The sequence below is a fragment of the Neofelis nebulosa genome, chromosome 1 (assembly GCF_028018385.1).
Source record: "Neofelis nebulosa isolate mNeoNeb1 chromosome 1, mNeoNeb1.pri, whole genome shotgun sequence".
In the NCBI taxonomy this organism is placed as follows: domain Eukaryota; kingdom Metazoa; phylum Chordata; class Mammalia; order Carnivora; family Felidae; genus Neofelis; species Neofelis nebulosa.
The window spans coordinates 45274318-45346406 of record NC_080782.1 but is presented as its reverse complement, the minus strand read 5'-3'; the positions used below and the strand labels follow the sequence as shown (position 1 = coordinate 45346406).

Genomic DNA, 72089 nt, shown 5'->3' with positions numbered 1-72089 from the left:
TATATATGTATGTATTATATATAATAGCTTTTTCTTCTCAAAGATATTTATATTTATAACTTTATATATGTAATATAAAGTTATATATATAATTTTAGCTATATATTTGTATATCTGTATATTTGCATATCTGTATACTATATTCACACACACATATATGTATAGATAGGTATTATAGATAAGAAGGGTCACAGCCCTTACACAAGAAAGGTAACAACCAACCTCAACATTTTTCATGTCTAGATTTGAAGTACGTTGGTTCTAAATGTACTGCTCAAAGTATGCTTATTATCAATGTTGTCCTTCACAAATAAAAACTTTCCTCAACTTTGAGAGCTAAACAATTGTTTTCCATTATATAGGTCATGAAACTGAGCCTTAGAGAAGTGAAATATCTTGCCAAATGTCTCACAGATAGTAAAGTGACACAGTCATGTGCCCATCTCAGTTGTGAATGAGTTGGACTCCTCACTAGGGGTAGGAGTAGAGTCAACCATGTTAGGACGCCCCCCGACCTGCCAGGTGACATCTACCATACCACAATAGGAAGCATTTAACTCCTTCTGAGTTACCTTGGCAAAAACTCAGAAAATAAAAAACACCTGGTGCTTTGAAAAATAACCATCTCAGAAGGAATGGCTAGATGGCCTCACTGCCTTAGACAGAGTTTAGCTTAAAGGAATCACTGGTGTAACAGAAATTCTCTTTGAGCAGAATTTTAAAGGACACATCTCCCTATAGGTCTAATATGAGAGATATTTTCTAAGGAGGTTGGGGATGGGAAGGAAGTACTATAAAGAAGAAGCATCCTCCAGAAGATTCCCTGAATAGGTCAGGATGCTCCATTTCAGCAAGTAGGTATTAGGCAAGGATTGCACTGACCTCATTCACAGTGGGAACGTCAACCTTGTCTATAGCTATCTAGTAAACCACCTGCTCCTAGCTCAAATCCTTGTACTTATTTATTAACTTATGGGTTTAATATATTCCTTTATATTGACATACAAGAAAACCCCAAAAGGCTATCAGATTTTTCAGCAGAAACTTTGTGGATAGAAGGGAGTGGCATGATACACTATAAGTGCTGAAAGGGAAAAATCTGCAGCCAGGAATATTCTATCTAGCAAGGCTGTCATTCCAAATAGAAGAACAAGAGATTCCCACACAAACAAAAACTAAAGGAGTTCATGATCACTAAACCAGCCCTACAAGAAATATTAAAGGGGACTCTTTGAGTAGAACAGAAAGACCATAATTAAGAGTATAAAAAGTAAAAAAAAAAAAACACACACAAAAGCATAAAAATAATTATTTCTGCAACATCAGTCAAGGGATTCATAAAAGGATATAAAATATGACACCATATACCTAAAATGTGGGTGGGGAAGGAGTGAAGAATGGGTTCAAACTTAAGCAACTCTCAACTTAATATAGACTGATACATGCAGAAGATGTTATATATAAACCATACGGTAACCACAAATCAAAAACAAGTAATGGATATGCAAATAATAAAGAGAAAGGAATCCAAGTATATCACTAAAGAAAGCCACCAAACTATGAAAGCAAGAGAAGAAAGGATCAGAGAAAATGTATAGAAACAATCACAAAACAGGCAATAAGTACTTATCTGTCAATAATTACTTTGGAGCATTTAGTCCATTTACATTCAGTCAGAAGACAGAGTGACATAATAGGCAAAAACAAAACAAAACAAGACCCATCTATATTCTGACTACAAGGGAATCATTCAAGACTGAAAGTAAGGGCATGGGGAAACATTTATCATATAAATGCATGTCAAAAGAAAGCCAGGGTAGCAATATTTATATCAGACAAAATGGACTTTCAAACAAAGACTGTAATAAGAGAAAAAGGACACTAGATAATAATAAAGAGGACAATCCAAACAAGAGAACATAACAATTGTATTTATACACCCAACATGGAAGCAGCCAAATACTTAATAATGTTAATAGCAAACATAAAGGAAATAATCGGTAGTAATACAGTAATAGTGGGGAACTAAAAAGCCTACCTGAATCAATGGACAGATTATCCCAACAGAAAATCAAAATGGACATAGTGGCTTTGAATGACACACTGGACCAGATGGTTTTAACAGATATATTCAGAACATTCCATCCTAAAACAGAATACATATTCTTTTCAAGCACACATGGAACATTCTCCACAATAGAGCACATGTTAGGTCACAAAACAAGTCTCAACAAATTCAAAGAGATTGAAGTCATACCATGTATCTTTTCTAATGACAATGTTATGAAACTAAAAATCAACCACAAGAAAAAATCTGGAAAGAGCACAAATACATGGAGGTTAAATAATATGCTGCTAAACAATGAATGGATCAACCAAAACATCAAAGAAGAAATAAAAAATACATTAAAACAAATGAAACTACAATGGACAAAAATCTTTGGGATGCAGCAAAAGTGATTCTAAGAGAAGTTTATAGCATTACCTACTTTAACACAAGAAGCAAGAAAAGTTCTAACTCAAGAAGCAAGAAAATTCTCAAATAAAATATATCTGACACCTAAAGGAGCTATAAAGAGAACAAACAAAATGCAAACCCAAGAAAAAGAAGGAAATAATAAAAATTAGAGGAGAAATAAGTGGTATAGAAGCTAAAGAGAATAGGTCAATGAAACCAGGAGCTGGTTCTTTGAAAAGATCAACAAAATTGATAAACATTTAGCTGGACTCCACAAAAAAGACGACCTAAATAAACTAAAGATCTAAAGAGAGAAATAACAACCAACACCACAGAAATACAAACAGTTGTAACAGAGTATTATGAAAACCTGTAAGCCAACAAATTGGACAACCTAGAAGGAATGAATTCCTAAAAACATGTAGCCTATCAAAACTGAAGCAGGAAGAAACCAAAAATTTGAAGAGACCAATTGCCAGCAATGAAATTAGACCAGTAATCCAAAGACTCCCACCAAACAAAAGTCCAGGACCAGACGGCCTCACTGGCGAATTCTACCAAATAAGAAAGGAGGAGTTAATACCCATTCTTCTCAAATTCCCGCCCCCCCCCAAAAAAAACTAGAAGAGGAAGGAAAACTTCCAAATTCATTCCATGAGGCCAGAATAATCCTGATAACAAAACCAGATAAAGACACCACAAAAAAAGAGAACTACAGGCCAGGATCTCTCATGAATATAGATGCAAAAATCCTAAGCAGAATATTAGCAAACTGAATCCAATAATACATTAACAAAACCTACACCAAGACCAGGTGGGATATGTTCTTGGTATACAAGGGTGGTTCCATATTTGAAAAAAAAATTAGCATGATATGTCACATCAAAAAAGAAAGGATAAAAACCTATGATAATTTTAATAGAATCAGAAAAAATATTCAACAAATGACACACATTCAATTATAAACACCCTCTGCAAAGTAAATCTAGAGGGAATATACCTCAACATAATAAAGGCCTCATATGAAAAGCCCACAGCTAACACCATACTCAATAAAGAAAAGTGAGAGTTTTTACCCCAAGGTCAGGAACAAGACAAGGACGTCTACTCTCACCCCTTTTATTCATCATAGTACTGGAGGTCCTAGCCACAGCAATTAGAAAACATAAAGAAATAAAAGGTATCCAAAATTGGTAAGGAAGAAGTCAAACTTTCACTGTTTGCAGATGACATAATACCGTGTATAGAAAACCCAAAAGATTCCACCAAAAAACTACTAGAACTGATAAACTCAATGAAGTCACAGGATACAAAATCAATGTACAGTTTATTGCATTCCTGTACAGTAATAATGAGGCAGTAGAAAGAGAAATTAAGAAAACAATCCATTTGCAATTGCTCCAAAAATAATAAAATATCTAGGAATACACTTAAGCAAAGAGGTCAAAGAATGTACTCTGAAAACTATAAAACACTGATGAAAGAAATTCAAGGTGATGTAAAGAAATGGAAAGATATTCCATATTCATGGGTTGGAATACTGTGAAAATGTCTCTATTCCCCAAAGTAATCTACAGATTTAATGTAATCCCTATCAAAATACCAAAATCATTTTTCACCTAACTAGAACAAACAATCCTAAAATTTATATGGAACCATAAAAAGACTTCAAATAGCCAAAACAATGTTGAAAAAGAAAAACAAAACTGGAGGTATCACAATTCCAGATTTCAAATTATATTACAAACCTGTAGTAATCAAGACAGTATGTTAGTGGCACAAAAATAGACACAGAGTTCAATAGAACAGGATAAGAATCCTAAACCCACAATTATATGGTCAATTAATGTTTGGCAACAGAGGCAAAAATATGCAATGGGAAAATAGAGTCTCTTCAACAATTTGTATTGGGGAAACTGGACAGATAACATATAAAAGAATGAAACTATACTACTTTCTTTCACCATAAACAAATATAAATTCAAATTGATTAAGGACCTAAATGTGAGGCCTTAAATGATAAAAATAATTGAAGGGATCACAGGAGTAATTTCTCTAACATTGGTGATAGCAACATTTTTTAAGATATGTCTCCTGAGGCAAGGGCAACAAACACAAAAATAAACTATTAGGTGAGACTACATCAAAATAAAAAGTTTCTGCACAGCAAAGGAAACAATTAACAAAACCAAAAGACAACCTACTGAATGAGAAGATATTTGCAAATGACATATCTGATAAAGGGTTAGTATCCAAAATATATTTTTAAAAATTGATAAAACTCAACACCCAAAAAACAAAAAATCCAATTAAAATAGGGAGAAGACATGAACAAATGTTTCTCCAAAGAAGACATCCAGATAGCCAATAGACACATGAAAAGATGCGCAATATCACTCATCATCCTGGAAATGCAAGTCAAAACTACAATGTGATACCACCTCACACCTATCGGAATAGCTAAAATCAAAACACATGAAACAACATGTGTTAGCAAGGATGTGAACAAAAAGGAAGCTTTGTGCACTGTTGGTGGGAATACAAACTGGAGCAGCCATAGCTGTGAACCAGTATGGAGGTTCCTCAAAAAATTGAAAATAGAACTAGCCTATGATCCAGGAATTATACTACGAGGTATTTACTCCCCATGAAAAAAACAAAACAAAACAAACAAAAACAACAACAAAAACACTAATTCAAAGGGATACATGGAGCCTATGTGTATTGCAGTATTATTTATGATAGTCAAACTATGGAAACAACTCAAAAGTTCATCAATAGATGAATGGATAAAGATATATAGATATAGATATATACACACACACACATACAATGGAATATTACTGAGCTATAAAAATAATGAAATCTTGCTATTTGAAACAACATGGATAGAGCTATATAATGCTAAATGAGGTAAGTCAGAAAAAGACCAATACCATATGATCTCGCTCATATGTGCATTTAAGAAACAAACAAGCAATTTGACAATAAATTTCATATATTGAAAAAAAAAGAAACAAAGGAGAAAAAGAGAGAAACCAAGAAACAGATTCCTAACTATAGAGAACAAACTAATGATTACTAGAGAGGAGGTGGGGGGGGGGAATGGGTGAAATAAGGGATGTGGATTAAAGAGTACACTTAACATAATGAAAAAAATTATACACACACACACACACACACACACACACATATGTATTCCTTTATTACAAGAGGAGATCTCATACCCACATACCATTATCTGGATGCTTTCTTATTCTCATTATACCATGTTATTTCTTTCCTTATTATTTTTATTTCCACTTAGTAATGCTTTCATTCTTTTTGCATATATGTTGATTTACTTAATAACCATATGAGGATTTTATACCATTAGGTTTTCTCCATCTCATGCTTTTTTCAAACATATTTTAATAATACAGGAGTATCAATTTCACCTTCCTTCTTTATTCTGGCTACCACACTATTTCTGAATTTCTTTTCCAAAATTCATAGCCTCCTCAAATATGATCTCCAGCCCTCTTTAATTTCAGAACCAATGGAATGCACATATGAAAAGATATGCTTTCTTCTTCTTTGTTTACTCCGCCCTATCATCCATATTACAGAACACAGTTCTTGTCCTATGCTATGTTTAACATAAGAAACACACATTAAATGTTTGTGGGAGTGAATTAGAACACACAAAAAAAGAAAACATTATGTAATTTTTGAGCTTTTTAAAAATTTTTATTCATTAAACTTATTTAAATAAAAAAAAATCACCCATCCCCCACCCCCACCCCTGCAACCATCAATTTGTTTTCTGTGTATCAGCTGGGTTTTGTTTTGTTTTGAAATTCCATTTATGAGAAATCATACAGTATTTGTCTTTTTTGGACTTATTCCACTTAGCATAATGCCTTCCAGGTACATCCATGTTGTTGCAAATGGCAAGATTTGCTTATCCATTTGTCCACAAGTAGACACTTAGATTGTTTCCATATCTTGGCTATTGTTAAATAATGCTGCAGCGAACATGGGAATATATGTATCTTTTCAATTTAGTGATTTAATGTTCTCTGGATAAAATACCCAGAAGTAGAATTGCTGGATCATATAATATTCTGTTTTTAATTTTTTGAGGAACCTCTATCCTGTTTTCCATAATGGTTACGCCAATTTACATCCCCACCAACAATGAACAAAAGTACCCTTTTCTCCAAATCCTTGCTAACACTTGGTATTTCTTGTATTTTTGATGACAGCAATTTTAACGGTATGAGGTCATATCCTCCTTGAGGCTTTGATTTGCATTTCCCTGATGATTAATGATGTTGAACAACTTTTCATGTTTCTGTTGGCCATCTGTAGGTCTTCTTTGGAAAAATGTGTATTCAGGGGCGTCTGGGTGGCTTAGTTAAGCGTCCAACTTCGTCTTAGGTCATGATCTCGCAGTTCATGAATTTGAGCCCTGTGTTGGGCTCTGTGCTGACAGCTCAGAGCCTGGAGCCTGCTTCAAATTGTGTGTCTCCCTCTCTCTCAGTCCCTCCCTTGCTTGCTCTCTGTCTCTCTTACTCTCAAAAATATATAAGTATAAAAAAAAGTGTGTAGTCAGATCCTCTTCCCATTGTTTATTAGGTTGTTGGTTTTCTGTTTGTTATTTGTTCTGCTATGTTTTTTTTATTTTATTAATTTTCTTATGTTTATTATTTTAGACAGAGAATAAGTTGGGGAGGGCAAAGAGAGGGGAGATACAGAATCCGAAGCAGGTTCCAGGCTCCGAGCTGTCAGCACAGAGCTCGACACGGGGCTCAAACCCATGAACTGTAAGATCATGACCCGAGCTGAAGTTAGGTTCTTAACTGACTGAGCCACCCAGGTGCCCAAGTTTTTGCTATATTTTAGATATTAGTCTCCTTACCATATATATGATTTACAATTATTTTCTCCCTTTAGTTGGTTGCCTTTTCATTTTGTTGATGGTTTCCTTTGTTGTGCAGAAGCTTTTTAGCTTGATGTAGCCCCACGTGTTTATTTTTGCTTTTGGTGTCAGATTTAAAATAATAATAATAAATCATCACTAAGACCTATGTCAAGGAGATAACTGCCTGTGTTTTCTTCCAAGAGTTTTATGGTTTCGGGTCTTAAATTCAAATCTTTTTTCCATTTTGAGTTAATTTTTGCATATGGTATAAGGCAGGGGTCCAGTTTCATTCTTTTCCATTGGCTGTTTTCCCAACACCATTTACTGAAGAGAGTGTCCAAATTATTCTTATTATTTTGCTGAAAAATTGACTCCACTTTGATGAATACTCCTCCCACAACTTCTCAGCTGTTCCCCTCAGAGTGCTGGCTTACATGTTCTCTAACTTTTCTTGTAACCTTACAGCTCAATCACATTCGTTCTTTCCTTTGAAATTTTGGAAGATCTTTATTTACAGAGTGCTTTCTTACCCCAAAACAGGGGAAGCATTTTGCTTTTCAGAACAAGTCTGAACAAGCTAAAGTGGTAAGTAAAAAGAAACTACGATTCAACTTAGAAAAGAAAATCTCACCAATGAGAAAGTTAACTGCATAGGTTTAGTTTCCCAGACTTTGAAATCCCAGGGTTCAGATAGAAATATCACTCAACAGGGGTGCCTGGGTGGCTCAGGCAGTTAAGTGTCCAACTTTGGCTCAGGTCATGATCTCATGGTTTGTGGGTTCGAGCCTCACGTTGGATTCTGTGCTGATAGCTCATGCTATGTCTCTCATAAATAAATAAACGTTAGAAATAGCACTGGGTGTTGCATGGAAACCAGTTTGACAAATTTCATATTAAAAAAAATTTTTAAATATGTATATATATTACACTATATATATATGTACATATATATATAGTATATATATATATATATATATATATGTTGTTTTTTTTTTCTTGTTCAGGCTTCTCTGCTGTGGTTGCCCAACAGTGTGGGGAGGAGGCTAGACCCCTCCTGGGAAGGGACCCTGTGAGGGACTTGGCTGGGGCGGATGCCAGGGCCCTGCCCCTCCCCAGGGCAATGGTCTCCCAGGCCACCTGACCTGGCTAGTGCCCAGCAGGACTTGCTGCCTGCCGCCCCTCCTCCACGCAGCACCTGAAGGGTCGGTGGGGCACACTGTAGCTCAGCGAGGGGAAAGGGCCGAGCTGGGGCCCCAGGGCGGGCTACTAGGACCCTGGCCAACCCCAGACCAGCTGGAGCGTCCCCCGCCCCATGTGGGGTGGCAGTGGCAGTGAGGGGCCAGAGATGGAAGACTGGGCAGCAGCAGCGGAACCAGTGGGGGGGGGGGGCGCTGTAGGGGAGGGGAAGGGAAGCTATTAAGGACAGAGATATTTGTTCCTTTTCTCGTTCCAAATATAGAGTGGATTAAAATATGCAAAACAGGGGGGGGCTCCTAGGCCCCCAACCGAGAACCCCAAGTCTCCCCCCTCCCCCCGAGTCACCAAGGTATGTCCTGACCTCGCATGCTGGACTAGGTCCCCCCTCTGGGAGAGTAGCCACCAGGAGCTGTGCGGGAGATGGTCAGGCCGGAGCACCCCACCCCCAACCCTCTCCCGCTCCAGCCTCCCCTGGCCCTCGCCCTTCCTGACCGTGTGCTGGGTGGGACTCGCCGGCCGGGGAGGGCACTAAGCAATGTACAGGGCAAGTCTCCGAGCAACAGCAATATATATATGTACATATATATATGTGTGTGTATATATATATATACATTATTACACTAAAAAAAAAAAGAAATATCACCCAGCAAATGTAACCTGCCTCTTTCCTATAAACAATGGGGGTCATGTTTATATTATTGGGTCACAGAGAAACCATTTAGTCATAAGGGGACTAGGTATGGTAGGTATGGGCTTTGGTTGACAGGATACGGCTTATATCTCTAATTGCCTCAGAGCCTGGCATGAAGGAATGCAATGGAAGGAAAGAAAGATGGCAGGTTTTGCAGTCTGACAGACCTGCCCTTGCATTGTCCCCCTGCCACATTCCACCTGAGCTTTACAATTAATGCCCAGAGAAGACTTACTTGCATCAGTGCCCTACATGCATTATCTCATTTCATCCTCGGAACCCTCAGCTACTATTGCTACCGATTTTATGGATGAGGAAACAGATATAAAAGCAGTTGAAAGGACTTATCCAAGGTCACATAGCCTGAAGGTAGTGGTCTTATAATTTGATCCCAAGTTTACCTATCTGTAAAGTTTATCCTCTACATTTATTATTTTTAGTTTTTAAATGAGAAACGCTTACAGAACTTGGACTTAACTTTTAGATTATTGTCAGGTAACATGTATGCTTTGTATTGTTCATTAAAAAAAGTTGACAACAGATCTCCTTCATTGTGATGACTGAAACTCCCAGCATATGTGATTATTCATCTAGAATCACTCGCTAATAGGCAAATGCATTAACAGCCAAGCTAGAATGTCAAAGAATGAAAGATCCTGCCTGGGAAGAAGAAACTCCTGGGACTCCAGACAAGCTCTCCCCAGACTTGGAATCACTGAAGTGTTCCTGCATGACCGGGAGAAGGATAGGGCCCTGGTCACTTAGAAATGGTGAATTAGAAAGGAGGAGAGAGATGGACTAGCACAATGCAAAGAGCTTTGGAGGGCCAACATGGTGGATAAGTAGGGGGATCCAAAGTTCCCTCATCTCTCCAACAAAGCAATGTTGAAGCTAAAGGACTCTGAACTATGAGAGTCTGGGGGGCAAAGAGACAGTCACTTCCAGGGACCCACTGGGACAACCTGACAGACCATAGGTGCATGATTGCGAACTGGGAGAGATAAAATGAATGGAGGGGAGGGACCCCCTTCTGCGGAGAGACCAAGGGAAGAGAAAGAGCGGCTGGGGAAGCATAGGACTATATCGTGACAAGAAAAAAACAAAAACAAAAAAACAACATGGACCAGGGAGGAGAAAGAGCCAATGTCTAAATGAAGGGCTTTCTCCAGACCAGAGCAGGCTGCCTGGATCACGCATCTGGGGAGGAGCCACCCCTGGCCTGGTGGCAAGGTCAGGGGCACAGTCCACCATAGGAGAAAGTGATCCCATCCCTGGAGTGCTGTGGGACAGGACAAAGCCTGCCTGCACCCGCCAGCCAAGAACCACATACCTGGTGGCACAGAGCGGTACTCCCCTAGTGCCAGGGTGTACAAAGCAGGAGTTTGAATACCAGTGGAGTGCCAGGGCCAGGATTTGGTGGAGTGAAACAAACCACCTTGTTTTCATCCACGGCACAGTGAGGACGACTCAAACAGAGTGGCTTGGGACACCAGATTCATGGAGGAGCAACTGAGGGTCACCATTTTTCTCACCACCACCACCAAGGCAGGGACTCAGGGATCAGGCCATGGGGCCCACAGTGGAGGTAGGACCAACCTACACCAAACCACGCCCCTCCACGCCTGCTAACTGCGTATCTACCCGAGCGGGATAGACACTGAGGAACCAGAAGGACCCCTCCTCCTGACCAGAGCTGCTGCATTGCCTGGATTAATTCTCAGACAATTCTTGTTATATAGATATATTCTTCCTTCCTTTTCTCCTTCTTATCTATTCCCTCCTCTAGTCTGGTTACTCTCGCTGTTGGTTTGTTTAAACAGACATATTTAATCCATTTTCTGGATACATGTTCCACACCTCCTTCTTTTCTCTCTCTCTCTCTCTCTCTCTCTCTCTCTCTCTCTCTCTCTCTCTCGGAATTAAGCCATATAGTTTCTCTGTCTGGATAAGTTTTCTTTTCTTTTTTTCCCCCTCTTCCATCTTTATTTTCCTCTCTCTCTCTCTCTGGATTAAGCCATATAGTTTCTCTATCTGGTCAATTTTTATTTTTTCTTTTTCCCCACCCCCACCTTTTCTCTCTTTGTATGGAATAAGGCCTCTTCCATCAGCACCACCTCCACCCTGTTTACTTGTAGCTGGTGTTACTGGTTTTCTTTTGGGGGGGGGGGTTGTTTGTTTAATGTGTTTTTGTTTTCTGTTTGTTTTTTGTTTACTTTCTTTTCCAGGGCTCCTTCAACAAACAAATCAAAGCACACCTGGTGGAAGGTTCAAAACATCACTATAGTAGGGAGATAAAGTAACCAAAGTCACAACAACAGAGAGCAAGTAACACTCTCCAAAACACACCTCCTAAAGGGCCAGGCCCTGGACAGTGTATGACCCCTTTTTAACATACTAGTGCTCGCAGGTGCAGGGCACATAACAGGCTTTAAAAACACATAAGGGACAGAAACTACCCAAAATGATGAAAGGGAAGAATTCTCAAAAGGAATTCCAGGAAAAATAGCAGCTAAAGCACTGCTCAAAACATATATAAACAATATAACTGAACAGGAATTTAGAGTAATAGTCATGAGATTAATCGCTAGAATTTAAAAAAGCATGGAAGACAGCAGAGAATCTATTGCTGCAGAGATCAAGGAACTAAAAAATAGTCATGATGAATTTAAAAAATGCTGTAAATGAGGTGCAAAATAGACTAAAGGTGGTGACAGTAAGAATTGAAGAGGCAGAGGGGAAAATAGGTGAAATAGAAGATAAAATTATGGGAAAGGATGAAGCTGAGAAAAAGAGAGATACAAGAATTCTGGATCATGAGGGGAGAATTAGAGAACTAAGTGATTCAATGAAATTGAACAATATCCATATCATAGGAGTTCCAGAGGAAGGAGAGAGAGAGAAAGGAGCCAAAGGTGTGCTTGAACAAATCATAGCTGAGAACTTCCCCAATCTGGGGAAGGAAACAGACATTACCCAGGAGGCACAGAGAACTCCCTTCAGACGTAACTTGAATTGATCTTCTGCACAACATATCATAGTGAAACTGGCAAAATACAAAGATAAATAGAGAATTCTGAAGGCAGCTAGGGATAAATGGGCCTTAACCTACAAAGGTAGACACATAAGGGTAGTAGCAGACATATCTACTAAAACTTGTCAGGCCAGAAAGGAATGGCAGGAAATTTTCAACGTGATGAATAGGAAAAATATGCAGCCAAGAATCCTTTATCCAGCAAGCCTGTCATTCAGAATAGGAGAGATAAAAGTTTTCCCAAACAAACAACATTGAAGGAATTCATCACCCCTAAACAGCCCTACAAGAGATCCTAAGGGGGACTCTGAGAGTGTTGCAAAGACTGCAATGACCAGAGGCATCACTACAAGCATGAAACCTACAGATAACACAATGACCCTAAACCCATATCTTTCAATAATAACACTGAATGTAGTCCTTTTAGTCCATTGGCTAAATGCTCCAATCAAAAGACATAGGGTATCATAAAGAATAAAAAAACACAAGACCCATCTATTTGCTCTCTACAAAATACCCATTTTAGACCTGAGGACACCTTCAGATTGAAAGTGAGGGGATGGAGAACCATCTATCATGCTAATGGAAGTCAAAGAAAGCTGGAGTAGCCATACTTACACCAGACAAACTAGATTTTAAACTAAAGACTGTAACAAGAGATGAAGAAAGGCATTATATAATAATTATGGGGTCTATCCATCAGGAAGAGCGAATAATTATAAATGTCTATGCACCAAATTCAGAAGCACCCAAATATATAAAACAATTAGTCACAAACATAAGCAATCTTATTGGTAAGAATGTGATAATTGCAGGGGACTTTAATACTCTGCTTACAACAATGGACAGATAATCTTGACAGAAAATCAGTAAAGAAACAATGGCCCTGAAATGTACACTGGACCACATGGACTTGACAGACATATTTAGAACTCTACATCCCAAAGCAGCAGAATATACATTCTTCTCGAGTGTACATGGAACATTCTCCAAGATAGATCACATACTGATTCACAAAACAGCCCTCAATAAATAAAAAAGAATTGAGATCATACCATGCACACTTTCAGATCACAATGCTATGAAACTTGAAATCAATCACAGGAAAAAGTTGGGAAAACCTCCAAATGCATGGAGGTTAAAGAACATCCTACTAAAGAATGAATGGGTCAACCAGGAAATTAAAGAAGAAATTTAAAAATACATGGAAAAAAATAAAAATGAAAACACAACAATCCAAACCCTTTGCACCCAAGGCAGTCCTGAGAGGAAAATACATTGCAATCCAGACCTATTTCAAGAAACAAGAAAAACCCCAAATACAAAATCTAACAGCACACCTAAAGGAACTAGAAGCAGAACAACAAAGAAACCCCAAACCCAGCAGAAGAGAGAAATAATATCAGAGCAGAAATAAACAATATAGAACCCAAAAAAAACAGTAGAACAGATCAATGAAACTAAGAGTTGGTTTTTTGAAAAGATAAACAAAATTGATAAACCTCTAGCCAGGCTTCTCAGAAAGAAAAGAGAGAGGATCCAAATAGATAAAAATCATGAATGAAAATGGATTTATTACAACCAATCCCTCAGAAATACAAGCAATTATCAGAGAATACTACAAAAAATTATATGCCAACAAACAGGACAACCTGGAAGTAATGGACAAATTCCTAGACACGGACACACTACCAAAACTCAAATAGGAAGAAACAGAAAATTTGAACAGACCTATAACTAGTGAAAAAAATTGAATCAGTTATCAAAAATCTCCCAGTAAGAGTCCTGGACCAGATGGCTTCCCTGGGGAATTCTACCAGACATTTAAATCAGAGTTTATACAGATCCTTCTCAAGCTGTTCCAAAAAACATAAATGAAAGGAAAACTTCCAGACTCACTCTATGAAGCCAGCATTACCTTGAATCCTAAACCAGACAGAGACCCCCACAAAAAAGGAGAACTACAGGCCAATATCCCTGATGAACATGGATGCAAAAAAATTTCAACAAGATACTAGCAAATCGAATTCAACAGCAAATAAAAAGAATTAGGATTCATTCCTGGGCTGCAGGGCTGGTTCAATATTTGCAAATCAATCAATGTGATACATCATATTAATAAAATAATGGATAAGAACCATATGATCCTGTCAATAGATGCAGAAAAAGCATTTGACAAAATACAACATCCTTTCTTAATAAAAACCCTCGAGAAGTCAGGATAGAAGGAACATACTTGAACATCATAAAAGCCATATATGAAAATCCCACAGCTAATATCATCCTCAATGGTGAAAAACTGAAAGATTTCCCCCTAAGATCACAAACACGACTGGGATGTCCACTCTCACCACTGTTGTTTAACATAGAGTTGGAAGTTCTAGCATCAGCAATCAGACAACAAAATGAAACAAAATGCATCAAAATTGGCAAAGAAGTAAAACTTTCACTTTTTGCAGATGGCATGATACTCTACATGGAAAACCCGAAAGACTCCACCAAAAGACTGCTAGAACTGATACATGAATTCAGCAAAGTCGCAGGGTACAAAAATCAATGTACAGAAATCGGTTGCATTTTTATACACAAATAGTGAAGGAACAGAAATAGAAATAAACTGATCCCATTTACAATTGCACCAAGAATGATAAAATACCTTAGAATAAACCTAACAAAAGATGTAAAATACCTGTATGCTGAATACTATAGAAAGCTCATGAAGGAAATTGAAGAAGATATAAAGAAATGGAAAAACATTCCATGCTCATGGATTGGAAGAATAAATATTGTCAAAATGTCAATACTACCCAAAGCAATCTACACATTCAATGCAGTCCCAATCAAAATTGCACTGGCATTCTTCTAAAATTTATATGGAACCACAAAAGACCCTGAATAGCCAAAATAATATTGAGGAAGGAAACCAAAGCAGGAGGCATCACAACCCCAGACTTTAGCTTATACTACAAAGCTGTAATCATCAAGACAGTATGGTATTGGCACAAAAATAGACACATAGAATAGAATAGAGACCCCAGAATTGGACCCACAAATGTATGGCCAACTAATCTTTCACAAAATAGGAAAAAACATCCAATGGAAAAAAGACAGTCTCTTTAGCAAATGGTGCTGGGAAAACTGAACAGCAACATGCAGAAGAATGAAACTAGACCACTTCCTTATACCATACAGAAAAATAAACTCAAAATGGATGAAAGACCTAAATCTTAGACGGGAAACCATCAAAATCCTAGAGGAGAAAGCAGGCAACAACCTCTTTGACCTCAGCCGCAGCAATTTCTTGCTCAACACATCACCAAAGGCAAGGGAATTAAAAGCAGAAATGAACTATTAGGACCTCATCAAGATAAAAAGCTTCTGCACGGCAAAGGAAACAATCAACAAAGTAAAATGGGAATGGGAAAAGATATTTGCAAATGACATATCGAGTAAAGAGTTAGTATCCAAAATCTATAAAGAACTCACCAAACTCCACACCTGAAAAACAAATGATCCAGTGAAGAAATGAGCAGACATGAATAGACAGTTCTCCAAAGGAGACATCCAGATGGCCAACCAACACATGAAAAGATGTTCAATGTCACTCTTCATCAGAGAAATACAAATCAAAGCCACACTGAGAAACCACCTCACACCAGAGTGGCTAAAATGAACAAATCAGGGAACTACAGATGCTGGTGAAGATGTGGAGAAATGGGAACCCTTTTACACTGTTGGTGGGAATGCAAACTGGAAAACGGTGTGGAGGTACCTCAAACAATTAATATTAGAGCTACTCTATGACCCAGCAATAGTAATACTAAGAATTTACCCAAGGGATACAGGAATGCTGATGCATAGGGACACGTGTACCCCCAATGTTTATAGCAGCACTTTCAACAATAGCCAAATTATGGAAAGAGCCTAAATGTCCATCAACTAATGACTGGATAAAGATATAGTTTATATATTCAATGAATACTACTTGGCAATGAGAAAGAATGAAATCACACCATTTGCAGCAACGTGCATAGAACTGGAAAGTATTATGCTAAGTGAAATAAGTCATTCAGAGGATGACAGATATTATGTTTTCAGTCATATGTGGATCTTGAGAAACTTAACGGAAGACCATGGGGGAAGGGAAGGGGAAAAAACAGTTACAAGCAGAGAGGGAGGGAGGCAAACCATAAGAGACTCTTAAATACTAAGAACTAAGGTGGATGGTGGGTTGTGGAGAGGGAAAATGGGTGATGGGCATTGAGGAGGGCACTTGTTGGGATGAGCACTGGATGTTGTATGTAAGCCAATTTGCCAATAAATTATATTCATAAAAAAAGAGCTTTGGATTGTAGATAAAAGGTCTGGGTCTGTGCCCCAATTCTTCTCTGGTCTCCAGTAAGTCCCTGAGCTGAATTCTCTTATTTATATACAAGAACTAATCATTATTGTCTCTCTGGGAGTTGTCCTGGGGGATCAAAACATGCACATAAATATGAGACTTCTCAGAGGCCCAAGACCAGGCTGTTTTAAGTGTGCTCTGAAAGAGAATTCCTTCAAAAAGAAAAAAAAATAGATAATGATAGGGAATAAGAATGATTTTAGGCAGGGTATGCAGTCGCTGTTCACCAGGGGCTCTACCAGTCCCAAATGCTTTTTATTTTTGCTACACGCCTCTTTTACAGGCATTTCTGTTTGTACTTCTACTAAATATTAATCATTCTTTATGATCAAGATGGAATACAATGAAGTTCACTTATGTCACCAATTGATTCAACCTTCTGAAAATTACTAAAGCAGAAGGACTACAGCATGGGTTGAGCGAGTAGAGATTTGAGAAAATGAATCCCCCAGCCACACATTCAACTCAGAGGAAAAGAGCAGGGGAGCAAAGAGAATAGTTTTACAATATCTTGCCTGATATTCCAGAGCAGGGGCCATTATCCTAGCTCTTGGAATGATGCCGTTGAGATGGGGAGGAAAGTTGGGACAGGATGCTACCATCAACACATCCCTTTTCTATAATTATTTTGAGCATCCAGGATTTATCAAGTAATAGATGCTACACCAACTAGGAGAACAAGAAAAGCCAAATGCATAGTAGAGGAGGAAAGATATGAAAAAGGAGAATGAATTTGGGCATCCAAAAGGACTGATCATTAAGCAGTAATAAGAATTTAAAAGCCATCCTCTGAAAGGCTTCAAACAAGTATCTCTGGAGTGTTCTGGCAGGCTGATCAGAGGACAAATTCAGGAATTGCAATTCAAATAGCAACTGGCCATTCATCCTGAAAATAAATCTACTCTGGTCATTATTTACCCAGCAGTGATCTTTGATTGCTAAATGAATCTGTGGCACCTAATGTTTTTTCCCCAACTCTTTGATGTTTAGTGTCAACCAGGCATTTAATAAATGTCAACAGAGATACTGTTTTATGGGAATATATTCAGTGAAAGATTAAATTAGGCACTGCAACCTGACCACCTACTGAGCATGGAAGTATTCTGTGCTAGAAAAAAACATTACCATCATAAGGATAAAAAGAATTTCAAATAAGAGACTTAGGATTTTCCTCCCCAAAATGCACGGTGTGAGTTTTCATCCTCAAACTAGGATATGTGTGGCTTGGTCTGGTTTCAAATGCCCTCCTGGTGCCCCTTATCTATCATGGCCTTTGAGACTCATTTCCACCCAGATACTTTTCCTGATTAGCCCCATCGCACTCATATCATTCTTTGTATCCGAACTCCTCCGTCAAAACATTCAGGCAGCATAGAAAGACTACCATACTTGTAATCAGAACATCAGAGCTTCAGTAATAATTCCTTTCCCCTCTACCACGTGACCATTGGACCTCGGATCACCCATAAGTACAACAGATGTTACACGAGTGCATGTGCTGTTAGAGCTATAGCATGTCCAACATTGCCTTCTAATAGCTGCACCACTGTTTCAAGATGTTTGATTTGTTAAAACTTGATTGGCATATTAGAGGACGATTACAAAGAACAGAGTTACAGATAAAGAAACATAGCAAAGGTAAAGAAACATGTGTCCAAGTTCATGTAAGATGAAGACAGATTCCAGACATGCAGAGAAAAATACAAAAGAGAGTTATGGCAGTTACAGGTTAAATAAGAACAGCTCTAGTGGACAGGTTTGAATTCTGCTCCAGGGCAGATTATAGTTGCACCCTCTCTGCACTCCTGGCTACAAGTTGGTGGTCCTCAACCAAAACCAAAAGTGATTAAACAAAACCAGAAAGTTGGGGAGCAAAGGTGAATCCACAGTAGGATTTAGTCATCTTATCTCTGTAGGCCTCAAAAACTTTAAGGAAACTGTTCGTCATCAAATTTGGCCCAGTGTAAAATATCAAGAACTACTCAGAAGAACCACAGCTGTAAATGTTCAGAGAGCCACACCCTTGCTAGTAGTAAGTGACTTTCAATACAATTTGATTCCCTACCATACGTGAAAGATTGCATTCTTAGAACATGGTAGATATAATTGAAAAATCAGGGTTTATTTTATTTTTCCCTTATTTTTGTTTCATCCACTGTCTTCATTTCCATTGGCTGTATTAAAAATAGCTAACAGTGAGACTTCTTAGATATCAAACACTGGACAAATACTTTAGATAGCAGTATCTTATTTAATCCTCATAACCAATCCTTTTACAGATGAGACAAAGGAAACCTAGAGACATGAAGTACCAGGTGCAAAAATCAAAGAGTAATCGATAAAGTCAGAATATGAGCCTAGTGCTGTCTGATTTAGTCAAGAAAGTTGTTGTGACATGAGTAATTTTGTCTCTGGCATTGCTTTTATTCTTACAGCAGAACTTCTACCCACAAGAAGAGAACAAACAGAGTGGCTATGGCCCATCTTTGGCTTCTTTACCCAGAATCTAAAGGTACTTATGGATTGTTTACAACCTCTAATCCATTCTGCCTATTTCTTTTTTTTTTTTTTTTAATTTTTTTTTTCAACGTTTTTTATTTATTTTTGGGACAGAGAGAGACATAGCATGAACGGGGGAGGGGCAGAGAGAGAGGGAGACACAGAATCGGAAACAGGCTCCAGGCTCTGAGCCGTCAGCCCAGAGCCTGACGCGGGGCTCGAACTCACGGACCGCGAGATCGTGACCTGGCTGAAGTCGGACGCTTAACCGACTGCGCCACCCAGGCGCCCCCATTCTGCCTATTTCTTGGCCCTCCACTCATCATGGAAACCAGCTACAAACAGCTACTGTCCATCTATTTTATTTACCTCATTTCTTAGGGAGTTGATACTCACTTATTGGGCAATTTTTCAAAGCCACCAAGATTGTATTATCAGTAGGCCATATGAGCTGATCTGAAAGCCAGAAAAGACATGTAATACCATGAATTCTAGCTTCACAGCTGTCTACAAGCCTATGTTTTATAACGATAGAAAAAAACCTAACCAAGTCTGGTAGGCCATATTCTAAGTGAGATAGTTAGGGAAATTATTATTTTATGTGGGTATTTTTTTCACAGCAAATGATTAGAACAGTTATAATTTAGCTTTAATAGTGTAGCTCTGCTAAAGAAAACAAGCCTTTTGGCTATATACCCAAATATTTCTTATAGGCTGTTAAGACAATCAAGCATGTTCTACATTTTCTTCTTTGCATTGGGAAATTGCTTCTTAAATAAAAACACTGAAAATATGTATCCTGAGAGATTTTATTGTTCAGAAAATGTAAATTCTTCTAATATGAATTTAAAAACTGGATGAACATTAATGAAGGAACTATGTGAAAGTCCTGAATTCAACTGAAGGCTAATTTTTTTTTCTCTTAAAACCCACACCTGTTCATCACTTGACATTTTACCCCTACCCTTTTAATTCTTGTGGTCTCCGAGTTTCTGTAATTGGCCTCTCAGATTTCCTATTTAGTGAAGGGTCTGAAGTATGCAGTATCCAAATTTGTGGCACGTCTGAAATGTTCAGTTTGGCTGTTTCAAAAAACCATCTGGATTGATTCAGCTGTGATGCATCTGGTTAGATTGGTTATGGGCCAGGTTAAAAAAAAAATACACTGGATGGAATTGCCTTTCAAGAATCTGATCATTTTGCTTTAAGTGCTTGGCCATAAAATCATAAATTAGGAAATAGTCTCAATGGGTAAAAATGCTTTCAAAGAGTCATCTATTCTAGACCTGACTTACTATTTAGGAAATTTTCCTTCACAACTAACCTAACATTTTCTTTCTACAATTAACAAAAAGCCACATTGCTTTATTTAGCTTCAGCATGGAGAGTGAAGTCTTCTAGGCAATCCTGAAAAGTTGTAAATTATTTCCATAAAATTGTGATCACACAGATGAGTTTAGATTAATTGAGGATTTCAGGTAATTGATTGCAGGCTTAAAAACCTTCTTATGACCAATGATTATTTGTTTTGACAATTTTCCTCCAAAATGTCTGATTTCACTTTTGCGATACAGTAATTTTTACTCCTCTGCTTTTTAATAGTCTAATTGTTATCTGTGGCAAGTAGTTGCGTTGCATTTCACTGGACAATCTCAAGTGTCGGCACTCTCTAAAATGTAAAGGCTTACGAAGTCAACCATTATTCCACAGAGCATCTCAGTGACTTTTTAAGACATGTCCTCATACTTTCAGCCTATTCTTAACAAAGTTTGGTCTGAACAGAACACTGGGGACTGAATGGAACTCATCCAAGTAGAATAGGAATTCAGAATGGCACCTCTCCTTACAGATGACCTATCACAGGGTCCCTAGTCACCTGTTAACCTTCCTCTAAGAAAGGCACTCAAACCAGACCTGTTTTTCCCTCCTCTTTGAAAACATCATCACTTCTATCCATTTCTCAAGCCAAACCTGAGTCATTTTTTACTTTTTACCTCCTCTAGAACAGTCAATTCATCAGTAAGTCCTAACCCCACTGCCCCCAAATTATATCTCCAATGTATCAACTTCTTATCAACTCCAGTGCAACCGGCCTTCAAAAGTGACCATTATCTCTCATGTGCAACAGTTTCCTACCTGGATTCTCAGTTTTCACTTTTGTCTCTTTGTCTTCCATTATTTTTAGGCAAATAAAAACATCATAATCTTACATTCAAGGATCACCATCAAAGTTAACATCTTAGTATATGTGTCTATGGATCTTTTTCTATGCATGTATGTATACATGTGGGGTTATTTTTAAGTTTATTTATTTAGAGAGAGAGAGAATCCCAAGCAGGCTCCACACTGATAGCCCCATGTGGGGCTCGAACTCACCGACCATGAGATCATGACCTGAGCCCAAATCAACAGTTGATGCTCAACTGACTGAGCCACCCAGGCACCCCTGCATGTGTTGTTTTTTAACCAAAGTAAGAACATAGTGTATACTATTTTTAACTTGTTTCTCGTTGATAATATCACCTCTATATTTCAGTAATTTAAAAAATTTCTCTAATGATCCTGAAATGTTTTTTACAGGTGTTTTTTTTTTCTATTTCAGGATCATACTTTAATCCTACTTTTAATATAGCATAGTCCCTTTCTTATGTTTCTGGCTTATTGAAAAGACTAGACCAATTTTCTTAACATGCCTTTTTTTTACAGAAAGGTCTGACCTCTTGTAAATGTAAATTAGATCAGTTGACTTTCTTTCTTAAACATATTAATGAATTCTCACTGCATGTAGAATGAAATCCAAATTCCTATTGCCTACAAGGCCTTATGATCTGCTTCTGCCCAACCTCACTGGTTTGGTCTTCTAACCACTCTTCTTACTCACAAAATACCAGCTGTATAGGGCTAAATCTCAGATCCTCAAAAACTTCAAGTTTTTCTTACCTCAACACCTTTGTACCTCCCCTCTTCTCTCTGATCTTACAGTTTTTCTATCTCAGTTCAAATAGCATAGCTTCTGAGAGGTTTCCCCTGTTTTCCAATATAAAGTAGTCATCTTCCCCTATCTTTGGTGACTACAATAAACACTGGCCTGTTTTCATGCACTTGTGTAATTCCCTCCCACACTGACTCTGGGCTTGCCCATCTGTTGATTTGGTCAATGGGACATTGAAAAACAGGACAATCATGTATGCTTGGGGACACTTGCACACTGGGGTTTGTGCATTTAATATCCACCTAGTAATATTATTCTAATAAGCAGCTTGGGGAGGAATGCAATATAATGACAAGGTAAAGAGAACCCGGAGAATGAGAGGTCATCTTGGATGTTCGAGCCCCAAATGACCTCCCAGCTGACTGTGGTTGCACAAGTAACTTTGTAGCGTGTGGAGGAGGAGAGTAACTTGGTTGAGTCCAGTCAACCTACTGATTCATGAGAATAAACAAATCATTGTTGCTCTAAGGCAGTGCATTTTCAGTAGTTTTTACACTGCACTTGAGAACTGAAACCAGTTCTTCATTTTAGTGTACTTCATAACATTTATCACCACTTGATATAATCAGACATTCCTGTCCCCTTGATTATAGTCCATCTCCTGCCATTGTAAGTTCCATAAAAACAAAAATTTTTCCTGATCATTTACCATCATATGCACCTTCAGTGCCTATGACAGAGCCTGCCAGCTCAGTAAAATGTGTTTAATGAATGAATAAATAAAAAGCTGCAAAACCTGAGAAAAGTTTGGGGAAAATGTATAAAAGACAAGCTAGACAGGGGTCCTGGGTGACTCAGGCAGTTAAGCGTCTGACTTCGGCTTGGGTCATGATCTCATGGTTCATGGGTTCGAGCCTGTGACGGGCTCTGTGCTAACAGCTCAGAGCCTGGAGCCTGCTTCAGAGTCTGTGTCTTCCTCTCTCTCTGCCCCTCTCCCACTCGCGCTCTCTCTGTCTCTTAAAAAAAAAGTGAATACAAGTTAAAAAAAAAAAAAAAGACAAGCATATTCAAAGATCATCTAAGCCAATCTTTCCTGTTATTGGTGAGGAAAGGTAGTCCAGAGAAGAAAAGGTTAGAACAAGGCCTAAACAATAAGAAAGAATCTGCAAACCAAGTCTTCTAGAAAGCAAACCACTCAGATTAGGAATCCCAGATCCAAGAATACAAAAAGCTCTTTAAGTACTGAAAGTGTTACAAAAAAAGTGATTTTGGACTGGAAGCATCTGGATTTGGAACTGTTTTTCCTGAATAGTCTGGAGTAGAGCTGTATGGTGCTTGGGAAGGTACTCTTGGCCATATAACTACCCACTTTGTGCAACCTCTGGGCAGCCATGATTGTACATATCGACTCTAATTGCTTGGTAGTGACTTAGATCCCCACAGAAGCCTGGTCTCCCAACTCCTGCTATAGCACTTTTCCATGCCAACATCCTGTCCCCAAGCTGTGGTGGTGTTTTTGGTGTTTTTTTTTTTTAACCATGGTATTATCCAGGTTTGCTCTGTGACACTGATCCCCATAACTACGTGGACAAACTTACCAGCCTCTATTCACTGTTTACAGTATGTCAGGACCTCTAAGTGGTTTTCATGAATTCTTTCATTTAAAATTCACAGCATCTCTTAGAAGTCAATACTATTATAGTTCCCATGTACTGATGAATAAACTGTGCCTCAAAAAATGTAGGTAATCTGTTAACAACTAAAATAAGTAAAGCAGTCTGGCTTCAAATCTCTATATGCCTATCTACAAATCTTAAATCCTACTGCCTCTTCTCTGTGATGCCTCAACCCTCATGGGCTTGTATGTGCCAACCTCGGTCCATTTCCCAACCCTGGATACCCCTTCACTGGGAGGTGCCTCATTTCTTTGAGCCCAAATTTACTGTCATGCTTAAACTGAGAATTTGTGGATTTTACTTGATATGTCACATCTCCCAAGTGGCTCAGGAATAGTTCATGCCTTAACTCCCCCAAAAGTATCTCATCTTACATATTTCAAATCTGCTGGCAGCCTAGTGAGGAATGTATTTTGGGATAGAGGAGCTCTAAGAGCTTGGCTATATGAAAGATAACTTCCCCCATATCTGTATTCTGGCATATTCTGCCCTGTGTAAATATTTAGTTATGTTTAAGAGTGGGAAACAGTCATTTTATTTAGAACCTTAAGCTTAAGGAAACCCAAACACCATTTACTCCAGGATTTTTAGTAATATATCATTTTCCTCCCATCCTCTCATGCAAATGCAGTACATAAAAGATAAGAATCATGTTTCTCTGATTTAAGGAAGTAAGTGTATGTGTGGTAACTGTAGTGGTAAGGATAGGGAGAAATTAGCTATATCTGGCTCCTTGGCTTCCTGCTTTTGCCAGAAAATCTGAGGCTGAAGAAAGTGACTACTCAAGGCCATACAGTTTCCCAGACGACAATATCGTTTCCAGTAAGTGTTGGCACCTAGTCCTTTGATGCTAAAATGCACAACGTAATTCAGTGTATGCACTACATCTTTACCTGGGTAGTAGGCAGTGCTTTTTCCTTTCCTGCCTCTCCAAGAAAAGAATTGCTTCCCCCTTTTTTCCAGGCCCACCTCCCTGGATTCTCTCATGGTGCACACTGGTTGCTGCCTCCAGACTGGGTTGCCTAGCAACCAAGCTCTGCAGGCTTCGTAATAGACAAAGGCTTTTCCTTCTAGTCCAACTGCTGTGCTAATGCTCATTGTTGACAAGGGAACAACTCCCTACTGAACACACTCTGTAATATGGAGGCAGATTTAGGGACATGGTACCAGGAGCTATGGACATCTCTCCTAAACGGGAAGGCAAATACAAGTTTGAGGGCCAACTTAGTTTACTGCACGGACTATTTCATACATTGATAGATGACTATGCATGCATTTCTACTTGATGGCTCACCAAAATTGTATTATAGAAGGCATTTTGTCACAGTGGAATCTGAATTCAGAGAACCATTCATATCACCATCTTCTTGGCCCATAAAACCGACAAAGAAATTATCTGATATTGCAAGGTACGTAACCACACAGTTAGAAATTATTTCATGCCTATCAACTAAGTGTCTCAGATGTAAACTCCATTTAACTAGAAGCACTTGAATTCATAGAACACTTTTAAATCCTTTTCACTGGATCCTAACATTGAGCAACCATCAAGGTAGGCAGAACATGGAATGGTATTTTCACCTAACTGAACAATGAGGTGACTCACCCAATGGTAGAAATAAGGAGACAAAGATTATTCTTTAAAACCGGTTCTTTAGAGTCCTCTGGCTCCAGGTACTTGTTCAGCTCTGGGACAGATGCATCTTCATATGTAAAATGACTTTATATGTATAGCTTGCTTGTTGCAAAAGGAGGGCAGAAGGTCACTTTCTAAATTGCTAAATAAGCTTGGAGAAATGTAACAACTTATTATGCAGTATTCAGCAAAGCTGTGACCCTCTTATCTTTCTGAATCAAGGCAATCAGCCATTAAACACTATATTACTGATGTCTCCATAGTGTTATTCTCAGATGGCATGTGAATGCATGTAGAAAGATATGCAAGCAACTAAATTTTAAATATAGATTGGCAAAATGCAATTAAATACACTCCACTATTGACTATGGCAGGATTTCATAACCTTTTTTGTTTCCTAGGAAAAAGCAAGATAATCAACTTGATCATAGCAATTGTGTCTATTTTCCTTGGCTTTGTGTCTTTTATATGCCTCACAGAGCCTTGCATATAGAAGTCTTAAATATTTATAGAACTAAAGACTAAAGAAAAAATAAGAAACCAGTATGTTACCCATTATAGCAGAAAGATACTGTGTTCCAATTCCTACCTCATATCATCCAGTTAGACCTTAGGTTCAAATTCAGGAAGATTCTTCTCATGTTTTAGTATTGCTAAAATTTTGCAATGTTTTCCAGTGGAAAAATAAAAGATCTTTCCTTTGAAATAAGACCAGACACCCAACTGTAAGTCCAGACCCATTCAGATAGAAATTCAGATAGAAAACATAAAGATTCAACCAAATCAGAATTTCCCTTCTTACCCTCAGTATCTTAATTCTCCTTCTCACATTCATTAGTATTCCATCTTTGAACACAATGATCATCAGATGTTTTGCTTACCTAGTTCTATAATCCATTATTTTTAAGACAAGTTTATTATAGCACATACAGCATGCTAATCAAAAGTATAAAATTTGGACTCAGAATGACCTAGGTAAAAGGCTTCTCTTCCTAATGGCTGTGTGACCTTTGGGCATCTTTGAACCAGTTTTATTATAAGCAAAATGGGAATTATAGCACTTTATGTCAGTGCAGTGGTAGGTAGATATTTAATAAGATACATCATGTAAGACTTTTTGCTTGGACCTAGCATATAGGGCTCAATAAATGTTAGTCATTAAATGATAAAAAAATAATAGTGATTTAAATAAGTAAATATTTGGCTTTATATTGAGTTATTTTTTGAGGGGTCCACATTCTTTCAAGGCCCAAGATGCCCCAAACTTTTCAATCAACACAAAGAAAGAGTTCCTAATACATTTCCAAGAAATGTGTTCAAATAGCATTTAACAAGACTTTGTACTCTTCTAGGACCAGGGAGGAATTCTAGAGAAGCAGCAAGCTAGACCTTTTCCATGAAGGGATTTGCTGTTGGTACCCTACTATCTCCCTTCTCTTCCCACCTCCACCACCTGGAAGGAGGAATTATTCAGTACACCCTGTTCCTGCTCCTCCCTATGCTGGATAGAAATGCACCATGTTTTTCCATCACATGCTAGATTTTTCTGACACCATCTGTTCTCATAAGCCCACGGCACACAGTTTGCCTTGCTGTCACAACTCTATTTGAAAATGTCGAGAAGAAATGTGATGAATGATTCTGAGGAATGTTGTTTACCTACCCACAAACCACCATTGAGTTGTAGGGATTTGGGGCTGGATAAAATACTGAGATCGTATGATTAGCCCTACTAATACCTCACAGAGTTTGAATGAAAGAGACAAGAGCTGACTGCAAAGATTTTCAACCCAGTGAGGACCCGTTGCTACAGATCAGGCCTTAGCTCTTATTTTTGAAGTCCTAGTTTCCACTAGTATGTTAACCACCTTCCACACATAACACAATCCTCAACACCCTAACAAGACAGAAGATGCTGGTTATCATCCACCTGCATGGTTGAGAAACTAGAGGTGTGGAAGGATGAATTAATCTCCTTACACTCATACAGCTAGTAAATGGCAGAGTTGAAATATGAATCCAAGTTGTCTGTCTCTAGACTCTCCGTCCTTGACCAATGTATATAATGCCTCCTACAGGAACAGTAAACTAAGAACCAGTTGGCTTGCACTCTCTGGTTCCACCTTTAAGAAGATGCCATATCCTGGAGTTACAGTTTTATTTTGCCATTATTGTAACCCTAAAGTGTAAGGAAGTTCATTAAGGGCAGAGACCATGAAATACTTACATCTACACTTACATACACATTCACACCACCTTTAATCATGCATAGTAGGTGCTCTGTAATATCATTGATTTATCAAATAGAGACGACTAACCAGGGTGATCAAATAATTTATCACCCAAATCAGGGTATGTTTGAGGGGGAAAGGGGTCCTTCTACAACAACAACTATAAATTGAGATCATCCTACACAAATTAGATCACGTGTTTAATCTAGTTATAACCTCTGTTAATCTATTCAGTGTTATGAGCTCCCTCTGAGATTAAGATTAGAGACAGCCTTTGAAACTGCAACACCCGAAAAATGGAGCCATCTATCCTAAACACAAACCCAGAAACAGAGACTATAAAAAAGACAACCTGGATGTCACCCTGATTTTGTTTTCCCTTTTATAAATGTGTTTGTGATTTTTTTTTTCCCCACTCCTCAGCAGATGCTACCCGATTTGTGCTCTGGCTAATGTCACTCTCGTCAAAAGCATTGCCAAATGCAATGAGGTGCGACTGACACCAGGAAAGATGATGAGCAAGGAGAATGGCAGCTGGCTGCATTTCCTTCTTGTAGAATTTTAATGAATCAAGGAGCATTCTGATAGAGTACATCTGTACATGCTAGAAGCAAAGCAGAATGCTCTCGATCCAAACTCTGAGATCTGCAAACTCTCAAGTAGGCTCCACCCTCATGACAGGGCTGGATGGGTCCTGAATGGAGGATGAGGATTGAAAATACATGCAACCGCTGCAGAGCCATAGGAAAAATGGCAGAGAAGTTGTTACAAAACTGGAGTTCTCTCTCACTCTGGGCTACTCTCCAGTTCTCTGACTTAGGCAAACTCTTTGTCTTAACTACAAATCTATTAATAGTAATAATTAAAGCTACTTTAAGCAAAAGCAAGAACACAATTGGTTTATCTCAAGGATCCACAGGCATTTCATGGAAGCCAAGGGCAGGAACACAGCAGGGTCTCAGAAGCACCGTAAATCTAGGAAGGGACCTCGTTTCTTCTTTAATTACTGTTTTTTGTTTCTGTGAATTTGCTTCTCTCTCTTCTCTGTCCATCTTTATTCTTCCCCCCCACCTCTAGTTTTCTGATGAAAGACAGAATAATCCAGGTTTTCACGGTGTCAGTAGCCACAAGGAAAGACTAATTCTCAATTCTTATTCTCTTTTCCATGTCTTATTCCCAGCCTAGTATCTGATCGGCTTAGCTAGTGTCAGGTGGCTTTCCCAGGCTCAAAAGCATAAAAAGAGTATTCATCAATTTTAGATATCATGCCTGGGATCTATTCCTCTGACTCAATAGAAGACAGATTCATCCCCATTGCAGAGGAACTGTTTGTGAGTGGAGACATTTTCAAAGGTGTCCATTCACTTGTGTACCCGTGTTCCCTCAAAAGTAAAATCCAACTTCTCTCCCCTGATGTAGTTATATCTTAAATGATACTATGTACAAGGGAAAAAATGTGGAATGAAAAGGGCTTTACTTCGGTCAGGCACTAGCTTTAAACATGAATGACCCTGTAAGTCAGATGCAAAGCAATCATAGTTAAGCCTATATATTCTAACTTCCCAAGTTGTAGTCCTCCTTCCACAGATACCTGGTAGGTCAATGTCACTGCCAGAAAAGAAGAAAAAGTTTCCTCATTTGAATCTTGTGGGCTTAAAGTTCACTCTCAAGTCAAAACCCTCTCCTTCTCTAGATTTACAATTAATTCATTTATTTGCATTATGTAAATGGTACCTTCTATAAATTCATATTAATAGTTATCATTAATAAACTCAGTTGCTATTTCTCTGAGCTCTGAGATGCTTAATTATTAGAATTGTAAACACAACATAAGGGGTACAGAAAGCATGAATATTTAGAAATACTGACAGATTTTGTTCATGACCTGCCATGATTATTAATATTACTATAAATTTTGCCAGGGCAGCTTGTCAGCATGGGTACTAAGTATGAAGCAAGGAAGAATCCATTACCCAGAGCAGAATTCTCGACGAAATGCCACTACAAAAGAAAAGAACACACATCTCACTCAAGCCTTAAGGTAACAGTCAAGCAAATAACAGATCTTCACTAAGGCCTGTAGTGGGTCAAGACTCAACAATGTCTGGGGTTAGGACAGGGCTGGGGTGTGAAATAATATTTTTGAAGTCTTTATTCATAGACCCTTCCACATATGTCTGATCTGGACCTTCCTTTCCAATCCTCTATAGAAATGACTTAGTGAAAAAAAACATCAAATTCCTTACCATTAAAGGAGGCATAATTAAAATATCTGCCCTGCCTAACTCAACCTGGCAGGGAGGGAATATTTTGTCACTGAGCCACAGAGAAGAGTTGAAATTCAGGGTTTCAAGCATTGTTTACCCAAGAAAGCTTGAAGTCACATAAACCCTGTGTAAACATGAGCCATCTTACTTAGAACCACAGAAACAAGATCCATCACATGATGCTCTTGACAGGTAAAAATACAAGGAGGCTCTCACTGCAAAGAGCAAGATGGTAAGGTACAGATTACTGACGGGTGGTGCCATCTGAGAGGGTAAAATTTGAGATGAAGGAAAAGGGACAGAGACTAGAGAAAGGGGACGTAAAGGGAGAAAGGAAACAAAAGAGAACATTCAGGCAGAGTTTCAAAGATGTATAACATGAAGAGTGGTTGTTCTTTACACTCTCAATGGTGCATATATGCAAACCTGCAGACATGGACACACATGGTCATGTACTTCCTCCACCCACAGACACCCCATATATATACATATATACATACATATATATATACACATATATACATACATATATATATACATATATATACATACATATATATATACATATATATACATATATATATACATACACATACATATATATGTATGTATATATATGTATATATATACACAATCTCCTCATATTCCTCAATATGTACAATGCATGTGTCCACGCACACACATAAAAATATTCCCACAAGTCACACACACATACACACAAACACTCCCCCCACCTTGCAGACTTTGTTTCATACACAAGGGTATCAACAGCATTTTAGCAAAGCTGTCTGAAACAAATGCAGAAATGAAGCACACAAATACTTTAAAGACAGACATAGGGACAGAGGCTGTCTGACCAAGACTCAATCAGGAAAACAGGAAGACCTAACTATAAATGCTAATAGAGAGGTCAGCATGACTGACTCCTGCTTCCTTAAAGCAGTTGATAATTTTTTCTATATTACTGTCGATAGAATTAAAGATAGAAGAAAGTCAGGTTAATGGCTGAGTGCTCTCATTAGCCAATTGATTGGTGATCATTTTGGAAAGAATATTTAAGTGGCATATTTACCAAATGGTCCTACTCAAATGCTAACTAAAATAGAAAGTTATAAAAACATAAGTCACTATACTTGTTGATCCATCTACCCAAATGCACACAGGAATCAACTGAGACACAAATATACAAACACACACTTGAACATCTGTAATTATCAAATATATCGCTCCAAATGCCCACATGTAGCTTTGAGTTGTTAAATAAGCTTTTAGTTGTATGTGCGAAATGGTACTGCATAAAGGAAAGGGCAACTAAGTTCACTTGAGAGCCACCATTTATTAAGAAGCAACTATGCAATAGCACTGCTAGGAATTTATCCAAGGGATACAGGAGTACTGATGCATAGGGGCACTTGTACCCCAATGTTTATAGCAGCACTCTCAACAATCGCCAAATTATGGAAAGAGCCTAAATGTCCATCAACTGATGAATGGATAAAGAAATTGTGGTTTATATACACAATGGAATACTACGTGGCAATGAGAAAGAATGAAATATGGCCTTTTGTAGCAACGTGGATGGAACTGGAGAGTGTGATGCTAAGTGAAATAAGCCATACAGAGAAAGACAGATACCATATGGTTTCACTCTTATGTGGATCCTGAGAAACGTAACAGAAACCCATGGGGGAGGGGAAGGGAAAAAAAAAAAAAAGGTTAGAGTGGGAGAGAGCCAAAGCATAAGAGACTGTTAAAAACTGAGAACAAACTGAGGGTTGATGGGGGGTGGGAGGGAGGGCAGGGTGGGTGATGGGTATTGAGGAGGGCACCTTTTGGGATGAGCACTGGGTGTTGTATGGAAACCAATTTGACAGTAAATTTCATATATTAAAAAATAAATAAATAAATTAATTAATTAATTAATTAAAAAAAAAGAAAGTAAAAAAAAAAAAGAAGCAACTATGTGCAGACACTATTTCAAAATTCTCCACATTATCTTATTAAAACCTTACAATGTTTCTGTAGTGTAGGTACTATTATCTCCATTTTGTGTATGCCCCTGAAAAAGGGGCAGAGCTTGAATGTGAACCTAGGTGATCTAGTTCTAGAATATTATACTAAAATAAGGACATTTCATTCCCATGCTGACCATCAACTAGTAGTAACTGTCTGTAATGCCATATAGAGTACTTCTGACTGCATCTGGGCTTGTAAAGAAAGTGCTGTGAAGTGTGCAATGGGTAGAAAGGTGAGTAGAGTATGCATAATGAGTATTTGCAACACTGATCTGGGTTGCAGAGGATGAGCAACCACTAACCATATGTGTGACCTTGCCCAAAATGGCCAGTGGAAAGTGAAGGAATCACAGACAGTATCACTAGTTTAGCAATATTATTATGGGTGTGAATACGACAAGGACCTCTTAGCATAATCCTGGATGGCTAGAACAGCCTAATAGCCTAAGATCTTAGATCACTAGTCTCTAGTTTAGAATATGATTTCATGACTACAATCTTTATTATCTAAACTCCACCCATCCCCACATCTATTATTAAAAATAATAGAATTCAGGGGTGCCTGGATGGCTCAGTCTCTTAAGTGTCTGATTTCGGCTCAGGTCATGATCTCATGGTTTGTGAGTTCGAGCCCCACATTGAGTTCTCTGCTGTCAGTGCAGAGCCTGCTTCAGATCCTCTGCCCCCCTCATTCTCTCCCCGTCCCCCACTCAGACTCTCTCTCTCTCAAAAGTAAATAAACACTAAAAGTAAAACATTAAAAAACGATTCAATCAACAATAAAGTTCCTCTGTGTGCTTATCAATACAGTGGGGATTTAAACGCACATCCAAAAGTCATATGACAATTAAAGAAAGCGACTTTCCATATTCACAAAAGTTCACTGGAGAAGAAATGTAAAGGGTAGGTGAAATTCTAACATTTAAACAACCCTCAAAAGGTTTGGCAGTTCTACTAGTCCAAAAATTTAATAAACATGCTCACCTTCCTAAAAGAAGATCATGCTTAACATTTAACCTTAATAAGAATCGGTAAGAATACTTGGTCGATTTAGTCTTTATAACAACTTTGGAAGCTCTGTTAGAAAACTTATTCAAGGTTACCTCACCATTCTGAGCAGATCCAGAACTATTACCCCAAACTTCTAAAGCCAACTTATTTTTTTCTATGCTGTCACGTTTGCCATTTGGGGGTGGGGTGAACAAACATGTCTCTATCTTATAAGCAAGAGTCTATGGGCTGATGACTGGCAAGGAAGAAGGCTGTGGGCTGTGACTGTGGCACAGCTTGGCACTCAGCCTGGCTTCTTTTGAATCACACTCTCAAGTGACAGAATTAACCAGCCACAGAGATTGAGTTCACTGAACAGGAAAAAAGAGGCTGCCAAAAAAAAAAAAAAAAAAAAAAAAAAAAAAGTTAATGCAATCCAAGGCTGTGTTTAATAGAACAACAGCCATTTATATCTTTCCCCTACCCTCCCTCAAGAAAGATTTAAGGGGGCAATAAACAATAATGTCCAGAAACAAGTAGGTGAAAATCTCACTCCGCTTTTGGTTTCCAAGTGACACACTGAAGAGAGTCCTAGATTCCATAAAAATACTTCACAAGGTCTTTTGAGAAACTAGAGCTCATCTATTTAGGGTGACCAGGATGATGATGGGGCAGAAAATCATGGCATGTTGTGATGCCTGAAGAAACAGAGGATATTTACTCTAATAAAAAGACCTTGATTAGTTATTTTTTTAATTAATATTTAAAAGGTGTATCATACTGAAGAGCGTTTGGCCTTTTTTATGCCTTTTAGGGAACTGAGTAAGACTGGTAAGTAGAAGTTCCAAAACCTGTCCAAAAATGAAAACGATACCCGTGAAGTAGTGATCACCACTCACATCAGAGCTATTCAAGAGAAACACAGTTATAAATCTCTCCACAAATGGCTGGAAGGGACTTTTAAAAATCGTGCATTTAACCAACTCAGAGTCATATACATTCTCAGATATCTTTTCATCTTTACCAGACACTGGTGTGAAAGATTTCATATACTTTATGCTTTATTTGCTAAGCACAGGAAGTAACTTGGGTTAGAAAGAAGAGTGAGGGTTTTTCTGTAAAAAGCCTCAGAATTTTAATCAAAATTAAGTAGCGTGGAAGCATGTCACATTGCTGAATGGACCAAGATGTCTGGGGTGAGAGGTCACTTACTTCAATCATCATAGAATTTATTCTTTTATTTTGCCCACATAAGAGCAAAAAAAATGCCCCATCCGTAGGGACTTCTGAGCTATAGATTATACTGGCAGCCATTCAAGAAAATTTGGACAATAGCAAATCATTTATCACTGGTGGGTAGCATTAGCCAGCTCATTTGAACTGAAGGGGCTTCAGAAGCAATCCCAATATCCGATTCTTTTCTCTCTTTATGAATTCTACTAAGCCATTATCCTTGCAAGAATCAGCAAACCTGATCAAACTATTTGTAATGCAGTTAGTGACCTCATCGCCCCTACCCCAGTTGAATACCTTATTATACATGGGAAGAAAAGAATAAACGTATTTTTTCATCTGTTCTGCAATTTCCAGTTTAAAAAAAATAAATCTCCCTGCATTTTCAGAAGGTGTTAGGTCAGATTTTCTTTACCTTGCTTTGCTGATACAGCAGTAGACACAAGAGCTGTGTGGGGCAATTTTCTAGCCAACTTGCTGCAACTGAGAAATGAAGGAGAATTGTATTCAAAATTCAGTATCAGAGTTCTGTCTTTCCAAATGAGTAAGATCTGGCTTCCATGCATAAAAGAGACAATAAAAATAACAATGGTTATAGTAGAAAAATAAAAATGCTTTCCTTATAAGTAGATGCTATATATATTTAGAATCAAAGACTACAAATCAGACCATAAATTAAAAAAGCATATTTTAAAGGCCCAGGCGGATGAGGTAAATATGTAAAACAGGCTGGTTATGAGGCCATAGAAAGCATAGTGTTGGCATCCCCAGTTGGAAATTCTGCACCCTAAGCATATTGTAATTCAACAACAGCATTAATGACGACAAAATGTGGACTAACAAAACACTTGAAGGTTTCCAGCTTGTAGACTCCCATTTGAGCTGGAAACCACCAGATTCAGTGGTTTTCAATTCTGACACCATACTCAAATCCGTGAACAACTGTCAAAAAAATTATTAACGCCTGGGCCCCATACTAGATCAATTAGATGAGCATCTCTTGGAGTGGGAACCACCATCAGTGTGATTTTAAAATCCACCAGGCGATTCTAGTGTACAGCTAAACATAAGAAACAATATGAGAAAACTAAAGCTGAAAGAAGCAAAGCATCTATATCAAGACGACATTAGTACTTGGTAGTACTAGTCGGCAAGGGCTGCCTTAATTATCAATGATGAACTTCTTAGGTTCCCAGCTAGAAGATGCCCGGAAGCAAATACAAAGTGGAAATAATAAAAGGGTAATGTAAGAAAGTTAAGATTACTATTTGAGTCTGGCAAATATTTGACCAGTTAGAGATTTGGCTGCATTAATGAGATGATGCACCTTCTTAGTGCCTATAACATGCCCCAAATAATTAAACATTTAACATCCATTTCTCTCTCTAAATGCTGTAACAATCCATTAAAGACATTGCTGCACAGAGAGACAAATAATGTTGCCAAGTACACAAAGTTAATAAATTGTCAAGGATAGATTTAAACCTATCTATTTGAGGCAAAAATTATAGGAAGGAAATGCTCAGAGTTGAGCTTATGATTCCATCAGTTTGGCAAATGTGTGCACCCATGTAACCAACACTGCAATGAAGATATGGAACGTTCCCATTACCCTAGAAAATTCTCTCCTATACACTTCCAGTTGTTCCAGCCTGCATATGATTCTCATTTCTATCACAATGAACTAGACCTTCATATATACAAAATCTTATAGTGTGTTCTGATTTGTTTCTCACTCGTCTGCTCAACATGTTTTTTGAGGTTCATCCATATTGTTCCACGTGTCAATAGTTTGCTACCTTTATGTAGCTAAGGAATATTCCATGATATGAATATACCATAATTTGTTCACCTACTGTCCCGATACTGGTCATTTTGCTATTGTTAGTAAACCTCTTTGCCCATTTATTAGTAAAGTTGCTATAAATATTCTTGTTCAAGTCTTTTTTGTAGAAATATATTTTTATTTCTCTTGGGTAAATACTTAGAGATGGAATTTCTGGGTCAGTAGAAACAGTTGCATGTTTAACTTTATGGGAAATTCCCAAACTGTTTTCTAAAGTGGATGCTTTATTATGTACATACTTCCCTGAACAATATGAGAGTTCCAGTTACTCCACATCCTTGACACTTGTTGATGCCACAGTGAAGTGGTATTACATTGTGGTTTCAATTTGCGTTTCTCTAATAACTAATAATGTTAAATACTTTTTCAAGTTCATATTCACCATTCACATTTTCTTTCTTGTGACGTGTCCGAACCTTGGCCTAGTAAAACAAACAAAAAATTTGCTTGTCCTCTTATTACTGATTTCTTTTTTTTTTATTTTTTTTTATTTTTTAATATATGAAATTTACTGTCAAATTGGTTTCCATACAACACCCAGTGCTCATCCCAAAAGGTGCCCTCCTCAATACCCATCACCCACCCTGCCCTCCCTCCCACCCCCCATCAACCCTCAGTTTGTTCTCAGTTTTTAACAGTCTCTTATGCTTTGGCTCTCTCCCACTCTAACCTCTTTTTTTTTTTTTTTCCCCTTCCCCTCCCCCATGGGTTTCTGTTACGTTTCTCAGGATCCACATAAGAGTGAAACCATATGGTATCTGTCTTTCTCTGTATGGCTTTATTTATTCTGCATCAAGTTCTTTGTCAAATATATATTGCAAATATTTTCTCCAAGATTATAACTAAACTTTGTATTTTCTTTCAACGAAAAGAAGTTTGGTTTTGTTTGGTTGGTTTGGTTTGGTGAAATCTGTCACTTTTTTTGTGGTTTAGTGTTTTTCCTTTCCTAAGAAACTTTTGCCCATCCCAAAATCACTAATACGTTTTTCTATGTTTACTTCAGAAAGCTTTGGTTATTTTTTTAAAGATTTTATTTCTAAGTAATCCCTATACCCAATGTGGGGCTTGAACCCACAACCCTGAGATCAAGAGTTGCATACTCTACTAACTGAGCCAGCCAGATGCCTCCTAAAAGCTTTAGTTTTAGTTATTATGATTAAATTGCCTGGCCTTGTGGTGCAATGGATAGCGCATTGGACTTCTAGACAGTTATTATGATTAAATCTATAATTTATCTAAATTAATTTTGAGAATGGAGTGTAGTTGCAGTCAAGAGTCATTTTTCCATGTGTTTATCCAGTTATTCTAGCACTATTTGTTAAAAAGCCTTATCTTTTCTCATTGAATTTCCTTTGAGCTTCTACTGAAATTGACTCTATGTATCAATGTATTTCTGAACTCTACTTTGTCCCATTGATAAACTCGTATATCCTTATGCTTATACAATACTATCTTGATTACTATGACTTATAGGAAGTCTTGATATGAAGTATTATAACTCATCTGACTTCGTTCTTTTGCAAGATGGCCCCGAATGTTGTATACTCTGCATTTTCATATAATTTTTTTAAGTTTTTATTTAAATTCCAGTTAGTTAACATACAGCGTAATAGGAGTTTCAAGTGTAGAATTTAGTGATTCAACACTTATATGTAATACTTGGTGTTCATCACAATTGCCCTTCTTAATCCCCATCACCTAACTCACCCATTTCCCCACCCACCTCCCCTCTGGTAACCATCAGTTTGTTCTCTATAGTTAAGAGTCTTTTTCTTGGTTTTCCTTCCCCCTACCATGTTCATTTCTTAATATTACTCAGCCACAAAAAAAACAATAAAATATTGCCATTTGCAACAGCATGGATGGAGCTAGAGAGTATAATGCTAAATGGAGTAAGTCAGGGAAAGACAAACACCATATAATTTTACTTGTATGTGGAATTTAAGAAATGAGATAAATGAGCATTTTCATATAAATTAAATTATTTCCACAAAAAAGTTGAAATGTTTCTTAAGATTGTGTTTAATCAAAACAGGATTGAGTCTTCCTGTTCATTAACATGTTATCTCCATCAATGTAAGTCTTCCTTAAATCTCTAAGGAATATTTTTAAGTTTTTATTACAGAGGTCTCATACATCTTCTTATTAAACTTATCTCTAAATATGAGTATCTTTTACAATATTCTATTGCAAATGTTACATTTAAATTTCATTTTCCAAATGTTTGCATCCAATATATAGATATACAACTTATTATTTTATATTGATATTGTATTAATCACCACCCACTAGTAATTATAATGTGCCAGAAAACTACACTAAACATCTATGAAAATCTTTACAACAATCTAAGAGACAAGGCAACTGAGGAAGAGAGAAATTATATACCAAAGACATAAAGTTAATAAAGTTCCAAAGTTTAATTATATCCTGTCTTTGTAATATTAAACTCTAAGTTCAAACCTCTGTTGCTTTGCTTATGTCATAATATGGGGGTCTTGACAACCATAGCCTTGAGGGTTTAATACCAGTCAGTGGATTTTCATGGTAGATTCTTGAGCAAGGAAATAACATTTTGAAGGAGATTTTCTAAGGAGCCTATCCAGATGGAGGTGGGAAGAATGAAATGGATGGAGTGATGAGAAACAGATTACATTGTGTCAAACATCCCACACACTGCCTCCTCTAACTTGACTCTATTTCTTTACATTCACCAAGAGTTAAATTTCATGCCACCACATTTGAAAACAGTCTGATAGTTCTTTAAATGATTAAACAACTTACTATATAACCTAGCCATTCTACTACTAGTTATGTACAAGAGAAATGAAAACTATGTCCGCACAAAAACTTATATGTACATGTTTAAGGCAGTATTATTTATAGTAGCCAAAAGGTGGCAATGATCCGACTGTCCATCAGCTGAGGAATGGATTAACTAAAATGTGATATATCCAAATAATTGAATATTTTTGGCCATAAAAAGGAATGAAGTACAGATACTCACTATAATATAGCTGAACCTTGGAAACATTATACGAAGTAAAAGCAGCAAGTCACAAAAGACCCTTAATATGACTCTCTTCATATGAATAGAAAAATCTATTAGTAGGAAGTAGATTAGTGTTTGTTTAGGGATAGGAGAGGGAGGAGACAGGGGGGAAATCTAACTGGTATAAGATTTATTTTTAAAGTGGTAAAAATATCCTAAAATTGACTTTGGTGATAGTTGCAAATATTGATAAATACACAAAAACCCTTGAATTTTATACTTTAAATGTATGAATTGTATATTATGTGTCTTATATCTCAATGAAACTATTAAAAATAAAAGAATTATTGACTTATTTTGCTTCACATAATATACTCTAGTTCCAGTAGAAAAAAGACAAATAAATATATGTGGAATTTAAGAAACACAACAGATGAACATAGGGGTAGAGAGGAAAAACAAGTTAAAAACAGAGAGGGAGGAAAAACATAAGAAACTCTTAAATACAGAGAACAAACTGAGGGTTGCTAGCGGGGAAGTGGGGGTGACAGGCTAAATGGGTGATGGGCATTAAGGAGGACACTTGGGATAAGCACTGGGTGTTACATGTTGAGTGATGAATCACTAGGTTCTGCTCCTGAAACCAATACTACACTGTATATTAACTTGAATTTAAATAAATAAAATAAAAAATAAAAGAATGAAGTTCTTGTTCTTTTTCACAATGAAAAATACCTGATACCTAATAGGTGTGCAACAATTATTTGCTGGAAAGATAAAAAAGAATAAATTCACCAATATTAGGATCCTACTGTGTCCAAGTACTGGGCTACAATGAGAGAGAAAGGTTTTTAAAATATACAAAAAGTAACTCTCTTTCCCTTATTCATTAAACTGTGTAATAAATCACCTGGGACACCACTTAACTGTTGTAGGCTTCATTTAACTAAATCCTTTACTTATTTGGGGGTTCCTTCTGAAGTACTGTTGTCATCCATATTTTCAGCACTGCCTTGCAGAATGATCTTTGGTAGGTCACTTTAGTTTTCCTAGCTTGTTTCTAGTAGAATTCTTGAAAGCATCCTTGAGAAGGTGACTAATGAGAAGAGCCAGGGAAGCAGTAAAGGATATGGCAAGAAACCACAACAAGCTATAAGATCACTAAATACAGTAAGAAATCTTGTATCCCTTGGCAATTTTTGCCTCCAAAATTTTCAACCAACAAAAAAGAAAATATTTTTACTATATCAGTAGGGATATATATATATATATATATATATATATATACACACACACACATACACACACACGTGTGTGTGTGTATGTGTGTGTGTATCTCCCACATATATGGGCCCTACTTCTTTATTTTCTCAGAAAGAGTATTACAATCACTAAAGATGTTTTGTTTTTGTTTCTTATTTTTCTCTTAAGCACTTTTAGTTCTAAAAAGTTAGAATAGAAAGTTACCTTTAGAGATTCTTTAGTCCAATACTGTCCAAAATTCAATGAGGATTTTGTTAAAATGCAGATTCTGAGGCAGTAGGTCTGTAGAGAGGCCCACAATTCTAGAAAGCTCCTGGGTGATATGGATATTGCTGTTTCACGGACTGCACTGTGAGTAGCAAAGTTCAATTCCAATGTCTTTACATTACAAATGAAAAAATCCACAGGAGGACAAGAAAAAGAAACTTATTCAAGGTCACAGAGCTTTGCAGTAGGAAGATCAAGCCCAGAGACAGAATCTCTAAAATCCTAACTCAGGTTCCTTTCCACTACATATCATAAATCAGAAACCCAAAACACATTTCCTTTTCATTATGTAGTCCTTAAATCGTTAAATGTTCTGAGATTATTATACCTAACAAGCAAAAATCCCCAATTAGTTTTTTTTTTTCTTCTGCCCTATCAAGCTCTTAGGAACATGAAACATGAGAGAAAAAAATCAAACCTACTTTTGGCCATCAAGACCATCAACTGTTGCTACCGTAGATCCTGGCCTGAGGTCAGTCTCTGTTCTACCATCTGTCATCATCAGTGTGTAATCAGAAATAGAGATGAGTTTTAGCTTAAACAATCCATTCTCATAGCAGATGTATTGAAGAAAAATATTCATAAAACCTTTCAAAAGAAAAACCCCATAAGTTTGTTTTATTTCTAATCTTGTCACTATGGATAAATGAGAAAGGATTTTATAACTCAAATATATGTAGACAATAATATTTGTATGCATATGTTGGTGTATGCATAACATTTTTGAAAGATTACACACAGTGAATAATGATTAAATTTAGTCACTATATAATTGTTAACCAAAGTACATACTCTGATGAGGAAAAAAGGACCTTTTAATTACTCACACTGCATTTTTTGTCTTATTTTCATTTCTTATCATCATTTCATTTTGCATGTATAAGTTTAATTATTTCTTAAAACCAAGAATGTTTAAATAAGGTTAATAAAACATAGCAAGGAAGATTGTGATTTCTAAAAATGGCTACAGTAATATTTTCAGTCCCACATGTCTTTCCAGAACCTTACAACATTCCATCAAGAATTGTAGTCTATTTGACTTCCCATTAAGCCTGGGAATGTTTGTGAATTTTCTATCTAAGAAAGTAAAGGGATGCTATGTGATTTCTGGGGTTAGGTCTTAAAAAGAAGACAGCTTCCACCTGGATCCCTCTTTTTGGGATGCTTGCTCTGAAAAAGCAAATGCCATACTGTGAAGATACCCACATTTACCCACACAAAATGATCCTATGCAGAGGGCCTTGTAGAAAGTAATTAAGGCCTTGGTCAACAGCCTTCATTAATCACCATACCTATGGGTCAAACAAGCCTTCACATGATTCCAGTCCTTAGAATGAATCTTCTAGCTGAGAGCCAAACATCATGGAGGGGAGATAAACCCATCACTCTACACTTACCTAAATTCCTAACTTGGAAAATCCACGAACAAAATAAATAGATATATTTTATCCTAAGTTTCATAGTAATTTTTTATATAGCATTAAATTGCTGGAATAGATTTTCACACCTGGAAGTAGGTACACTGCCATTACAAAAATACCTACAACCAGGGTAGTGTATTTAGGACTTGGTGGTGGGCAAAGACTAGCAAAAACACAGGGGAGAGTATTAGTGAAAATGTAAAGCATCTTAATAAGTCTATCTGAAGAACCTTGACAACCCGCAAGGAGATTTTAAGTAGGAGATTAAAGGAAAGGGAAAGTGTTACTGCAAGTTGGAAGAAATAAGACACTTGTTATGTAGTGGTGGGAAGTTTGGAAACACGGTCTCCTATGATAACATGGAAATAGAATTGTATTCAATGGTTTGGATAATTGAGCCATGGAGATTTCCGGGCAGATTGCTAAAGGTGCCACCCGGTAGTACAGGCTGCTACAGTAGCCTAGAGTAAATGGAAGAAAATAGAGAAATTCTAAAGGAAGGATTAGTGAATATAAAGGAGCCAGGACTTTCTGGGTCTGAAAATAATAGTGTTTCTCATTCTCAGCCTCTCCAGATGGTAAATGAGGCTAAAATTAATAAACGGCTTTTTTGAAGAGATCAGATCTGGGGTATTGTCAGGAAAACATGATCTAAAGATAAAGTCAAGTGTGTGATTTTAAAATCCTTTAAGATCTCAAAAGAAAAAAAAACAATAATGAGGTTGTATCCCAAACAGATAAAAGTCCATTTAAGGAAAACAGCAGTGTAGAAGATTCTGAGCTCACCTCCTCCCATGGACACACCAGTTACAAATATACATATAACAAGTTTCTCTAAAAAAGACCTAAGACTAGCAGAATAGCTCTTCCACAACACAGGGGGAAAGGAAGGAAGGAAGGAAGGAAGGAAGGAAGGAAGGAAAGAGAGAGAGAGAGAGAGAGGAGAAAAGAAAGGGAGGGAGGGAGGGAGGGAGACCACATTCACATGAATAAAAGGGGCAGCTAAGTGGTATTTCCTGGACTCCCACCATGACCCATAAGAGGAAGAGACATCACAAGTGTGTGGGCTCCACATTGAGGAGTGAGTGGTCCAAGCCCCATAATGGACACCACAGCCCATGGGACCTGTAGTGGAAAGGACCCCCAAAATGACTGGCTTTGAAATCCAGTGGTGATAACCTCTGGGAGAGCAGGAGAGCTATAAAAAACCAGAGTCCACTCCTAAAGGGCTTGTGAACTGGCTCACTCACTATGAATCCCTATAGTAGAGGCAGTAGCTGTAAGGAAGATTCATTGACTAGTCAGTGGAGTATACCAGAGGACCAGTAGTCAGTTGGAGATTTCTCTAGGAACAGAGGATCTAACAGATGTTTTTCGGGAGGGGGGAGGCTTGTTTTTGCGCTTTTTTTTTTCATTCTCCTTATTCCTTGTTAGCCTGGCACTAGCAGGTGCCATGTTTGATGCTCTAAATTTTCCTTGTTAGTGCCACTCACCCTGTCCTATATCTCCCTGAAGCCCTGCCCTACAGCCAGCCTAGTGCTCATCCACCACAGCCCCTACCCAAAAGACCCAGAATGGGGCCTCACCCTAGCCCAGTGATTTTCTACCATGGCCCTTGCCTTGACAGACCCAGTGCAAAAGTTTGCCCTGGGCTGGCACTCCTCCACCACAGCCCCTACCCTGCCTGACCAGAAGGTGTAACATCCATGCAGGGGACATCTGTGAATGGCTGTCCAGGGGGGGCTTACATTTCTGGACCCCATAAAACTAAAACATTGAGACAGAACTTGGCAGGCTACCACCCTGAGGGCACTGTACAGACTCCCAGCCTTCCAGTGGCAATTTCTTCAATATTGGGAGACAGCTACTTCATTTAATACAAAGATACAAACACAGAGACGCAGGGAAAATGAGATGTAGGAATATGTTGCAAAACGAAGAACAAGACAAAACCTCAGAAGGTCATTAATGAAATGGAGATAAGCAATCTACCACATAGAGAGCTCAAAGTAATAGTCATAAAAGTGCTCATTAACTTGGGAAAAGAATCAATGAACACAGTGAGATCTTTAAACAAGGACCCAGAAAATATAAGAAAGCTTCAAACAGCAGTTATACAGCTGAAGAATATAACTAAAATGAAAAGTACACTATAGGGGTCAACAGCAGACTAGATGAAGCAGAAGAAAAGATTAGCAAGCAGGAAGACAAAGCAATGGAAAACCCAAAAAGAAAAACTAAATAAATACGATAAAGTGAAGATTCCTTAAGAGACCTTTTCATCAACATCAAACTGAATAACATTTGCATGTGTCAGAAGAAGGGAGAGAAAAAGGGCCAGAAAACGTACTTGAAGAAATAATGGCTAAAAATTTCCATAACTTGGGCAAGAAAACAGACATTCAGGTCCAGGAAGCATAGAGAGTCCCAAATGAACAACAAAATGAACCCAAAGATCCACACCAAGACAGATTGTAATTAAAATGTCCAAAGTTAAATAGAAAAAGAGCATCTTAAAAGCAGCTAGAGTGGGGCGCCTGGGTGGCTCAGTCGGTTGAACGTCCGACTTCGGCTCAGGTCATGATCTCTCAGTTTGTGAGTTCAAGCCCCGCATCGGGCTCTGTGCTAACAAACAGCTCAGAGCCTGGAGCCTGCTTCGGATTCTGTGTGTGTCTCTCTCTCTCTCCCCCTCCCCTGCTCATGCTCTGTCTCTCAAAAATAAATAAATGTTAAAAAAAATTAAAAAAAAAAAGCAGCTAGAGGAAAAATAGCTTCTTACTTAAAAGGGAAACTCCATAAGGCTATCAGCAAATTTCTCAGCAGAAACTACAGATCAGAAGAGAGGGGTGTGACATATTCAAGTGCTAAATAGAGAGAGGAAAAAAAAAAAAAGTTTCCAACCCAGCATTCCCCACTTGGCAAAGTTATCATTCAGAACTGAAGGAGAGATCAGAAAGCAAAAGCTGAAGGAGTACATCACTACTAAACCAGACTCACAAGAAATGTTAAAGAGATTTATGTGAGCTGAAAGAAACAAAGTAATAATAAACATACAAAAGTAAAAATATCACTGGAAAAGGTAAATATGCAGTAAAGAAAGAAAAGTAGAAAAACATACTTGATAAGAAGTATTTATAAAGTATTTATAAAGCATTTATAAGAAGCTTAATAAGAAGCAAGTATGAAGATTAAAAGACAAAAAATAAAATTAAAACTATGGTAATTAGTCAAGGGATACATGAAATAACAAGATTTAAAATGTGACATCAAAAATATAAAATATGGATGGGTAAATAAAAATGTAATGCTTTGGATATGTTCAAATTTAAGCTGTTATCAGGTTAAAATAGACTGTTATATACATAGACTGCTATATGTGAACCTCATGGTAACCACAAAGCCAATAGTTATAGTAAATAAAAGAAAATGAGAAAGGATTCTAAACATAACAATAAAGAAAGCCATCAAACCACAAGGGAAGAGAGAAAGAGTAGAAGGTAACAGAGAAGAACAATGGAAACAGCAAAAAAACTATTAACAAAATGGCAATAGCTACATACTTATAAATAATAACTTTGAATGTAAATGGACTAAACTATCCAAGCCCAGAGTGGCTGAGTGGATTAAAAAAAACAAGATTCATCTATAGGCTGCCTACAAGAGACTCACTTCAGAAGTAAGGACAAACACAGATTGAAAGTAAAAGCATGAGGAAAGGTATTTCATGCAAGCAGAAATGAAAAGAAAGTTAGTGTAGTTTTGCTTCTATCAGAAAAAATAGACTTTAAAATGAAGACTGTAATAAAGGACAAAGAAGGACATTACATAATGACAAAAGGGTCAAAAAGATCCAGCAAAAAGACATAACATTTATAAATATGTATGTCGCCAAAACAGAAGCATGAAAATATATAAAGCAAATATTATTACTTATGTTGGGGTAATTCAACCTATTCACCTAAGGGGAGGAATTGATAGAAATATAATGAGTATAGGACTTTAATATTCTTCATATGTCAATGGATAGATCAATTAGACAGAGTATCAATAAGGAAACACCAACCTTAAACAACATCATATGTGCCTACAGAGTATTTTCTAGGATACATGAAATGTTAGGCCACAAAACAAGTTTCAATGGATTTAGCAAGACTGAAATCATATTAAGCATCTTTTCTGACCACAATGGTATGAAATTAGAAATAATTTACAAAATAAAGGAGAAGAGAAAAATGTGGAGATTAAACAATATGCTACTAAACAACCAATGGGTCAAAGAAACCAAATAAGAAACCAAAAAATACACAGAGACAAATCTTTACAATGCAGCAAAAGTAGTTCTAAGAGGAAAGCTCATAGCAATATAAGCCTACATCAAGACACAAGGAAAGCTTCAAACAATCTAACTTTACACTTAAAGGAATTCAAACAAGAAGAACAAATGGAGCTTAAAGTTAGTTGAAGGAAGGAAATAATAAAGATCAGAGAAGAAATAAATGAAGTGGAAACTAAAAAAGAAATTTAAAAAGATCAAAGAAACTGAGAGTTGGTTCTTTGAAACTGTAAGTGAAATTTTCAAATCTTAGCTAGCCTAACCAAGAAAAAGAGAGGGCTCAAAATCAGAAATGAAAGAGAAATTATAGCTAATACCACATAAATACAAAGTATCAAATAGACTACTACAAACAACTATATGTTAACGAATTAGATAAACTAGAAGAAATGGACAAATTCCTAGAAACACACAATCTTCCAAGACTGAATCATAAAGAAATAGAAAATCTGAATAGACTCATTACTAGTAAGGATAAGGAATCAGTAATCAAAAACCTCCAAACAAAAGTCCAGGACCAGACAGCTTCACTGGTGAAATGTATCAAATATTTGAAGATGATTGAAGAACAGGGAGTACTTCCAAAACTCATTTTACAAGGCTGTATTAGCCTGATACAAAAACCAGACAATATTGCAAGAAAAGATAACTATAGATCAATATCCCTGAATAATACAGATACAAAAATACTCAATAAAATACTAGCAAACCAAATTTAACCGTACCTTAAAAGGATCACACACCATGATCAAGTGGAATTTATTTCAGTGATACAAAGATGGTTCAACATCTGCAAATCAATGTGATGCACCACATTAACAAAATGAAAGATAAAAATCATATGATCATCTCAATAGATGAAGCAAAAATTCAACATCCATTTATGATAAAAACTCTCAACAAAGTAGGACTGGTGGAAATGTACCTCACCATAATAAAGGCTATATATGACAAACCCACAGCTGACTTCATACTCAATGGAGAAAAGCTGAAAGCTTTTTTCTCTAACATCAGGAACAAGACAGAAATGCCTACTCTTGCTACTTTTTTTTAAACATTTTATTTAAAATCCTAGCCATACCAATTAAGCCACAAACAGAAATAAAAGTATCTAAGTCAGAAAGAAAGTAAAATGGTCATGATTTGCAGATGGCATATACTTTATATAGGAATTCCTAAAGACTCCACCAAAAAATGATTAGAATAAACGATTTCTGTGAAATTGCAGGATACAAAATCAATCTATAAAAATCAATAGCATTTCTATACACTAATAATAGACTAGCAGAGAAATTAAAACAATCCCATTTACAATTACAACAAAAACAATAAAACACCTAGGAATACATTTCACCAAGAAGGTGAAAGATCTCTACACTGGCAACATTAAGACATGGATGAAGGAAATTGAAGATGACACAAAGAAATGGAAATATATTCTATACTTATAAATCGAAACAATCACTATTATTGACCCAAAGCAATCTACAGATTCAGTGCATCCTCTCAAAATTTCAATGGCGTTGTTTTACAAAACTAGAACAAATGATTCACAAATCTGTATGGAACCACAAAAGATCACAAATAATAGCAAAAGTGACCTTGAGTAAAAAGAACAAGGAGGGAGGTATCATGCTCCATGACCTCAAGCTATAATCCAAAGCTATAGTAATCAAAACAATATGGTACTGACATAAAAACAGATACAAAGATCAATGGTATAGAACTAACAGCCCAGAAATAGCAGCACACATATATAGATACTTTATGACAAAGGAGCCAGGAACATATAATGGAGAAAAGATAATCTCTTCAATAGATGGTATTGGGAAAACTGGATAGCTGCATGCAAAAAAAATAAATAAAACTAGACTGACCATATTACACCATATACAAGAACTAACTCAAAATTGATCCAAGACTTAAATGTAAGACCTGAAACCACAAAATTCTGGGAGTAAAACATAGGTGGTATACTCCTGACATTGGTTTAGTGATGTTTTTGTAAATCTGACACCAAAGACAAGGAAGCGGCAAAAACAAATCAAACTACATGAAGCTGAAAAGCTTCTGTACAGCAAAGAAAACCATCACCCAAACAAAAGGTAACCTACTGGATATGAGTGAGGCATTTGCAAATCACATACCCACTAAGGGGCTAATACCCAAAATACATCAAAACTCATACAAGTTAACACCAAGCAAATAACCTGATTTAAAAATGGACAGAGGATCTGAATAGATATTTTTCCAAAAAAGACATACAGATAACCAACTGGTCCAAGAAAGGGTGTTCAACACCACAAATCATCACAGAAATTCAAATCAAAACCACAATGAGATAAAACCTCACACCAGTTAGATTGGTTATTATCAAAAAGACAAGAAATAACAAGCATTGCAGAGCATGTGGAGAAAAGAGAACCCGTACACTGCTGGTGGGAATGTAAACTGGTATAGCTACTATGGGAAACAGTATGGAGATGCTAAAAAGATTAAGAATAGAACTACCACGTGATCCAGCTATTCCACTTCTGGGTATTTAGCTGAAGAATACAAAATTCTAGTTTGAAAAGATATCTGCATCCTGATATTCACAGCAACATTATTTACAATAGCCAAGCTATGGAAAGTGTCCGTCATATGTGTCCATCAATAGATGTAGGGACAAAGATGATGTGGCATATATACACAATGGAATACTCAGCCATAAAAAAGAGTGAAATGTCACCACTTAGGATCACATGGATAGACCTTGAGGGTATTATGGTAAGTAAAATAAGCCAGAAGGAGAAAGACAAAAACACTAAGACTCACTCCTATGTGGAATCTAAAAGAACTGAACAAAGCAACACAACAAACTCAAAGACACAAAGTACACATTGGTGGTTACCATAAGAAATGGGGGGGGGGAGGGGAGGGGTGGTGCTAAGGGGCAAAACTGGCAAAGGGGGTCAAATGTATGGTGACAACTGATAACTATTCTTTTGGAGGGGATCACTTTGCAAGGAATATATATGTCTAATATGCTGTTGTAAGCCTTACACTTACATAATGTTATATACTAACTTTACCTTAATTTAAAAAGAAAGAAGAAAGAAAGAAAGAAAGAAAGAAAGAAAGAAAGAAAGAAAGAAAGAAAGAAAGAAAGAAAGAAAGAAAGAAAGTCCCTTTAAAGATCTTAAGAGTATATGGAAGAGATCCTCTCTGTTTAAGTGTGGGATTTCTAAGAATCTTAAGGGCATTTCCCCTGCAGCCTAACAAGAAGTCTGAGGTAGATAAGGGTTTATCTCAATGATATTTGTAGCTGTGGCTTTTGTTTGAGTGAGTTAACCCAAGTAAGATCAGTAGGAAATCTGTAACACTTATGAGATAATTGTTTTGAGAGAAACACTGCTAGACATTTCTTATGGAAATGAAAGCATGACTCAGAGGGCAGATCCACGAGCCATAGAGAATCATTCTCAGACGGTAGTCCTGAAAACCAAAGAAGCTGCAAAATATGCCTCTCTCGATTACAGAAATCCTATGGACCAGTGACTGATTTGTGCCTCCTATCTTCTCATTTTATTTTTTTAATGTTTATTTGTTTTTGAGAGAGAGACAGTCAGTGAGCCATCGAGGGGCAGAGAGAGAGAGAGAGAGACAGAATCTGAAGCAGGCTCCAGGATCTGAGCTGTCAGCACAGAGCCCAATGGGGGGCTCGAACCCACGAACCATGAGCTCATGACCTGAGCCGAAGTCAGATGCTTAACCTACTGAGCCACCCAGGAACCCCCTATCCTCTCATTTTTATTATTTTTTTTAATTTTTTTTTCTCTCATTTTTAAATCAAAGTGTCTTTAGTGGTTATCCTATGCCAATTCCACCATGGTATGTTGGATGTTTGTAGGGAATAAAACTGTGACAGACCACACTTCTTTGAATCAAAAGAAACTGTCCTTAGAAGCTCCAAGGAACCTCACCCACTCTTGTACCTGCTTCAGATGATGAGATCCTGGACTTCAGACCTGAGCCTGAAAATGTAATGGGGGGGCGGGGGGGGGGGATGAGACTTTGGTGAGAGTACATTGATGGAAAGGTTAATGTATTTTGCACATATGGGGGAAGGATATGAATTACCATGGCCAAAGGATTGACTGAGGCTGATTATATTTTTTGAAAACAGTCATAGAAGGGGTGCTGGGGTGGCTCACTCAGTTCAGCATCTGACTCTTGATTTTGGCTCAGGTCATGATCTCATGGTTATGAGATCAAGCCCCACATCAGGTTCCTCACTGGACATAGAGCTTGCTTAATATTCTCTCTTTCCCTCTTCCTCTGTTCCTCCCCTGTTCACATGTATGCTCTCTCAAAAAAAAAAAAAAGTAAGAAACAAAGATTTTTAAAACATAGTCACGAAATTATTTCAGATCCCATATGTTCTTCTATAACCTTGCTTTCCCCACCAAATTATACAGTGTATTTCTCTTCCTCTTAGACCTTGACTCTCTTGTGACTATTCTAGCCAATAAAGTATGCTGAGAGTAATACTACATAATTCACAACACCAGATCTTTAAAAGGATACAGTTTCCACATGTTCTCTTCATTTAGAACATTGGCCCTGGAGAAGCCAGCAACCATCCCTTGAAGAAGCCCAAAGCAGCCCATGCAAAGAGGCCCACATGGAAGGGAACTTTGATACCTAGCCGAGAGCTAGCATCAACCACCAGAACATGTGAGTGAACAAATGTACAAATGACCCCAGCTCCTAGCCTTCAAGTCTTCCATCGCAGTTTCCAGGAAGCAAGGGAACAGAGACAAGCCATCCTTGATACATCATGTCCGAATTCTGACTCCCAGACTTTGGAAATGTAACAAGTAATTATATTGCAACATGAAACCTTGCGATAATTTGTTTTGCACTGTTAGATAACCACAACGGTAAAAGGAGTGGCCACCTGCAACACTTTCACTCTGCTCAGTAATCAGATAGATAAAACCATTATGAAAGTGCTTTCATATCCAATAATGTATTTGATGTTTATTAAAAAAGCATGGTAAACATTTTCATTTCTGAATTTACTGTAGCAGATTCTGGTAATAAAAATTAGTGGTCTAAACCCACAGCTTTTAAAATCCAATTGAACCACAGAAAACTGAAACCACAGAAATTAAAGTAACTTGACCAAAATCATCTACTAGTAAAAAACAAAGCCACATTTTCTGAGTAAAATTTTTTTCTGACCCAAAATTCCTGCCTATAAATCCAATGCTTATATTGAATATTAATATCATGTTCATGAATGCCTATGAAACCCAAGTATAAATTAGGGATATTGGCTCCTTCAAAGAAAGAACAACCCAGCATCCCTAGGAATTAAAATTCTTTCATTTAATTACGTAGAAAGAAATGCTTAGTTTACTACCATGCTCCTTGGGAAGTCACCAATTCAATTCCCCATGAATGATATCAGAATGTTTTTAGAAAAGACAAACATATATCTTACACATCAAACTGACTAGAATATCATCTCCACCACAAGAGTATAAAGTTTGCCTGTTTTGTTATTATATTCCCAGTGACTGAAACAGTATCTGAATTTTGGTAAGTGCTCAGTAACTTTGTGTTACATGAATAGACCTAGAAAAATTTCAAAAGCGATCTGCCCACATTCACTGTCTTACAGACCAAACTGTACCCACCTCTCCATTCATTTCTTAAAGCCCAAATCCTCATTTGGAACCATAGCTTTGGGGAGGTAATTCAGTTTAAAAGGAGGTCATTAGAGTGGGACCCTTCTAAGAGATTAGTGCCCTTAAAAGAAAAGACACCAGAGGACTTGCTCTGGCCCTATTTGCCTTGAGGACGACACAGGATAAAGACAGCCATGTGCAAGCCAGGAACAGGGCCCTTAGCAGAAACTGAATCAGTCAGCACCTTGATCTTGGACTTCCCAGCCTACAGAATTGTGAAAAATAAATTCCAGTTGTTTAAGACACCCAGCCTACAGTATTTTGTTATGGAAGCCTGAGCTAATAGAACTCTAAGGCTCTAATCAGATAAATTCAGAATAAATTATAGGAAATAAAGTTTCCATGAAAAACTTCAAACCTCATGGGGAACTTAAAAATTCATGGAAATAAGCTCCCCTATTTTACCAGTGGGGAAAATGAGCATCTGCCTCAGGTCACATGACTACTTGACATCATAAAACTGCAGAGGCATCTCCTATTTCAATGTTCTTTTTTAAGTCTGGTAAATTTATTACTTCCAAAGGGCTATGCAGAACTAAAATACAGATTTAGAAAAACTAATGCATCACTAAAGGAGAATATGGTATTTTTTATCATGTCCCTAACCTTTGAAACTAAGATCTCAGGGAACAGTTGTTTTCTTCCATCCCTGTCTCTTGGGTTATTGCTTGAAACAGACACCTTACATGGAGATCTTTGGAAGATACTGCTGGTTTGTTTCTAGGTTTCTTATTGTATATAAGTGGAAACTAAGATTCAGGAATGATAAAGGGGGGGTTTCTAGCCTTGCAGTTACAAAGAGAGAATTATAAAAAGAGGATAATCTTACCTTTATTAACATTTGAGTGATTACCAAGTGCCATACATTGAACTAAGTGCTTTACCACCATCTTTTAAAAATCTCCTATCAACAGTAAGGTAGAAACAACCAAACACATCTCCCATTTATAGATGAGAAAAACAGAGAACGAAAATCATTTGTCCCAAATCAAACAGTGAATTGGTGATAGATTTGAACCCAGGTATGCCTGACTATTAGGTCTAGGATATAAAGAAAGTGGCTTCTGGTTACTACAGCATGTCCTTTGACCCAATGGGGCTGTTGCCACATCCTCCTTCCCTGAGTTTAGGATTCTGTGATAAGACTCACATTTAATCAGAGGTCCCTCTTAATGAAAACAAAGTACTGTTATGCTAAGTGAAATAAGTCATACAGAGAAAGACAGATACGATATGTTTTCACTCTTATGTGGATCATGAGAAACTTAACAGAAGACCATGGGGGAAGGAAAGGGGGGAAAAAGTTAGAGAGGGAGGGAGCCAAACCATAGGAGACTCTTAAAAACTGAGAATAAACTGAGGGTTGATGGGGGGTGGGAGGGAGGGGAGGGTGGGTGATGGGTATTGAGGAGGGCACCTGTTGGGATGAGCACTGGGTGTTGTATGGAAATCAGTTTGACAATAAATTTCATATTAAAAAAAAAGTACTTTTGCAAAGAACACTCTTTCCTACTGACCATTACTTCCCTGTCTCCCTTATTCCCCCCAGAACATCTTCATCAATGTTGCACTTCATTACTGACTATAGGGTCTCAGGCTTCATTACACCTACTCTAGAATACACTCTTGTGTGTTTTTCCTCCATTTGCTAACATGAGGATTGGGGTGGAGAGAAAGTCAGCAGGCCTTCATTTAGCCAGCTGGTCTTCAGAAGTTCACACACGTCACTGCCAAGATACAGGTCCTAGGAAAGGAGTCTGAAAGTTTGCCACATCCCATTTGTCTTCTTTCAAAGGCCACTGCACTGGCTGTAGACAGATATCTGGAAGGCTACATATGAGGATATTTACTCCACGCCTACCCACAGATGTCTTTACCAAGTTTCATAGCATAAGTTTGATTTCTTTCCCAAGCTTCAATTTGTAAGTAGGGATTCACAAAAGTTATGGCTGAATACATACTATCATTATGACTTATGACAGCTAATATTTGAATACTCACATGCTAGACAATATACAAAATACTTAATAATACCTCATTTAATGCTCACATGAACCCTTTAATGTAGGCATTATCATTATCCCCCTTCTAGGAATGAATAAGCTAAGAATCAGAAGGGCAAGTCACATAGCTAATAAAACATGGAGTTGGCTTTAAAGTCAAAATAGAGCCTATGTTCTTTACCACTGTGCAATAAAAGCTAATAGAGATGATTATGATATTGTTAAGGATAAAAACAGCAGCAACAAAAATCACAGCCACACTCCCTGCATTGTGACAAGTACTTTACATGCACCATTTCATTGAGCCCTCCCAGTTCTTCATGGGATGTGGTATCAGTATCTTCAGCTTACCTGAAGAAACTGAGTTTAGAGACGTTAAACAACTTTCTCAGTGCTGCATAGGACGATGACAGCACCAGGACGGGGCCAGTGCCAGTCCAACCACCCAAGCTCTTATTAATTACTAACACTAGCACTACCTTATTTTAAAGGTAGGGAAATGGAGGCTCAGAGAGGGAAAGGGCCAGACCCCTATATCCACAACAAGCTCGTTGAGAAGTCTGGTGGTGACATCCCCCAAGCCTGGATTACCGACTCCCAGGCAAGTGTTCTCTCCTTAGTGCCACCTATGAGAAAACTCAACCAGGTCTCATTTCAAGCAGTGGAGGAATGTTCTGAGAAACAGTGAGGGCAGAGTGGCCCTGGAGCCAGAAAATAAGAACTGAACCATGTATTAGCTGCTTCACTTTGACTAAGACACTTAACTTGTCTCTGGCTCTTCCTCCATCACTAGAGAACTTATTATGTGATTGGAAAGTTTTCCATTAGAGACTATTCCAAGACAGTGAGTAGGCAAGAGCTAAATTAGGCTGTAAAAATATTAACTGCTATCATTTGAGACTGAATAGATCTCTATGGGTCAAAGTAATAAAAAGTGCCTTAATTGAGAAGGTGGCACCTAAGGTTGGCTCTGCACTATATTAGAACAGTAACTTCTTTTTAAATTATGTTATTACTATGTATCAGGTCCTGAAATAGGTAATTTACATGTATGATTTCAGTTTTTCCTTATGAAACCCTATACATTTACTATTATTATGGTTCCTATTCTGGAGGTATAGTAACTGAGGTCCAGAATGGTGCATGGTTAAAGAGCTGGTAGATGACACAGCCAAGATTCAAACTGGGATTTAGACTCCATCACTGCATTACGCTTCCTCTCTGGGCTGGCTGAAAAGACAACTGTGGGAATGGCTCTGTGAAAGCAACAGGCATCCAGAGAGTTAAGTTCTCCATTGAAACTAGCAATACATGCATTCTATAATATGGGGTTTGGTACTGAAGACACCCTAACATGATATTCTAGTTGTGCCTTGTGCTTTCAGACAGGGCAAGCATCACCACCATACTGTTTCATGCCTGAAGGATACTCCCAAAGTCAGACATCTAGATAATCATCCCCTCTTCCCATGCAGTGCTTCTTCCTTAATCCCTTGCCTTGAAACCCTGTTTAAATTCATGGACATCCAGGTCTCCGGTAGTAACTGCTCTGTCTACCTTATACATATCTGTTCTATAGGCCACAGATTATAAATAAGGGTGCTGAGGGTCTCTTTCACAGACAGAAAACTATAAATACAAGGCATATGGAAACCTAGAATAGAAGGCCTGGAACCTTCTATGTATTCATAGACACACAGCCAAATGGAAAGTGGAATGCATAGCCTTTTGTGCCCAGAACAGTACTGTAGGTGGAAGAAACCTTGGAAGTTGGTTAATCCAAACCACTCATGTTACAGACAGGAAAACCAAGAAGCAAAGGATAGAATGATTTGAACAAATTTACACAGACAGCCAATGCTGAACCTAGGCCAGTGCCCAACTTCCAGATTTTTAATTTGCTGCTCTTTCTTCTTTACCATGCTACCTTCTCCCTCACATTTCTATCACTGTTAGGTCTACCCCATTGCTTCTCATTTGAATTACTTGCCAGCTTACCTGAAGCCATGCCCCCATAATCCATTGCTTTTTAACTATCTGTCCCTTATTAAAGCATTCTCTTTGCTGGCCTTTTTACCCTCTGCATACTTGGTTCCCTCAGAGAGAGGCACTAGAAAGTTGTCATTAACTGACAGGATGCTGATGGGACTCTCCCACATGTGAATGTGCCCATCCTACTGATTTGGCCCTGGATACACCATGCAGCATAGGCCTTCTTTTTGACAGAAAGACCAAGAGGATTCTGAAGCAGGACAACTATCAGTGTGTGGGAAAAGAATAGCCTGCTGTGAGCGGAACAGCTTCTCAGTATAAAAACTCATTTGATTTTACATAATGGAGGCTGAGAGAACTCAGAGTGAATGATGGTGGAAGTCCATTTACATTTTTAATGAATATAACATTTGCTTAGGGGAAATACTTCCTCCTAATAATCTAATCTGTAAAACACACTATTCCTTTTTCTCTTTTTTCAAATCCTTTTCCTTAAGGTCAATAAACAAGGACTTTTCTGCTGCCCAAAGGTTTTACTATCTGTATATCTTTTAAGCATAAAATCAAGACTGGGCCTTCAATGAATGACTGGTGGAAGCCACATAAGCATTTCCATGAGTTAATAGACTGAGTGACTCCTGGGATTCTGTCTTCTTCCAATGCAAAGAATTCTCAATGGAGACAGATTCCCTAGCCAGACCTCCAATCTCCCCTTCCCTTGCAGGGTAAGGAAAAGAAAGAAACGTTGCCTGACAAGAATGACATCATAGATGCTTCAGTGATTCCACAGAGAAACCTCCACTCCCTTCAGGCACCTGGGGCCACGTGACCTGAGTGTGCTGCACATTTGTTACTCAATGAAATTACATTTTTGAAACAGAATCAACTGAGGATGTCCAGAGTCATGAGAGAGAGGCCTGGCAGAAGAGATGATTAATTTTCTTATCACTAGCTTCTCCAGCAAGGGTTTAGAGGGACCTTGTATAATTTAATTCTGCCAGGGTTGTATAGTAGAAAAAATACAAATGAACAAAAAATTAGTTATGACCCCTCCCATCCTGTGACCATATCAAGGGACATACTCTTACCCTCCATCCCCAAACATCCACCAAGGAAAACAAGACTTCATGGGAGACTCTGACTCCTCATTTTGTTTCTTCCTTTACTTGATCATGTCGTCACACTTTTTAGAACCTTGCTTACCTATCCTTAAAACTACGAGAGAGGGTTTGCTTCACCTTCCTTCTGTACTTTCTCCTTTACCACTGGGACGGGAGCAGAAACATGAATTATCAGGAGAGTTATCAGGCTGATATCTAGACTATTGTTCCCAAAATTTGGTTGCATACTGTCTTTAGTAAGTAATTTTTAACTGTGCATGCTCAGTATATTTATGAATCCATACAGACCCCATATAATGTATATTATAAATATATACAAAAATTTTAAATACTTAAACCAATATATTAAAATACAAGTGAATATAAGTTCTAACTCCCTCCCCCCACGCCTCTGTGTTGCCACCACTCAGTATGCAGACATTCCATTTTGAAAACCTGTGATAGAAACCATCACTGAATGACCTCTCCTTCCAATGGGTATCACCTCAGAATCAGACAACAACCAGTGAGAGAGCAACTGTCGTGCTCAGGTAAAGGGCAGGTAGTGTGGGAGCTTTAACAAGTTGTCACATCTTGAATGCCCTATGCTTGTGAAAAGCTAACTGTTCAATTGTTGGTTAGGGGTTATAACAGTTCTACCATCTAAATAACCCTTTCCTGGCTCTTTGGATCTGAAATATTCCTTTTTCTCCAATAAATCCCTGTAATGAATTTGTTGAGTACCAGGCATGTAGTAGGTGCTTTATAGGTGTTCTTACTTGTGTAATTTTAGTAACACTAAGAGAGAAGGAAATTAGTTTCCTTTTTACCAGATTTTTACTAAAAAAGAAAATTGGTTGAAATCTCGCCGTTATTAAGTTGTAGACCTGGAGCATTCAAACCCTAGTGTTATGCTAAATTGTTATGCTAAATTATGTCAACTACACTGTCTTTACAATAATACAAACCACCTGTGCCATTCTCTGACATTTAACACGTACTACCTTCTACAATAGTAATTAGCTGGACCTTCAAGCTCCTTCAGCAAGCCATTTCTGAGAGTTCCTACTGTGATATCGTCTCTTTTAGCACTGAAATTCCTCCATGAACTTACACTGAGTACTTGCTATATTCCAAGAATAGCACATAAGCTATCTCACTCAATTGTCCTGGTCATTTTTCAGCATTGTGTAATTATACTCATCTTAAAAATGAAAAAAAAATGTCATAGATTGGTTAAAAACTTTCTAACCAAGATAGTAATTTTGTAAGGAATGGAGTCAGGATTTGAATTGTGCCTAAGTCCCAAAACCTTGTACCATTGGATCTCTTCATATGCCCCCTACTATGCATTGGTCCCTCACTATACATCTCACTGATGAGCTTCACACTTTCCTGTTATGTGTGACTGGCATCTCTATTAGCATCAGTTACATGGTAAATTGCAAGTGAGTGACTCAGCACAATGATGGTTTATCCTTCTGTGATGTGCTACTTTAGAAAAAGGATAATTGCTGTTAGATGCTAAAGAATACACTGTACTTCATTTCATATATATATATATATATATATATATATATATATATATATATATATGGAATTATACATATGGGGCCTTTCTGCCTGCCTCCTTTCAGCCTAGTTTAATATTTTCAAGGTTCATCCATATTAGAGCATGTACTAGTACTTCAGCCCTTATTATAGTGGAGTAATATTTCACATTTCACTTTATGGATATACCACATTCTGTTTATCCATTCATCAGCTCATGGACATTTGTGTTGTTTCACTTTTTGACTATTATGAATAATGCTGTTATGAACATTTGTGTGAAAGCTTTTGTGTGGACATATGTTTTAATTTCTCCTTGATAGATGCTTTGGGCAAAAGGGACAGAAAGAATATTTTAGGAAATAATGGCCAAAAATTTCTCAAACTTGATGAAAAATATTAATCTATACATCTAAGAATGCTAATGAACTCCAAGAAGGATAACTCAAATAGCTCCGCATCTAGACACATCATATTCAACTATTGAAAATCAAAGACAAAGGTATAATTTGAAAAGCTGCAAGAGAAAAATTATTCTTCACATACAAAGCATCCTCATAAGATTAAGAGCATACTTCACATCAGAAACCATGGAGGTGAGAACAAAGAGAAGTGACATATTCAAAGTGCTCAAAACATATCAACGGGTACTTAAGTGGCTCAGTCGGTTAGGCATCCAACTCTTGATTTCAACTCAGGTCATGATCTCACAGTTTGTGGGTTTGAGCCCCATATCATGCTCTGTTCTGACAGTGTAGAGCCTGATTGGGATTCTCTCTCTCTCAAAACAATAAACCTAAAAAAAGAATACCAATCAATAATTCTATACCCAGCAAAACCTAGGCAAATCTGTGAAGACAGAAAGATGAATGGTTGCCAGACACTGTGGGATAGGAGAGGTAACTACTAATGGGTACAAGATTTTCTTTATAGAGTGATAAGTATATTATAAAATTACCAGTGATGATTTCATAACTCTGTGGATATACTAAAATCTGATGATTTGTACAGTTTAAAGGAGTGAATTTTGTGATATGTGAATTATATCACAATAAAGCATTTTCTTAAAAAATGGGATCTGGTACATAGTAAATACTACATTAGGGACAGCCATTATTCTCTATTTTTTATATTATTTTTATTGTTTTTTGTTTTACTTTTATTCATATCATGGATCATTCATATCATGGATCTGTGTGGAGAATGGATTTTTTGGGGGCAATTGGGTAAGGGATGGGCACAGTACATTAAGGTAAGAGAAAATGGTAGCCTGGATGAGATGACTGTGCAGATGGAGAGAAGTGGCAGGATTCAGGATAAATTCTGAAGTAGAGTGCCCATGGTGTGAAAGAAAGCACTCTATTTGGATAGGATTTATGACTGACTGGATGCCTGTAATAACCTTGGTGAACAAATAACTATCAGCTTCCCCAGTAAATACAGCTGCTATCAAAGGAACCACTTGAGTGGAGACTATTTTCTTTTCCTATCCAGTTGCTGGCCCCAAACCTATTTCAATCAGGTACCTCTGGTTCTTAAAATCAAAGAAAAAGACTTTTCTCCAAGCTGATTATTATAAAGATTTTCATGTGGGAAGTCTTGAGAACTTCCACATTGAGGAAGTACAATTTGAAGGAAAGAAACTAATTCAGAGGACGAGTGGCTAGCTTCCTGGTTCAGCAAATACTGATTGATTAGATGTTCGGTGGCTCCATCAGTTAAACGTTCAACTTCAACTCAGGTCATGATCTCACAGCTTGTGGGTTCGAGCCCCGCATCAGGCTCTGTGCTGACAGCTCAGAGCCTAAAGCCTACTTCAGATTCTGTGTCTCTCTGTGCCTCCCCCACTCGCACTCTGTCTCTGTCTCAAAAATAAATAAATATTTTTAAAATGCATTTTGAATACCTTTGCAGATCGTGTGATTACTATAAAGCACCATTATCATGACTACCAGAATTCTGCCTTGAATAGTGAAAAAAAATTGATGGTCAGAAAGGAGGATGTTTTACCTTAAGAACAGTTACATGGTCTATAGAACTTATAAAAATTTCAAGAACTGTTTCCACCTACTTTTAAAATTACAGAATTATGGACTAGTATGGTAATTCTTAAGAAACAAACAAACTTGAGATATGAGAAGGAAAGGACACATGGACTCTGTCTTCAAAGGCAAGATTATCCCAGGAAGAAGTGGCAGACTTGCTTCTTGTGTCTTCAGAACTGATGGTTGGATGTCAGTAGAGAAAATATTCATATGCATTTACTAACAAGGACACTATATTAATAAAACATGTTTTTAATGGTAATTGGAAGCTGGACATTTTGTTGTTTTAGAGTTGTGGGGAGAAATACCAACAAAGTAGAAACCCAGTCACTCTGGCCCCATAGTGGTTTGCTCAGCTGACTTTGATGTCTTCATACCATACCCACGATAGGGTAGTCCAATATGATAGCATTTTCATACCTGTACCCATATCTACCCCATAACACCACAAATTACCTATTATCCCCTCTATATAAACTCACAAAATTCAGTTAACTATTTGATGACTGCCCTATATTCCTGCTCACCTTGATGCATTTCTCTCTTCTTTGAATTCATGTAACATGTACTCTTTGAGTTCCACAATACTATCTCTTTATTATTTCTCTGAACCAATCTAATTTTCTAAGCAGCAAAAGGCAAATCCATATCTTCTTTCTCTTGTGTAGCTCTGGAACAGCATAATGCAAATACAGAAACAAGATAGATGGTAAACAACAGCACAGATAGTTTATATTCCAATAACAGGTGACCAGTTACTCCTACATACCTTCTTCAGTTGAAATCCACAACAACCTACTAATGCAGTTGTTGAGAAAACAGAAGTTGAAACATTTAAGTGATGTGTCTAAGGTCTCAAAGGTATTAAGTAGCATGAGTTCTACTCCTGCAAAACTGAGCCTTATGTGATTAGGTTATTTTATTATATGGTTTAATAGTACTCTGGACTTCTATATGCTCTCTGCAGAATAAATAGATCAGCAATCATTTTTTGTTCTTATTTTCTTCCCCAAGTAAGTAAAAACTCCATATGGGTAAGACTCTGTCTGGTTCGCTTCAGCACTTTCTGTAGTCTCTAGTATATACAGGCACAAACTAAATGTGTGTGGAAGAAAGGGAGAAGAGGGAAATAAGAATTTGGGGTGTTGAGAAATATCAGACTGGATTTTAAGTCTAAGTCAAAAAACCTGGATTTTAAGTTCTTCTAGGTTACATCCATTTAGGTAAATTCAGTTAGACTGTTTCTGGGAAAGCAAAGAGGAGCAGTGAAAAGGCAAGTGAGAGAAGGGATCAAGATAGCATAATTCCACACATCATTCCCCTTATGAGCATAGTACCTGGCAGAAGTCCTGTCGGACTTCTGTAGTATTATGTTACCTGCCTAGAGTATTTTTAAGGGTAGTGATAGCCAGGCTGAATTTTTTTTCACATGCTGATTTGAGAGCCTAACTCTTTACTAAGATGAGGCCTGACTGCCTCATTAGTCTTCAGTGATCCACTAGTTCTACTCAACTTTCCTTTTACTTAACACTTTGATATTCTATAATTTTAGAACAGAATTTTCCTTTTTTGATTTCTTTTTCTGACTCCCAAAATATATGTGAGTCTAAATAGAAATAGAAATCACCCTTTCCTTCAAAATACCTGCAAAATACCGTTGGCTAAGAACTTCAAATCAAATTTAAAAATTCACACACACACACACACACACACACACACATCTTGAAGAATTGCATAAGGTGGTCTATAAAATCAATATGGCTGCAATGCACTCAGTACTGATGAGCTGGTCTTGGAAAAAGAGTACTCACCTAAGAAAGCAGAGATTCTCTCCTACTGAAACTGAGGTTAATTAATTACTTTATAGGAAAAGATTTGCTTTCGTGAGGATCTGAGATTTGGTTTTTAAGCCCTTTTACTGACTTCTGTTGTGACCTTCAAAATTTATTCCCTATCTTTGAACTTAATATCATCATCACTTTAAAGAAAGGTCAAAATAGGGGCGCCTGGGTGGCTCAGTCGGTTAAGCGTCCGACTTCGGCTCAGGTCATGATCTCACGGTCCGTGAGTTCGAGCCCCGCGTCGGGCTCTGTGCTGACAGCTCAGAGCCTGGAGCCTGCTTCGGATTCTGTGTCTCCCTCTCTCTCTGACCCTCCCCCGTTCATGCTCTGTCTCTCTCTGTCTCAAAAATAAATAAACATTAAAAAAAAATTTAAAAAAAAATAAAAATAAAAATAAAAAATAAAAAAAAAAAAGAAAGGTCAAAATAAGTGATATATATGCCTGCCTCCATCCTTGGCAAGGCAACTTTCTACTCCAGCTACTCCAAATAAGTATATAAGTCAAAACAGTATGTCATATCAAGACCAGGTTTCTAGCCCATCAAAGACTCTCCAGTAGGAAAATTCTGGTACTACAACTAGCTGCAGCTATGACCTGGTTTGAAAAGTTGGGTAATATAGGAAACAAATAGCCTATTTTTGTTTGTCATGTTTTTCAAGTGTAACTAAAATTTCCAAGATAACTCCCAAGGCTTCCTTAAGTATACAGTGAAAAATAAAGCCTCATATGGATGGACTTAGGGTATGTCCAGGTCAATTAACGATATCTTTCACAACCCCAGAAACCTTTCACAAATTTTACCTTTTAAAGGTAAAAATACATCTTTAAGATGTATTTTCTGAGATGATGGGCCTTTTAACTTCCCCTATTAGGAGGCAAATCCTATTGGCAGGGCAACCTCTTAACCTGTGTTTGTTACTCAGGGGCAGAGGTATAGAAATACACAGATTCAGGGCATGAAAGCCACATTTCCTTTATTCCACAACTTGCCAAGGTAGCCTTCTACACTTAGGCCTTTAGATGTTATAGATGAATATTTCATATGGTTCTGCCCAAAAGGCTGCCCACTTTGCCAAATTTTTTTATCTTGAGCCTCAAAGAAGATGAAGCCTTTTCATTCTATTTATTGAGATACCCAGTCCTGGAAACCTAGGAAGCACAGGAATTCAGAAGAGAAGCCTAGAGCAGAGACAAAGCTGGAAGGCAAGCAGGGGGGAATTTTCTATACCAGTTATGGTTTTATATAAATTAATAAAAATAATCATATAACTGGCTTTTGTTAAGACTCTGATGAAAAGGGGGCGCCTGGATGGCGCAGTCGGTTAAGCGTCCGACTTCAGCCAGGTCACGATCTCGCAGTCCGTGAGTTCGAGCCCCGCGTCAGGCTCTGGGCTGATGGCTCGGAGCCTGGAGCCTGTTTCCGATTCTGTGTCTCCCTCTCTCTCTGCCCCTCCCCCGTTCATGCTCTGTCTCTCTCTGTCCCAAAAATAAAAATAAAAAACGTTGAAAAAAAAATTAAAAAAAAAAAAAAGACTCTGATGAAAAGATATCAGAGAAAACAGTCATAAAGCAAAACCTAGGGAACCCTAGACTACACACAAAAAGGATGGTTACTTTCTTCACGTCAATACACTTCCATCAACCAACAGTATAGATAGGGCTTGACTCACCAACTCCTTCCATGGTCATCCCCCATGGCTGATCATAGATATTGCTTTGCCAAGATATCACCTATTCTAACTCCCCCACTCACATTTGGAGTACTGAGGCATAGTAGCAAAAAAAAAATGATTTGCTTATGGACAAAAAACTGGTTTCAGTGGTTAAAACAAGAATAGAACCTGATAGGGCTCAAGAGAGGCTGCCCCAGAATGAGCCATTTTGGCATGTAGAGTATTTCAAGATGAAGATAACCAAGGCCCAAAAAAGTCAGAAGAATTTTTACCTTTCTTTTTAGTGCCTGGTTCATCTATCACCAGAAACAAGTACAAAGAGTGTGGGGTGGGTGTGGTAAGCTGGGGGAAGCCCAAGTGGGGCCTGTTTGTTCCACTGTCTCTGCACTGCATGACAAACATTTGTTTGCCAAATATTTGCTCTTCCCACCTTCCTGTTGTCTGTCTTCCTTCCCTTAGGAGCCCCAGACCCTAACCCCTTCTCCTCAGCTCAGGATGGCATGTAAGCCTCAAATGCCTCTCTTTGAGCCCCCTATCTTTTAGGTTCTAATACATACAAAACTAAATTTTTCTCCTGTTACTCTGTCTTATGCCAATTTAATTATTAGATCAGCCAAAGAACCCAGAAAGGAAGGGAAAGTTTTCCTCCCCTACAAATTTGATCTTTCCTGAATACAACTTAGCTGGTGGCTGTGTTTATGACAGTGTCTTAAATTATATTCATTCTCCCATGAACAATATTTTTTTTCCAGAACCATGTCAACCTGTGAGCAGTCACAAAATTCATAGGAATTACTCAATTCATTCTTTCTTAGGACAGAAAACGACAGAAGTGCCTAAATGAAAAAAACAAAACAAAAACCTTAGAATTCTCCAGTCTTTTCTGCCAAGTGCAGAATTTCACACTAATTCGTGTCTGTTCACTTCCCACAACCATGTCTCCCATTTATAATCGCTAAATATGTCAGGTTCACAACATCTCCCCATTTAGGTGCCCTATTTGAATCTGTGTATAAATACTCACTCCTCCAAATGTTCTATTTGAATACACAAAATATTCATTTCAGCACAGAGTGCATAAATTCAGGAATGGAGGCGTGTGGTATACTGTGGAATAGCACTGATTCAGGAGTCAGCTTGTGGAAGTGTGGATATGGTTCAGCTATGTGTTCATGATAGGACCTCCAGGACATTGGTTTCCTTCACTGAACATGTTTTCTGATCCCAAAACTGGGGTAAATGAGACTTTTCATTTTCCTCTTATGGATGAGAGACTCATAGGAGATTGTGGACACATTTTAAAAAAACTGTCCATGATCCTCACATTGAGAATAAAGGAGAGAAATATAAGCAAAGGCATGTATTTAAAAAAAATTATAAGTAATGTGAAGAAAATAAATAAAGAAAGTCAAATAATATGGACTCAGTTCCCATCTTTTCACTATTTGATTGTATTTCTTCTCTGGGATGCAGAATCTCCATTAGTAAAATGTGGGATCAAGACTAAATTTTTTATGTCTCCAGTTTGGTTTCTGGCTGATTGGGTCTGCAGCATTATTAAGCAGTACTTAATTGCAGCCTGAATTTTAGTCATAGCAGTGCTTGAATTAACCCTTCAGAATGCCTTCAGAGCCAGGATTCAGCTACTGTAATGTAAAATAAGGATTATAATCTAAAGCAAAAAAATTTGTAGTAAAAAAAACCCTGATGAAATATGAATAAAGTCTATGGTTAGCTAATAATATTGTTCCAATGTCAACTTCTTCTTGTTGTACTATATGGTTTTATAGAATGTTACTATTAAGGAAAGCTGGATGAAGGGTTCAGGGGCACTCTCTGTACTATATTTGCAACTTTTCTGTAGGTCTAAATTATTATTCATTAGTAGAAGTAGTATATTTCAAAAGAAGAAGGAAAAAAAAAACACTGTATTTCACAGAAAACACATCAAGTACATGTTGAAAATGCAACATTTCCAATTTCAGAGATAAGGAAATGATAGCCCTGGAGCAAAACTCAGGAGTCTTCTTCCAACAGGCACACAAGGAGTTCCTGATACAAATTTCTTAGTGATCGTAGCTAGAGAAACTTGGAAAAAAAAAAAAACACTGATCTGTAACCAAACGAGTGATAATATGGTAAATAAAAAATATAACCAAGGCTATAAAAAGGCTCTCAGGTGAGATCTAGGTTTTGGCTCTACCTCTGTCAGTTACTGTTTAAAATTAAGCAAGTTATCTGCTGGGCCTCAGATTCCTCATTTATAAAGAAAGAAGGTATCAGATCTATAGATTTCTAGTGGCTACTCATTCCTGTATAGGACATAAAAAGAAAGTCCAGAATGGTAAATAGTAGTCTTTAAATCCTTACTTTGGTAGCCCTACATCTTTCCCAGCATCTCTGCAGATTCCTTTTCTCTTATGGCATCCAACAGAACTAGGCTTCATGTAGTATCATTCCCATGCATGCAAGTGTCTGGCCCTTCAGTGAGTTAAACACAGCCAAAGGGAGACACAACCATGATGAAAAAACACAGCCAATGTAACAAGGTCAGCAGCAGGGGACATTAGATTTTGAATTTGCTTTATTGAGTAGAGAAGCAGAGACCATAGTTCCGATAGCATGCCCTTTTGCTTTGTGAAATAGAAATCCTAACTTCCATCTGTGAAGGCTCGGGGGAAATGAAATGAGGTCTTTGGCTCTAGGCCTTTCATTAGAAAGCAGTTTTATACCAGACGAGGCCACAGATTCATAGCTACCATGTCTCTACAGAGAGTCTGCCCAGAAGGAGGAGAAACATGGATATAAGTCAGCTCAGAGTCTTGGGATTTTCCCTGGTTTCTTGTTGGACTGGTCTTCTCTGCTAAGTATGTGAGTACTCACAGACATTAACATAAGTTTATACTTTTCAAACCAGAGAAGATGAGGTGATATATCCAAATAAAAATTCCTATGGGGCAGATAATATGCCAACCTCACCCCATTCAAATTCTGTTGACCTGACTCAACAGTCTACGCAGATGAACAATTTTTAAAGTACCTATAAATCAACTCTAAGCAGACAGCATATCAGAAAAACATATGACACTAACATTTTCTGAGTACAAAAATGTTATTTGCTATTGTAGAACATAATTGTACAGCATATTTAACTTTTCTAAACCTTTGTTTCCTCATTTATGCAGACAGCTAATAACACGTACAAAATTTAATTTGATCTTGACAATAATCCTATGAGTTTTATTTTATATGACCTTATCCACATATATGGAAAAGGTAAGTGAAATTTAACATCTCAATTTCTCACTGTAGACATTAAGTGCAGTAAAGTGTAAGAGCTTGGATTTAAACTCAGATCAAACAACTCTAAAACTCACACATCTTTTGGGATGACTCCAGGCAAACAACTGTTAACTATGGTGATTTTCCTAAAAGTCAAAATGAATTTTTCTCTTAAGCATGAAAAGAGAAAATTGGGGGGAGGGAGATGGTATATCCTTTTTAATATCTGTTTTGTCAGTGTGATAGTTTGTGATTAAATGTGGTTTCCTTAGAATGAAATGTATTAGCTATATACAAACAGTCCCCTCTTGACATTTGGAAACTGAGATCTACCCTCCAGTGAAGCATAATGAACACGAAGGATTATATTTATTCATCCCAGAGATGCTGGTCTTCTGGATTAAAAATTAGAGAAGACAGAGTAGGAAAATTAAACATATTCAGTAAACTGGAAGATGGTAATATAACTAAATCAGGAGTTTGGTTTTCCTTTATGTTTGTTTTGTTTAATTTTGTTTATGTGGAGGGAAGTTCACGTTGTTTATTTTGCCAGGGCCATTCCTTATTGTTGTGTACATTATCTGTTTCCCAACATTACAGGACATCATTTTATACTTGTTGAGATATTCTGTTAATTCTCAGGCAGATGATAATAAAGTGACTTGAGAAGTCTAGCTTTAGAAATGTATCATCATGGGGCGCCTGGGTGGGTCAGTCGGTTTAAGCAGCTGACTTCGGCTCAGATCATGATTTCAGGGTCTGTGAGTTCATGCCCCGCGTCGGGCTCTGTGCTGACAGCTCAGAGCCTGGAGCCTGTTTCAGATTCTGTGTCTCCCTCTCTCTGACCCTCCCCCATTCATGCTCTGTCTCTCTCTGTCTCAAAAATAAACGTTAAAAAAATTTTTTTAAAGTATCATCACTATGAGGATACAGTTTTCAATGATTTTAAGTTATATTATAAAGTTGTTATCATCAAAACAACATAGTACTGGCATAAAAACAGGAGCATAGGCTAATGGATCAGTATAGAGAGTCCAGACATAAACACATGCATATACAGTCAACTATTTTCTTATTATGGTGCCAAGAACACACAATGGGGAAAGGATAGTCTCTTCAGCAAATGGTGTTCAGAAAACTTGACAGCCATATGCAAAATAATACAACTGTACAGTTATCTTATACCACTCACAAAAATTTACTCAAAAAAGATCAATGACTTAAATAAAACACCTGAAAGTATAAAACTCCTAGAACTAAACAAGAAAGAAAGTTCCTTGACATTGGTTTTGGCAATGATTTCTTGGATAAGTCACTAAAAGCGCAGGCAACAAAAGCTAAAATAAGTAGGACTACAGTAGGGGCACCAGGGTGGCTGTGTCAGTTAAGTGTCCAACTTCAGCCCAGGTCATGATCTTGTGGTTCGTGAGTTCAAGCCCCACATTGGGCTCTGTGCTGACAGCCCAGAGCCTGGATCCCATTTCAGATTCTGTGTCTCCCTCTCTCTTTTCCTCCCCTACTTGTACTTTGTCTTGCTATCTCTCAAAAATAAATAAAGAATAAAAAAAATTTTTTTAAGTAGGACTATAGTAAACTAAAAAGCCTCTGCACAATAAAGGAAACAATTAAAAAGGCAACCTACATAGTGGAAGAAAATATTTGCAAATGATATATCAATAAAGGGTTAATATCCAAAACAAAGAAATAATTCATACAATTCAATAGCAAAAACCTAAGGAATCCAATTTCAAAATCGGAAAAGGACCTAAACAGACATTTTCCCAAAGATGTTCAAATGGACAACACATACATGAAAAGGTTCTCAACATCACAAACCATTAGGGGAATGCAAATCAAAACCATGAGTTATCAATTCAACACATTAAAATGGCTATTATCACAAAAACAAAAGATAATAAATGTTGGTTAGGATGTGGAGAAAACGGAATCCTTACATGCCATTAGTGATATTGTAAATTGTTACAGCTATTATGGAAAACAGTATGGGGGTTGCTGAAAAAATTAAAAATAGAACTATCTGCTGATCCAGAAATCTTACTCCTGGGTATATATCTGAAGGAAGTGAAATCACTATCTCAAAGAGATACATGCCTATGTGCATTACAGCATTATTCACAATAGCCAAGATATGGAAATAATCTAAATATCTTACCACAATAAATGAATAAAGACATGAGATATGTATGTATGTATATACATAAATATATATGTGTGTGCACAAATATAATATGTATTATATCTAAAGGAATATACAATGTGAGATGTATACATACGTACATATACATATGCACATATACACATGCACACACACAGGAATATTATTCAGCCATTAAAAAGGACGAAATCTTGTCATTTCCAACAACTTGGATGAACTTGGAGGACATTACGCTAAGTGAAAATAAGCTGAAGTATCAATTATATGGTATCAATTATATGTGAAATCTATAAGGCATAACTTGTATGTGGAATTTTTAAAAATGTGGAATTTTCAATTTCATAGAAACAGAAAAGAATGGTGGTTTCCAGGGGCTGGGGGAAAGGGATAAATGCAGAGAGGTAGGTCAAAGGGTGCAAACTTTCAGTTATAAGATTAAGCTCTGAGGACCTAATGTATGGCATGGTGACCATAGTTAAAAAATACAATATTTTACACTTGAACATTAGCTGAGAGTAGATATTAAACATTCACCATATAGACACACCACACACACACACGCACATGCACACACACACACGGAGTTAACTATGTGAGGTGATGGATGTGTTAATTATCTTGATCTTGGTAATCATTCCACTATGTATGTATGTGTGTGAGTGTGCGTATGTGTGTGTATAAAATCATCAAACTGTATACTTTAAATATACACAATTATATTTGTCAATTAGTACTCAGTAAGGTTGGAAAACAAATTTATCATCAGATAATACTAGGGTTGCACTTTGCCTTAGAATCACAAAGGGAGAAAAAGGAAAGAATCATCTGAAGTTTGCCTTAAGTTACAGGGTGAAGTCTATTACTACAAAGATGCTAAAGCAGGAAAATTCCAGGAATTCACAGGAGAAATGAAGTGCTCAGGGATTTTGGCACACTCTTTTCTTGCTTTCTGTCCAGGTTTTCCACTCCACCTGAGTTCCGCACACACTTACAAAGCCCATGATTTGGATCAATTCTACAATCTTCTCTCTCTGCTCCTCTGATCAGGCCACCCAGCATTGCTGAAGAAATTCAATTCACTGTGTAAATTGGCGTCTCTACAACTTCATGAGCTGGGCATACTTACAAGCTTTATGCTTTTTTTGGTCAGCTCACTTTCCCATCCTTTTTGGGGATTTCCAAGCTTTTCTCACTCTCTTCAAGCCCAACACTCAGCCCTTAGATGGCTGTATCTCCCATTTCATAAAACAACTGAGGCTACCAGAAGTGATTTGTATCAACTTCCTACTCTACCCAACCATTAACATGCCTATATCTATACCAATCCTCACCTTCATTACTCTATTCCTTGAAAATAATATGCTGTGGTTTTCCCTCCAGAAGCTGCTCTCTCTTATATTAACATCCCTTTTCCAACCTCTGGTTATATATGTTCAAGTGTAGTCTGAACAACTTCATCTGAATCTCCCATAGCTATCTAAAATACAGCTGGTCTAAACTTACATTCCCCCCCCCCTTGCTTTTTCCTACCAATATTCTCAATCACTTGTTAGTACCAAAAAGCTGTAAACCCGAGGGTCATCCCTGAATTTCATCTTTCTCTCACTTTCACATGCAATAGAATTATTTATCTAATCAATCATTAGGAGTTCTACTGATTTTGGCTTCTAAATACTTCTTGAATCTGATCTACCTTATTTCTGGATATTATTTCTCTTATGGACAGCACTTCTAGTGATATGGTGGCCTATGGTGCTTTTTTCTCCTTCTGATACTTTTTCTACCTGGTGCCCACAGGTATTTATATAAAATGAAAATCTGAACATACTGATGCTTTACCTAAAACCGTTCACTGAATACCTACTGACCTACTTTTCCAACCTCATCTTCCACTAGAGCACTATACCTTCTTAGAAAAACTCACTCTTAGCCTTCTCTTTTAAGTTTCAGAAAATAAAAATCTATCTATAATTCTCTATATATGCCTACATATCTCTGTTCATGCTATTTCCTCTTAATTAAATGTCCCTTAACTGCCCCCTTTCCTCTATAATAATTCTACATCTAACTTCACTTTCATTTTGGAACTTATCTCAGACATCACTTCCTCTAGGAAGACTTTGGTAAGCATCATTACTGATAGACTAGGTTATATGACTTGTATTCTGACTTGTATATGACTTGTATTCCCATAGTACATACTACATGATTTCATCACTGTTCTCACACAGTATTCAACTTTCCCCTCTCCTCTACAATCCAATTTTTAGAGAACAGTGCAACTATATCCCCAATCCAGTCTGTCACCTGCTTTAGTAAATAAAGTTTTATTGGAAGACAGCCATGTCCATTCATATACTTATTGTCAATGTGCTTTTGCAATACAACAGCAGAGTTGAGT

At 37.5% G+C, this 72089-nt stretch overlaps 1 long non-coding RNA gene across 2 annotated transcripts; it reads left to right on the top strand.

Moving 5' to 3' along the window:
* The first annotated feature begins 24907 nt into the window (after positions 1-24907).
* Positions 24908-67098, top strand: LOC131509913 (uncharacterized). 2 transcript variants are annotated; one of them, XR_009260824.1, is made up of 3 exons: positions 24908-25201; positions 29582-29700; positions 67003-67098. It is a non-coding gene; the product is annotated as an uncharacterized LOC131509913 (long non-coding RNA). The 2 variants fall into 2 exon arrangements; XR_009260796.1 differs by lacking the exon at positions 67003-67098 and adding an exon at positions 40913-41078.
* The last annotated feature ends 4991 nt before the right edge of the window (positions 67099-72089 follow it).